Source organism: Stomoxys calcitrans, chromosome 3 (assembly GCF_963082655.1).
Source record: "Stomoxys calcitrans chromosome 3, idStoCalc2.1, whole genome shotgun sequence".
Classification (NCBI taxonomy): domain Eukaryota; kingdom Metazoa; phylum Arthropoda; class Insecta; order Diptera; family Muscidae; genus Stomoxys; species Stomoxys calcitrans.
In genome coordinates, this window is record NC_081554.1 from 108881571 (window position 1) to 108948876 (window position 67306).

Genomic DNA, 67306 nt, shown 5'->3' on the forward strand with positions numbered 1-67306 from the left:
AGCTGTGGGAACTTCACCAGCACCTCATCCCACTCACACCGATAATCCTCCCGAAGCTGTTCTATACGGAACATAAAATCCTCGGCGCTCATCGACTTCGTGGTGCCATCAAACTTCACCCGCCATTTCTCCACATCTATTCTTCTAATGGCCTGACGATTCGGAATAGGCGAAACTTGCGGGTAATGTGGCGCCGGCGCGTTTACAGCATTCGGAAGATATGTGTTTCTGTCACCCAGGTGGTACTGCTCCGGTGGTGGATGAGGGGATGGCCACCCATCCGGTGGTCTCTGCGGGGCGTCTACGGCTGGAAAGGTTTGGTACTGATTCATTGTTGGCTCTCGGTACTCGCTGCCTCTCGGAATTCGATTCGATGGTGGTATCTGCTGGCCTACGGCCGTGTGTGGCTGCGCTGGTTGTGCGGTCGCTGTCTGTGGGACGCCTGTGCCCATCGGAACATTTAAGTGGGCCAAGCTCTGCTGTACAAGCTGGGGTACCAGTTGCCTCAACTTCTCATCGAGTAACCTGATGAGCTCTAACTGTCCCACACCAATGGCCGAATCTATGACCGCGTTTAGGGAACCTCCTTCTCGTGGAGCTTGGTAAAGCGCCTGGCGTGCAGCATTCGTCTCCCGGTTCTCTCTACGTTCTCTCTGGACCGTCTGAGCTGTCAAGCTGCTGAACTCCGGCGTGTCCGGAGTTATACGTACGTCCGACATATCCGATACCGACAAGGCTGGACTGGAAACCGCGGACGTGACCATCATGGGGGTGACTGTTGCTGTTGTTGTGGCCATTGCCATTGCCGAGGCTGCTGCTGTGGTCGTAATGGCTGTCGCCATGTTGGTTACTGTGGTTGTTGTTGTTGCCATAGCCGATGTGGTCGGATCAGGAACCTCACTAGTGTAACTATTTGCTCTGGTATTGACCATTAAACCTACTCCAACCTATAACCTATACTACTAATTAAACTTGATGACAATTCCAAATTACCAAATTCAGCCAACTCAAACTCTAAATACACTAATTATGTCTTCTTCTTTAAACGCAGATATGAAAACCAAAATTCACAAACAAGGTAGAAAGTGTAGTGCATATATCCTACTATAAGGTGGGGAACAAGTGAGAGAAGAGCAAATCTAAGCGGATAAGCGAAGCATTCTAAGTTTCCAAATAGGACTTCTCCAAACGTATCCGGAAACTGCTTTCTCTGCCGTAATGTATTGTATGACCCTGAGATGCTGTAGTATATTGGTATTACGTTTGCTACCTACGGACATAACCACACGGCTGTTGTTGAAAACATAAAGATAAACCCAACAACGTCTCATGTGCTTTGGCTCATGGGTATGATTGTATTAAGCGGACGGACAGGTAAGCAAAAGTAATTTGGGCTATTGCAGTTAACTATTGTATATAATGGCATCTCCTTCTCTCCTCAGGCCCGTCGCAAACGAAATGCGGATACCAAAATCCTCAAACTTCGTGACTTACGGGAGTTAAAGATTAGTAAAACACCGTGCCCCATCCTGCATCTAACCAGCTTCCAGTCACCACCAGTTTGGCACGCGATCCAAGCTTTTGAAAACTTACGATCGGGACTCAATCCGGTAACCGAAATCCGATCAGTTGCTGGCTGTGGCGATAAAATGATGCGGTCAACCCGATAACTCGGGCCCCATGTTGCGGGCCCATTCTTGTCGTGGACCCCGGAGGGTCCGAACTGTCTCAGCGGAGAAAGGGGACATAGTGTGCTGGCGAGCGCTGGCTGTTGGCGTTAGAGCTCCGGCTGTGGCTCAGTCTGGGGCGCGGTTCTTGCCAACACACCATGTCCAGAGACAGGTGACCAAAAATTCAAATTTCAAACCAGCTCTGGATGGAAATGAAAAACACAGGGTCCCACTTATGTTAAGGCAGGCATGTCTTTCGCCTTCTTACTCGCACCTTCCGCTATGGATTCGCTCTTCAGGGGGCACTGAGACATCCTACAGTGCCCTGGACGGCCCACCCCAACCATGGTATCCGTTGTCCAACAGTTTTGGATACCCCAGAATCGGTCTCCCTTATCCCCCCTTACAGCTTGGTGCACTACCCCCTTCTTACCTTAAATAACTACTCCTCCATTGTGAAATGAAAACTAGGCAAAGGCGAATTTCATTTCAAACGTTATAAACGGTATGTATTTATTAAGCCAAATCAAAAATTCATTGCCAGACAAAGTTCAATCAAACGAAAAAGCAAAGAAAACAAAACAAGGAATTGCATAGTGGCAATTAAAAAAAAAACTTCAATTATATAGACTCCTCTCCTTCAAAGAGAAAAATAGTAATAAAATTCTCCTTCCTCCACAGGTGTATTGGGTCTTCTCTTGGTGTCTGGCCTTCCTTCAGGGTCGTCTCTCCTAACTGGAGTCAGTGCTGGGGCGGCTGAGCAGTGCCCACGCTTTCCTCTTGTCTGTCCGTCCGTCTGGTTGTGGTAAGTATGTGTATTCCGGCTGTATTGTATTTCCCGTAAATAAAAGCTTTGGCTTTTTTTTTTATGTCTTACATGTTTATTCCTTTTTAAAGGCCTAAGTTCGCAAAGCGAACACCAACAGCAGTAAGGGCTCCTTTCCGCCCCAAAGGTCTAGAATCTTTACCCCCTGGCCCTAGGTTGAGCTCGACCTAACAGCTGAGGACAGCGCCTATTTATTCTAGCGCTGTGTTACTTATAGAAAGGTAAGTGTCTGGTGTTTGCCTGCCTAGCCGCTTTATTAACAAATAACCTTCTTTTTATTCGTAGGAAATATGTGTGTCCAGGTCCTGTCCGTCCGTCTAAGTTCACGTATACGTCCCGCAATAGTGTTTGTGAGGAAAAGGGTACCTGCAGCACTGTCGGCTGACCAGTGCTTTTGATATAGAGCTTCCCACGATGGACAGAGGAGGTGGAGGTGTAGCTTTATGTTTTCGCGTTTGGCTTTTTGTTATTTTGTGATCAACTTTAGTGGTGTCTATTGTCTTTGATTTTCAAGTTTAGGATTTTTAACTATTGACTTTGATTTGGTTTTTAGTTTTTTTTTTCTTTTCAGGTCTTTTATTATTACATTGGTATTTTCCTTTTTTTTTTCAGGTTCTTTGGCTTTGTTTCGAAACTTTTCCCTTTTCAGGTTCCTTTTTATTTAATTTGATAACATTTCTTTTTTTTTTCCCAGAGTTTTCATAGATTTTCTTTTTCAGCTTTTAATAACTTTCAGTTCGATTTATTTTAATCACCTTTTTTTTTCATAATCTTCTTTTTCAGCTCTTTAGTTTTTTTAATTTGTATTTATTTTTATTTATTTTGTTACAGCTTTTAAAACTTCTCAATAATTTATAGTTAATTTTTTTTCCTCTTTCAGCAAATGTGCTGAAAGTTCAATAAATCACTTTAAAACTTTGAATTTGGTCTTTTTCTTTGTTGTTGGGTAAAAGCCAGTTCCGCCTCCTTTTCTCTGCCGAATCCAAAACCAAAAAAAAGCCTTCTCTCTTTTTGAAAACACCACTTTCTACACTCCTGATGACACCACCTCTTACTGCTTGCACGGCTCCATCCAAAAAGAACTCGTCATCTTCCCTTTACTGTCCATCATGGTTCCCCCAAGCCATCATGTCCACCGAGGAACCATCATAAAATTTTGTTTTTTTCCAAAATAGCAAAAACAAACAACATATGGTTTCCTCGATTTTCATTGTAGTAGTTACCTTTGTATGTGGAGGTAACATATGCTGGTATCGCAGGGTTGCATTCACCAGCTGCCATAAAAAAAACAGACTGTTCAAACCCAGATGTCGCTCTTCTCTAATCAGACATAGGGTGACACGCTACAAACAAGTTGAAACTGAAGGTCTATAAAAGCGGTGGGGTTGTGGAATCAGGAAACGATTCAGTAGTTGTTGCTGAACACTTGCCTAAGAAACTATCGACCACATCGCTAAAGTCTGGCGGTTTGTAGGAGATGTAAAATCCCCCTGCCACAATCGAGACAGGAGGGGAAGGCATCGAAACGGGACCCGACAAGCCCTGTGTGGGTGGGTCATCCGGTTGGACTGGGCTCAAGGCGTACGCCAGCGGGAAAGGACGGAACTCAGCTAGTGAAGAATCTAAGGAGGAATCGTCCGCACCACAAGTGTCCAGTGTCCTGAGGAAGACTGGTTCCACTGCTTTTCCACCTGCCGCTGGATGCGTACGGAAGCTCATCATAACAAGATCTAATGAATGTTGTGAGGATGAACTCCTGGTGCAATCAGAAGACGAGGCTAACGCAACGGTGGTGGTAATTCTTAATCTGGACTTTGGTCAGGTTTCTACAGATAAATCTCCACCATTGCAAGGACGCTTCGGCGGCATTAGGTCCTCCTGATGGCAGGAGGTTTTGACGTTGTTCTTATCCAGGAACCATGGTTGTGTGAAGGAATGGTTCGTGGACTAAGAATACAGAGCCTGTATTCTTGAAAAGAGTAGTCTAAGTGTTTTACTTCTTCCGTCACTAAGCACTGAAGATTCAGTAGTAGTCAGCCTTGAAATAAATAAGTTTAATAACTGGCTGGCTTCCCTATATATGGCATACGATTCAGAGATGCCACCTTCAAACCTTTGAAGCTGTCTCTGCAGGGAAAAAGAGCCTCATAGTAGTAAGTGATGCTAATGCACATCTTGAGGCATTACTTCTCCCGAGTTTCTTAGCCGAATTTCCATTCGCTGAGCATCAACATGGATTTCGAAAACTGCATAGCACAACAACTCTTTGCCCGGATGTGAGCACCACACAGATTGGAACATTGTGGTCCAATCTATGTGGGGTTCATTGCTGTCACGAGAAGCTTAGCTGCGAGCTACCGGATTCGTCCACAGGTTGCGGATAGTGGAATGCTCCATACGGAGTAGCTGCATTGGCAGTCGCGGACAATCAGCGGTCGATAGTTATAAGCGCCGTTTAATAACCAATGACCTGTTCCCGCGGAACATGATGAGGATCGCCACCTCCGCATGAAAATGTGGCTACAACGACGACGACTGCTTTGCATGCCATCACTGCACACATTTGCCGTGGCTTCAATCAGCCCAGGCCATGTGATAGGACGGTTCTCGTGGCGCTGGACCTATCGAAGGCATTCGACACGATCAGCCATGTCAAACTATTTGAGGTCATCGCCCACACGTCCCTCCAGCCAGGCCTGAAACGATGGGTCGCGAATTGTCTGTGTGGTCGTCAATCATTTGTGGAATTTGGGGATATGAAGTCGAAGCACCGCAGAGTGAAATAGGGAGTTCCCCAAGGTGGGGTGATTTCTCCGGCACTGTTTAATCTCTACCTATCCCCCATTCCACCCCCTCCAGACGGTTTAGTGATCTCTACCTCAACGAACTTGCCTCATATTTCGCTGCAAGAAATCTGAAGATATCTGCCACCAAATCTTCCGCCACATTGTTCATTACAAACACGCGTGAGGTGAATGCCGAGCTGACTATGAGGTCGATGGAGAAATTATTCCGTGTCCTAAAATACAAGGCGTCACATTTGACTGCTCATACACATTCCCCCCAAATGCCACAACAATTTGTGGTAAGATATGTAGCGTCAGTTTTGTTCGTCAGCTCTGTGACACGCAGTGGAATAATCAGATGTTCAGATCTGTCAGAATGCCGCCCTCCGAACTGCGACGGACTATCTCCTCAGTTCTCATGTGGACCACCTCCATCAGGAGACAAAGATCCTAAAGATCCTGCGAAGACATGCTGCCGAAGCAATACCTTTTGTGCTGTTATCGCAGAGACCATCCAAATCATCGTCTTGTGGTTAGATATCCACCGACCAGGAGCCTTGTGGTAGTTCTATATGATCTAGAGCATGAGGTTCAGCGCTACAAGGGAGAAACCAAGGTCTAGACATCATTCATGCAGACTAGGTAGCAGATGCGGTATATAGCTACCTGGTGTCGTCCTTGGAGAGCGACCGCCTCCCATTGCACCTGAAAAAATTGACCTCCCTTGGCAAACCAGAGTAGTTCTGTCTCAATTACGTTCTGGCAGATGCAACCACCTCAATTTCTCCGGACCTAGGATTGATGCGGACATGCAGGATGTATGTCCGATTGAGACCATGGACCACACGATACACGTCACCTGTTCAAGTGCCCAGCCAGACCCACTCGACTCAGACCCAGATCCTGGTGGACGCTCGCTTGTGTCAGCATGCCCTAGTGCCAAGCCAAAGGGCAAACAGCGACCGCCACGGTGGACCCCAAAGCTGGTTGGTCTAAGGAAGGACTGCAGAAAACTCTTCAATAGACCAAAAGCCACAAGTGCACCACACGATTGGGACATCCATAAGACTGAGCTAGGAAAATTTAATGGCGAGCTGAGAAAGGCTCAGAAAAGCTCCTGGGTAGAATTCTGCAGCTCCGTGAAGGATACATCTGAGGCCCCTAGGCTAAGGAAGATTCTGTCCTCGAGACTCATTACGGTGGGTTATATTCAGAAGTCAGAGAATGTATGTCTTGCGATTCAACACTAGAACTATTCTTTGATACACATTTCCCAGGAAATTCTTCAACAGAAATTGTGTCTGAGCCGAAAATCCCTTGGGCGATAAGAAGTTTCGACTCTTTAAGTCGCCAGGTCCTGATGATTAATTACCGGTTAACTTACAAGCTGTGTCTGATAGACTGGTTACTCTGCTTGCATCAACATGTCATATATACCTGTGGGACACGAAGGTCATTTTCATTCCGAACGCAGGAAAACCCTACAACACGAAGGCGAAAGATTTTCGTCCTATTAGTCTGTTATCCTTTATGCTGAAGACTCTTGAGAGGTTGATAGAAACATATCTTAGGGCAAAGATCCCTGGAGATCGCCTGTCGCAGCAGCAGCATGCATATATTAAAGGCAAATCCATCGAAACAGCCCTTTACTGCCTCGTCGGTTACATGGAGGGTTATCTTTCTGTCAAGGAATATACAATGGTAGCAATTCTTGACATTGAAGGTGCTTTTAATAATGTAAAACCGACGTCAATCATGAAGGAGTGGGAGTTTCTAGGCATTAACTCCACCGTAAGAAAAATTTTGTTAGTAATTTACTAAAAGAAGCATTACGGCAGACTTGGGATCTGTGGATTTAAAAAGATGGGTCAGCGGAGGAGCTCCCCAAGGAGGTGTACTGTCTCCTCTACTTTGGAATATAGTCATTAACAATATTTTTGTCCCTGAAAGAAATAGGTGTAAAAGTTGTCGCTTATGTTGATGACGTGGCAATTGTGATTAGATTAAGACACATACTTCAGGAAGCTAAACGTGCAACAGCGAAGGGGGCTACCGAAAGTGGTCTAGGTGTAAATCCGTGCAAGACAGAAGTAATTTTTTTCAGCAAAAGATACAAGTTGCTTACAGTGGCATCGGTCTCCTTGGGAGAAGAGAATGTTCCATTTACAGAAATTGCTAAATACGTGGTGTTTTGCTGGACAGGAAATTGAACTTCAAATGCAACAGTTTGGAAAGGGCAAGAAAGGCAACTCTTGCTCTATACACCTCTGAGAGAGCCACTGGCAAAAGTTTAGACCGAGCGCTATGCATTGGGTATATACTGCAGTTGTCAGATCTATAATTCTATATGGTTGTTGTTGTTGTAGCCACATTTTCATGTGGAGGGGGCGATCCTCGTCAAGCTCCTGTAGGTGAGTAAGCTTGTTCCGGTCCAAAAGACCGATCGCCGCGGGAACAAGGTGACCATTGATTATTTGAAGGCGCCAATAACCCGCCTTGTTATATCAAACATCATAGGCACTCAGTATTTGTGCAAGATCCGGTGACGCCCGGCTCCGCTCGATACCGCTGATTGTACGCGACTACCGTTGCAGCTACTCCATATGGAGCATTGCACTATCCGCAACCTGTGGACGAGCACGGTAGGTCGCAGCTAAGCTTCTCGTTAAGCAGTGTGTTACTCGCTATTTTTCATTCCAATCTGGAATATTGTTTAGTATAAATCTGCGGGAATCACAAGCTGTGGCATGTTATGATGTAAAATTGCCCTGGCTAGCTCCACCAGGATGTAGGGTCTCAACCCGTAATTTCACGCGCGAACATATTTTTTTCTTAACGTTTCATGCCATCAAAAGTTAATAAAGATCATCGACTTTCAAAACTTACACGTTGTTTTTCTTTGAGCCACTGTATTAGTCTTACCTGTGAATGTGTTTGGTATGTCCAGATGTAGTGACATACCGAGGTACAATGTCCCCACCCTGTCGCCTTTTGACATTGAAAATACCCTTATTCCACCCAATGTCCCTATTATGACCAGCTTCTAAAACTAAAGATGAGCCTTGCCCCACATTCCTCTTAAAGAAAGCGAACTTAGCAATTCATATTAAATTCAGTATATTTTGGCATAGCCATCATAAATCTTAAGTATCAAAACAAAACAAAAATATAATTAAATTTATATACTAAGCCTATTTTGTTCAAGTATAATTTGAATGAATGACACTAAGAAAATACATGATGAATTTATTAATTCATCCTAGTTTAAAATAAAACGTTCTTTGGAGAAACACCAAAAATAAAAAGCTTTAGAGACCGTTAGATGTCTGCATTATGTTGGGAAAAAAAAAATAAAATAAATGTCTCAATTTATTTTTGCTATTGCTATTTCATTTATGTCCAGGGAGAAAGGAAAAAAAAAATTATTGTCGTGGATGATAGAGCTCAATAATCCAGAATACTAAAATCAGAAACTAACCGTTATCATTTTGGCTATTGCATTGTAAAAGTGTGGATGGGAAAACAACAATAACAAAAAAAAAAACCGGTATGACACCTATCAGTCTTTACACCACCAAGAATGTATTCTCTTAAGTCCAAAATTTAAGTTAAATGTAAAAATGTTTCTCACACATACATACACATATACATGTTATGCACCCATTTCATTTATTGGTGATTTACTTTACACTCAAATTCACTATGGGTATGTATGTGTTGTTTAAAGATCAATGTTTAGTACCGTTATGATGAGAAATGAAGGAAAAAGAAAAAAAAAAAAAAACTTAGTATGTATATGGATTATGTATATGCCTATGAGTACTTATATACTACTTTTACTACATGTGCTTCAATTTCATGTATACATCACCGAAAAATATTTCCAATTTGACGAGCTTGGGGGCTCAAAAGCTGGGACGTATGGGCAGCCGCAACTCCCAATACGATTTGACAAATCCAAAAAGACAATGTGCGCCTATGGCGACTTAGGGCTCCTTTCTCTTCCCCTAAGCAGACTCTTCTCAGCGACAAATTCAACGCCTGTTGGAGTAACAGGCTGCGGCAGTGATATGATTTAGTGCAATTGCACTTACCAAGATGAAATGGTAAAATTATGGAGTAGCTGGGCACCTATCACGTCTATGTCTTGTGTAGTCGTGTATAACACAAAGACCGATGATAATTTCGGTCGCCCCCAGAAACACCTTAGTGGTGGCAGCCGACACAGTTTCCCAGCAAAAAAAAATCCGCACCAGGAGGCCGATGAAGTTATCAGAAACCCCTCTGGTCAACGTTCACCTCACTGCGTAAAATTTCTCAACTCCACGGTCGTAAAATAATTGCCGCAACACAGGTGTATGTGTGCAAGAAAATCCAATCGCCTATAGAAGTCAATGGAGAAGATAATTAAAGGTCTTTAATTAAATTCTCTTCACAGGGTCAGCTCATATTCAATCATGCTTACCAATGAACAATTTATGTTCCGTTTATAAAAAAAAATCTTTTGTAACCAGGGTAATGTTTAATTTTCATTCACTGCCCACCACTCTTGGTATTGCAAGTCTTGTTCTGGTCTCTTTGAAAACTCTTTTCGGAATGTCGAAATGCCTTGACTGCAAAATAACTTGGTGCAAGAGTGTTAGTGTACTGTCAACTATCAGGCAGGGTTACCAGATCACCTCCAAAAAAAAATAAAAATTTCCCTAATTACCATCGATCCTTATTAACAAAGACAATGATCACCGTGTCGTATTGTAAGCACAAATGGCCGTATCGTACAGCATAAAAGGGGTCAGTAACGATCCGTTTCAAAACTGCTTCGTCTTGAGATTTATAATCGCTAAGCGAACAGGCAGGATCCCATAACGCCCTATCGTGTGGCTCGACCCACGCAGCCGGGCAAACACCATACGACACCTGCACCGTTTCGTCCACTATGTTCATGCTCGCAAATCAGACGCATGGTACTTTCCAATATAATTTCCGCGAAGGTCCTCAATATCATACAATGCGTTACCGATCCTCCTTCGTATTCTACATTTCACGAATTTCGGATTAAACTTCGCGTTTAGGCCTTTTCCGAAGTTACTCTGAGAGTGGTTTTTTCGAAACACCTCTTGACCACTCACGAAATTCACGTGTCGCGTCCTGGTATTATAGATCTTCGATGCCTTCTCGTGTGCCACATCAAGGTTGTGCGATATCTTATCTCTTATGGCTTGTAGGCGGTCCGCATGTTCAACTATAGTGTCATCGTTTAGCATATCTAGCTTTTCCAAAACATCATAGGTCGACCCATGAAGTATCATGTTCTGCCCGAAGACAGCCCGATATGGTGCGGTTCCAATGCCAGAATGTACATCGCTTCGAAGAACTGTGAGTATCCTGGGTATATCTCTATCCCAGTTCAAATGATTAGTTTCGTCCCGTAAGAAGTATCTGATTTTGGAAATGATTTCCCTATTGGCTCTTTCTGCGGCGTTAGCCTGAGGCGAATAAAATCCTGTTGTAATGTGGCGAATACCATAAGTTGCGAAGAACTCCCGCATTTCCTTTGACGTAAATTGTTTCGCGTTATCAGTATGGATGTACTGAGGAATTCCGAATGTGCAAAAAAGTTCGTTGTGTAAGTAATCAATGACCCCTATGGACGTGGCAGACTTCATGGGCTTAAGGAATAGAAATTTCGTAAAGTGATCAACCGCTATAAACAGTTGGCAATTCCTCGATTTACTGCAGGGGTAGGGGCCCAGAAAATCGCAGTATAGCCTCTGGAAGGGTCTGAGCGTCCTAAACTGTTCTCCCATTGGGGGTCTGGTGATGCGGTTATTCGGCTTTATCATCTTGCATTCATCGCAATTCCTTATGAACTCCTTAACGTCACTAGACATCCTTGGCCAGAAAAACTTTTGCCTAAGCCGAAATAAGGTCTTGGCGTATCCTCCATGACACCCTTCCGAGTGAGCGAGTTCTATAATACTGTTAACTAGACTTCTAGGTATCCAGATCCGCCATAACGATTCCTCCTCTTCCATTCCATTCCGAAACTCCACGCGCTTATGAACAATGCCATCACAAATTCGTAAATCAGGTAATGTATCGCCACTTCCGACTATTTTCCTCCTCAAGGTGTCATATTCCGGACTATTAAATTCAGGGGAAGTAAGATCGACTTCCAAGGGCACCTGGTTCAACTCGAGCTCATCCACGTCAACCCTTGATAGGGCGTCAGGCACCACGTTCAAAGATCCCTTCCTGTGCTCCATCCTAAAATCAAAGGCCTGCAACTTCAGGCTCCATCTGGCCAACCTCCCAGATAGTTCCTTTTGAGCCATGAGCCATTTAAGACTGGCATGGTCTGTCACAATCTTGAAAGGAAGGCCTTCAATATAGGGTCTGAATCTTTGAACACAGGTTATGGCCGCCAGGCACTCCAATTCCGTAACCGTATAATTGCGCTGAGCCTTATTCAGCTTTTGCGATACGTACGAAATTGGGTGCTCCTGTCCCTGATCATCCACCTGGTACAGGACCCCACCAACACCGACACACGAGGCATCACACTGTACCACGAATTCCCGGTTGAAGTCCGGCTGGGCCAGGACTGGTGCACTGGATAGCGCCTGCTTTAATCTCGAGAAGGATTCAAGCGCACTTGAAGAAAGTCGAAATGGTGTATTCGATTTCCGTAAAGAGTCCGTCAAGGGTCCCGATAGGTCGGAGAAGTTGTCTATGAATGAGCGGTACCAGTTTGCCATGCCAACAAACCGTCGCACCTGACGTGGCGTCCTTGGCAAAGGAAACTCCACAATTGCCTTGACCTTATCGGGATCGACTTTCAGGGCACCCCCGCCAATCCGATAGCCGAGGTATTTTATCTCCCTTTGGCAGAACTTGCTCTTACCCACATTTATAGTCAGACCCGCAACCCTAAGGCACTGAGCCACCTCGCCCAACAGAGTGACGTGGCTATCAAAATCCGGACTACATACCAGGAGATCGTCCAGATATATAAAGACCCGGTCACGCAACTTCGAAGGAATTGTCCTGTCCATAAGACGACTCATCGTCTGTGGACCGTTACATACCCCAAAATGCATGACCCTGTACTGGTACAGGGGGCGTCCGGGGACAGCAAAAGCGGTCTTTTCCTTCGAAGTTTCGGATAGCCCTATTTGAAAATACGCATCCTTCAGGTCGATCCCTGTTATGTAGTGCGTATCCTGTAGCCTGCTCAACAGGCCATTTATGTGGGGTAGAGGGTACGAGTCCCTTTTAGTGAGAGCGTTCAACTTTCGGCAGTCGAGGCAGAGTCTGATTTTACCTGGTTTTCGCACCGTCACTATTGGACTGCACCACGGCGAGTTAGACTCTTCGATAACGCCAAGAGCCAACAGACGATCCAACTCACTGTAGACCTCGGCCTGCCTCGGTGGAGACAGAGGGTAGTGTCTAGACCTCACTGGGACAACGTCGCCAGTATCAATGTGGTGCTCAATAAGACCGGTACGCCCCAGTCCCAACTTCTCAAAAGACGGCATCAGTGAAATGACAGAATCTAGTTTCAGCTCCTGTTCAGGTCGAAGATCATGACAAAGAAGGTCAGTACCATCACCCTTCTCCAAACTCATCACGCTTGGTACAATGTGCGGTGCGAGAGCATATTCCCTCCAAAAATCCACACCTAAATAGCACCTCTGGGAAAGGGTTGGTACTGCGTAAAATACCAAGGTCTTGGTAACATCTTTGAATGTCACAGGAAGCGAGCAGTAGCCCAAAACATGATCCATCGAACCATTAGCACTAGAAATCTTTGACCTGAACCGATTCAACTTCACACCATGACTCGAAATAAAATCCTCACTACCATGACCCAAAACGGAAACATTCGCCCCAGAATCCAATAAGCATAGAAATTCTGTTTCACAAATCGTAACCCTTGCATAAGGTCTGCCGTCGTCCGAATTCGACAAAAGCGAAGTCTCTACTGCAGCACGGTATCGGCACCTCTTCCTGTACCTCTCTCGACATTTAATAACTCGGCGTGATGGCTTGACATGATTGGTTACTGTGGAGGGAAAGCTTCCCTGTGAGAGGCTTTCTTCCAATGTCAATCGCGACTCGGGATCTGGGAAACAGAACGAGGGTCCCCGGTTAACCTCTCGCTCCGACGTCTGTTTTCCGAATGGGAGTTGTCACACTTAGGTGTAGTGACACCTCTTTGTCCGCACTTGAAGCAGAATGTATGTCTGGGTTCATCTGGGCAATATATATAGCTGTGCCCCATCTGTAGGCAATTCCAGCACTTAATTCCGGAATAATCATTCCTCAAACGAGTCACCCTCAACGCCTCGACTTGAGGATCTGGTTCCTCCTCATACTCCTCCGAATCGGACTCTACACGAATCTCATTCACCTGTCGTGCACGTGGCGCCGCATGTGTCATCTGAGACCTATTCTCCTGCAATACCTTCTCAGCTTTCCTAGCAAGGTCTCGAAGTTCGCCCAGGTCCTTTGGATCCGATATGAAAAGCATCGTTCTGAGATCAGGGTAAACGTTCTTCTTCATGATCTCAATCATCGACGAGTCAGTCATAGGAGTCTTCAGTCTTTGATTCATGTGAACAACAACAGCATGATAGTCGTCAAAGCTCTCCTTGGCATGCTGTCGTCTAGTTGAGATCCGTAATATAACCTCATGGTCACTCTCAAGTGTGCCAAACTCTCTGGTCATAGCGATCTTCAGAGTAGGGTACGTCAAGTCTGGGTTCTGTCTCGTATAGAACCAATACCAGTCATCGGCCTTGCCCGAAAGAAAGACCTGGAAGTTAGCCATCAAGTAATCGTGAGGACATCTCGAACGCTCAGTCAATGTATCTACTTTGAATAAAAAATCTGCCACGCTCCCTGTCCCATCATAAGATACATTCCAATCCTTGAGATTCTTAGGGAAACTTAAACTCAAATTCGAAGACTGCTCCTGTGGAGTGCTCCTTGCCGTATTATGCATATCAGATGCCGCTGGCGTGGACCTAGAGGCCGGTGTCCTATTAATCGAATCTCTGATACTGCCTAGTTCCCTTCTGAACTCTTCCTGGGTCTCCCTCATAACTTCCCGGAAGTAAAGTATCAATGATCGTGTGGACGCATCATCGTTGTTGGCCGTATGTCCACCTGACGCCAGTGGAACACAGTCGTCTCGAGCCTCTTCCTCCATTTGCGACTCCCTTTGAAAGTCCTCCGATTGAGACAAAGATTCAGAAAATATGTCGCCACGTGGCTGTATAGAAACAGTTGCACCCTGTCGTGGTGGAACCGTTGCCAACCCAGATATCCGGTCTATGCAGGGTAAATCACTCTTCGACCTTCCCCCAGTATTCGAAGAACTTCCTAACTTGGTCTTAGACTGTGCCAATCCCCCTGTGCTCATAGATCTCCTCAGACCACGAGATGCCGGAGATCCTCTTCCCCTACTTGTCCGTAATGATGTATGTATAATCGTAAAGATAGTATTCAACTTTGTTTATGTTATGCTAAGAGGAATGTGGGTAGTTCACCTTTCATGAAAGTTTGGTCATAATATCTAGGAAGCACATAGGCATTAAATGAATGCTCTGACTCTTCCTCGTAGCTCTGGCTCATCTTATTCCTTACAATAAAGAAACTTCCCCTATGGATGACTCAGAATATCAAAAAAATCTCTGATCGAAAATGCAGATGTGCAACAGCACCTGCCATTAGCCCTGTGTACGCCCTGCCTGGTTCGCCTATGTCCGAAGCCCTAAAATCCAGACAAGTCTGAACTCAATAGAACGAACACAATGTTCCGGGTAAACTGGTTCCCTAACGCAACAAAGGCCTGACAACTCCTGCGTGTCAGTCTGGACTTCTAGTTCGCCAATATATACCATGATGAGTAGCCAATGTGTAATCCACATCTCGATCAGTCTCGCTTACAAAAATGCAAATATCATCAAATAGTCAAATCGCACCGTTTATGTATACATAGTACATCCAGTAGCAACGCCTTACCAATAATAAAAACCTTTGCAATCGATAGTAAAATAAAACACCTTCACAATGGTATGACTTTTACAGTGGCTCATGTTCTAGTCAGATCAAAATCCAACTTAAAATTCTATAAAAAGAAATTCGTCTAAACGGTAAAATCTCAATTTTCAAAAATGATGAAAAATACATACATAAATGTATTTTCGTTGGGCGCCATATATGTTACGCGCTATTTTTCATTCCAATCTGGAATATTGTTTAGTATAAATCTGCGGGAATCACAAGCTGTGGCATGTTATGATGTAAAATTGCCCTGGCTAGCTCCACCAGGATGTAGGGTCTCAACCCGTAATTTCACGCGCGAACATATTTTTTTCTTAACGTTTCATGCCATCAAAAGTTAATAAAGATCATCGACTTTCAAAACTTACACGTTGTTTTTCTTTGAGCCACTGTATTAGTCTTACCTGTGAATGTGTTTGGTATGTCCAGATGTAGTGACATACCGAGGTACAATGTCCCCACCCTGTCGCCTTTTGACATTGAAAATACCCTTATTCCACCCAATGTCCCTATTATGACCAGCTTCTAAAACTAAAGATGAGCCTTGCCCCACATTCCTCTTAAAGAAAGCGAACTTAGCAATTCATATTAAATTCAGTATATTTTGGCATAGCCATCATAAATCTTAAGTATCAAAACAAAACAAAAATATAATTAAATTTATATACTAAGCCTATTTTGTTCAAGTATAATTTGAATGAATGACACTAAGAAAATACATGATGAATTTATTAATTCATCCTAGTTTAAAATAAAACGTTCTTTGGAGAAACACCAAAAATAAAAAGCTTTAGAGACCGTTAGATGTCTGCATTATGTTGGGAAAAAAAAAATAAAATAAATGTCTCAATTTATTTTTGCTATTGCTATTTCATTTATGTCCAGGGAGAAAGGAAAAAAAATTATTGTCGTGGATGATAGAGCTCAATAATCCAGAATACTAAAATCAGAAACTAACCGTTATCATTTTGGCTATTGCATTGTAAAAGTGTGGATGGGAAAACAACAATAACAAAAAAAAAAACCGGTATGACACCTATCAGTCTTTACACCACCAAGAATGTATTCTCTTAAGTCCAAAATTTAAGTTAAATGTAAAAATGTTTCTCACACATACATACACATATACATGTTATGCACCCATTTCATTTATTGGTGATTTACTTTACACTCAAATTCACTATGGGTATGTATGTGTTGTTTAAAGATCAATGTTTAGTACCGTTATGATGAGAAATGAAGGAAAAAGAAAAAAAAAAAACTTAGTATGTATATGGATTATGTATATGCCTATGAGTACTTATATACTACTTTTACTACATGTGCTTCAATTTCATGTATACATCACCGAAAAATATTTCCAATTTGACGAGCTTGGGGGCTCAAAAGCTGGGACGTATGGGCAGCCGCAACTCCCAATACGATTTGACAAATCCAAAAAGACAATGTGCGCCTATGGCGACTTAGGGCTCCTTTCTCTTCCCCTAAGCAGACTCTTCTCAGCGACAAATTCAACGCCTGTTGGAGTAACAGGCTGCGGCAGTGATATGATTTAGTGCAATTGCACTTACCAAGATGAAATGGTAAAATTATGGAGTAGCTGGGCACCTATCACGTCTATGTCTTGTGTAGTCGTGTATAACACAAAGACCGATGATAATTTCGGTCGCCCCCAGAAACACCTTAGTGGTGGCAGCCGACACAGTTTCCCAGCAAAAAAAAATCCGCACCAGGAGGCCGATGAAGTTATCAGAAACCCCTCTGGTCAACGTTCACCTCACTGCGTAAAATTTCTCAACTCCACGGTCGTAAAATAATTGCCGCAACACAGGTGTATGTGTGCAAGAAAATCCAATCGCCTATAGAAGTCAATGGAGAAGATAATTAAAGGTCTTTAATTAAATTCTCTTCACAGGGTCAGCTCATATTCAATCATGCTTACCAATGAACAATTTATGTTCCGTTTATAAAAAAAAATCTTTTGTAACCAGGGTAATGTTTAATTTTCATTCACTGCCCACCACTCTTGGTATTGCAAGTCTTGTTCTGGTCTCTTTGAAAACTCTTTTCGGAATGTCGAAATGCCTTGACTGCAAAATAACTTGGTGCAAGAGTGTTAGTGTACTGTCAACTATCAGGCAGGGTTACCAGATCACCTCCAAAAAAAATAAAAATTTCCCTAATTACCATCGATCCTTATTAACAAAGACATTGATCACCGTGTCGTATTGTAAGCACAAATGGCCGTATCGTACAGCATAAAAGGGGTCAGTAACGATCCGTTTCAAGTGAACACTACACAAATCGGACCCCAATGTTCCAGCCAATGTTCTAGCCTGGGATGCTAAATGGTGTTGTGGTCTGGTGGACGGCGCTTCAAAAGTTCACCTACTGCTCAATACGTAACCGGATCCAAAGGATGGCTTGTTTGTGCATCACAGCCGCACTGAACACGACACCATCTGAAGCATTGAATCTAATGCTACATCCAATGAATCTAGACATTGTGGCTAGACAAATTGCTGCGAACACTGCCGTGAGGGTAAGGGAGCTTTCTCTTTGTTCATGTGGCGGCTACCTACACTGTCTTATCCTTTGATACAATATACGATGTTCTAGGCAGTGTGGTTTACATTCTACCTGAGCCGCTTTTTGATAAAAAGTACTGCACCACTATTCCTGATAGAACCGATTGGAAATACGATATTCCTGGTAAAAGAAGTTTCATAGATACGGATGGTTTTAAACTACACGACCAGGTGGGCTTTGGGGTGTACTCTAAAGATCTAGATCTGGTCATATCGAAAAGGTTACCCGATCACTACAGTATGTATCAAGCGGATGTCCTTGCAATTAAGGAAATGGTGGAATGACTAAGGTATAATGTCATGACGACGATTGGCATAAATATTAATTCCATGGAGAACGTATTTCTGAACACAAAAACCGACCTCGACAGTCGCAGATTTCTCAGCAAGATGGCTGAACAGTTCAAAATTTACCTGTTCTGAGTGCCGGGTGCAATGTTGTCACATGTAATGGAGGATGGTAATGAGAGGCCGACAGCTTATGCTAGCCGGATATTGCCAGTCACTGAACGACGTACACTGAGGCGGCAGTCCTTGCCGATGAAGGACTCCATCGGGCCATTCTGGTGCGTACAACCGGCTGCCGTGGGATTGTACAATGTAGTAAAACGATAAGACGAAATATACTGAAGTAGTGATTCTTCTTGATTTCTACCATCAGAAATGTGTTTCTTAAAAGAAAGAAGTGGAATGGGGCAGTTGTTATATGTTCAATTCCAATTTGATTGCAACATTGCTCTGAAAAATTATTTTCAGTTAAGAAATTTGTGCATTCAATTAAAAAATATGCTGAAATCAGACCGATAAAGGAAATTTTAATTTTGCAATTTGGATTTATAACAAGTACAAAAATCCAATTAAAAAATCAATAAACCATTTAGTTCAAATTTTCCATTTCTTTTAAAAAACGTTTTTACTGTTTTCATAAAAATAAATAATTGATATTTTTCATATTAATGAAAAACTTTTTATTTCATTGAATTAAAGTGCGAAGAAAACCCTGAAAAATATGGGAAAAAATATTTATATTTTTTCTTAATTGTCCCAGGCTTCTAAATAAAAAGAAAAACTTCGATTCCATTTTGAGCCTCACCTCGTTGTCGGCGACACCGTCTGTAAAGAGTATTATAAACAATATAATTTATGCACATACATATTTAAAATTAATCGTAAGAGATACCAATCTAAGCATTTTGCGTAGAAAACCACGAAATTTAAATCCCCATGTGTTATTTTCCATCCTCAGCGCCCAAGTGAATATAATCTATGTATGGATAATAAAATATTAGTATAAGAGTATGATGGTCTTGCCAGGATTCGAACCCAGGCGTTCAGCGTCATAGGCGAACATGCTAACCTCTGCGCTACGGTGTCCTCCAACCATATCATACCATGTATACATTCTCAAATGTCCTCCAATTTGTTGCGTTTAGCATTTATCCATTCTATTTGTTCACAAACAGCATTTTTCTGCATTCCACTATTTTTCCACAATAAATTTGTTAAACTTTAAAATTATAACAAAAAATTACATTTTATGTAGAGATAAACACCACACAGAAAAAATATAGACCTAAATTAGACCGATTCAACATGGTATTGATTTATAAAAAAACTTTTCAAACAAGTTGTTAATTGCTTTAATTATTTTTGACATTGAAATCCGATTTTTTTTGTATCATGGCAAGTGATTGGCGAAGAAGGCTTACGTTGAATATATTATTAATTGTACGAATTAAATTTTTATTTAATAATAAAAGTTGTGAGTATCTTTTTCTGCGTTCTTTTGTGTCCTCTTTCACACATACGAAAAAGTGCGAATGAGCCAAATTATGTCTAGTTTCTATCATAGAGAGACACTTGGGGCGTGGGCGCTCAAAAAAATTAAAGTGCGGGTTTTATTTATCTCTCAATAAAATAAAATAATTTGTTAAATAATGATTGTTAAGTAAAAACTACATACTTTAAAAAGTGTTATGCTGAAATAGTGCAAAAACATAAAATATAGGATGTGAACAAATGCAATAAGTATATTCCAGACGAAACAAATTTGAGGACATGGAAGAAGGTAGACGAGCTATTTATAAATATTATTTTATTTTAATATGTAATTATCCCCTAAGAGGCTATATTGGCTTGGAAAACGACGCTGATGACGGATGATAAGAAATGCAGTAATCCTTCTTGTGGATCTAGATTTTACAGTAAAATTGCAAATTTTTCCCATGAACATTCCACTAAGGAACAGGGGCAAACTTCTCACATATCAATGAGTGCAGTCCGATTCAAGTGTTATGCTCAATGATAAGGGGCCTCCTTTTTATAGCCGAGTCTGAACGGCGTGCCGCAATGCGACACCTCTTTGGAGAGAAGTTTTACATGGCGTAGTGCCTCACAAATGTTGCCAGCATTAGGAGGGGAAAACCACCGTTGAAATTTTTTTCTGATAGTCTCATCAGGATTCGAACCCAGACGTTCAGCGTCGTAGGCGGACATGCTAACCTATGCGCTACGGTGGCCTCCAGTAGTGTGCGCAATATGGTAAGATTGGTATTTATTACGATTTACTTGTATATATATAAAAGTTATTTTGTTCATTATACTTTATGCAGACGGTATCCACGACAATGAAGAGAAGTTATAAAGGAAGACAATTTTTCTCCTTTCTTTTAGAAATATAAATTAAAAACGAACTATTTTAACGCAATATATTACATGTTTTATCAGCAATTTAACCGAATAGAATAATTTTTCTTATTAATGCGAAAAATTTCAATTATTTTCTTCTATTTAATTGGTAAAAATGTTATTTAAGACAAGGCACAACTTTCAAATAAATTGGTTTATTGCGTTAATGACTGTCTTAATTGGATTTTTAAGATTGTCATGAATCCAAATTACCAAATTTTAATCAATAATACAATTTCGTTTATAGCTCCGATTTCAGCGAATTTTTTAATTGCAAGTACGAATTTTTTAATTGAACCATGTCTTTCATTTTTTTCTGTGTAGGCACACCACTTTGTGTATGCTTGTGATAGAAACTAGACATATATTTGACTCATTCGCACTTCTTTTCGCATAGCACATGTGTGAAAGGGAACACAATATAGATATTGTTACTTCGTAACAATATTGTTAATTCGTGCAATTAAACATGTGTTCAACGTATGCCTTGTTTACCAAGGCATATGACTGTTCAACTGCAGTCATACAAAAAATATAGAATTTCTATATCAAAAATATTTTTACATCGTGCCTAGGATTTGCATATACTCCGAAAGCCTGGCAGGAGGCAAGGGTGGTGTTTATACCCAAGCCCGGCAAGGCAAGTTATGCGAAACCAAAGGCCAACAGACCCATAAGCCTTACATCCTTTCTACTCATAACCATGAGACGTATTGTGGACGCCATGATAAAGAGTAGGATATCCAGCGAACTGCTCAAATACAAACAGCATGCCTACGTCAAGGGAAGGTCGGCGGAGACTGCCCCAACGAGGTTGTGCTAAAAATAGAAGAATCCTACGATGCAAAAACGTACACACTGGCGGTATGCATTGACATATAGGGTGCGTTTAACAATTTGCGGACAAACACACCGGTCCAATCCTAAGACCAGTACTGGGTGCACCCGGTCCTTAAAGACTGGATACAACATATGCTAAGCAACAGTATAAATTGTGTGTCCCATGGCATACATATAAGGGACAAAGTGACAAAAGGCACGCCACAGGGGGGCATTTTATCGCCACTCCTATCGGTGACCACCATAAATTACCTCGATATCGGATGTCGACTATGGACGGATTTGAACCCGTCTGCTACGCAGACAATGTTATAATACTTCTAAGAGGTAAGGATCCAAACCAGCTATGCAGAAGGGCCGAAAGGGTCTTGCATATGGCATATGACTGGGCTAAACCCAGAAGCCTCAATGTTAACCCAGAGAAGACTGAAATATGCCTGTTCACGAGGAAGACGAAATGGGCCCATTTAACGCAACACGTTTCCTCAACGAAACGATTTCGATATCTGACAAGGTCAAATACTTACGTATGATTTTGGACAGGAAACTGAATATTGGAAGTGTCACATTCGGGAGAGTACTGAGAAGGCTCACAGATGTTGGGCACTATGTAGACGGGCCGTAGGATCGTAGTAGGGCCTGAATACAAGGATAGTCCACTGGCTCTACAGGAGCGTGATTAGACCAATACTTACTTACGCCTCAATAGTTTAGTGGATTACTATAGAGAAAAAGTCAACTTAAGGTCCATACAACTGGTTCAGAAAACATGTTGTCTGGGCATATGCGGAGCAATGAGGATCACGCTCACTAGGGTACTGGAGATTATTCTAGATATCCGATCCATTGACATACAGATTAAGTGTGAGGCAGCCACTGCGGCTACGAGACTTAAAGCAATTGGAGAAAGAATTGAGGATGGAAGCACCTCATACCATCGCGGTATAATCGAGGCGACGATAGGAAACCTGGAAGGAAGGGAGGACCTGTAGTCAGCGGCACACTTTTGGATTGACGGAACTTTTGTATTGACATCTGGAAGATCGTGTTACACGGATGGATCAAAGCTAGAGGACAGAGTGGGCCTGGGTGGTCTACATTGAGAACGCAGGGACTGATATCTGTTTTTGACTGCCTGACAATAATACGGTCCCACAGGCGAAAATCCGGGCGATCACGGAATGCATGAGGTGGTTTGGTGCTAACGCGAGGACGTCGAGTGTGAACATCTTCACCGGTAGTAAAATTGCCATAAAGGCATTAACCAGGACGGAAAAGTCACGAACAGTCTTGCAGTTTAAGAAGGAGATTAACGCCTTCACTGACGATGGCAAAATCCGCATCGTTTGGGTGCCGGACTATAGCGGAGTAAGGGGGAATGAAAGGGCAGACGATTTGGCGATGAAGGCCAGAGGACTGTAGTCAATAAATTTGGTTAACCCGAAGCCTTTCGGGTCGACGCAGTCCGAGAACAGCGACTGCTGTTCCCTGTGGAACAGCGAAATGGTCGGTAGCACGGCGAAAATCGGTGCGGCAAGTGATAGCATGTGTAGGGCATGCGGGGAAGATGATGAGACTTTGAAACATTTCCTTTGTCATAGCCCGGATTTCGTGTCTAACCGATACTGGCACTTGGGTGGGGACACAATACCAGATATGAACCAACTTAGGGGCGTGGCGTGGAGAACTATTAAGGATTTTGTAAGTAGCACGGAATTCCTAACTTAGGCTTAGGCTTAGGTGTATGTCTATAGTGGAATGGGATAAATTAATATCTGCACCCACTATTCAACCTCACCTATATCAAAAATAATTAAAGCAGTTAACACCTTGTTTGAGAAGATTTTTATCAGTTAATACCATGTTAATAAGGTCAAATTCAGGTCTATATTTCTGTGCGGTTATGTGAGGTGAAAAGAAGTGCGTATAAGTCAAATATATGTCTAGCGTCTATGACATACAGACACAAAGTTGCGTGGCTAGACAAAAAAATATCAAGAAAATTGCAAATGTATTTTTTTATTTCTAAATAAAATATAATTTGTTTTATTATTGTTTTAAAGTAAAAAAATGTTATTGTAAAAAATGTTGCATTAAAATAGTCTAATGCAGAAAAATGTCGGATGTTTACAAATAGAACGAATAAATTCCAAACGCAACAAATTGGAGGAAATTGTAAAATGTAAACGTCGTATTTATAAATAATAATTATTAATCATCATCTTATTTTAATATTTTATTATTCATATATATAGATTATATTACTTTGGGAGCTCAGAATGGAAGATAACACATGTGGATCTAGATCTCAAAATGGAATCGACAATTGTTCGTTTTTAGACCATTAAGGACTATTAAGAAAAAATATAAATATTTTTACGAAATATTTTATGTGATAAATATTAACCATTTGTTTTTATTAAAACAGTAAAAACGTTATTTAAAATAAATGACAAATTTGAAATAAATGGTTTATAGAGTTAACTTTACTTTTACTTTAATTGGCTATGACAGAATATTTCTTTCACTAGCCGAACGTAGAATAGCGTTCCAAGCGCCTCGATCTTCTGCGCTCATTCTAAAATCTCTGACACCAAGTTTCGAGGTGTCTCCCACAACCTGATCTTTCCATCGGGCTTTTGGTCTTCCCGTTTTGCGTGTACCACCGTGTTTGCCTTCAAAAGACTTCTTTGCTGGAGCTTCTTCATCCATTCTGACAACATGACCTAGCCAACGCAGCCGTTGTATTTTGATGCGTGTAACTATGCTATCGTCGTCATACAGCTCGTGGTTCATACGTCGCCTATATTCTCCGTTAACGCAAACTGGTCCATATATTTTACGAAGAATCTTTCTCTCAAATACTCCAAGCACTGCCTCATCTGCTTTCACAAGTATCCATGCTTCAGAACCATATAACAGCACGGGTAGTATCAGTGTCTTGTAAAGTGTAGTCTTCGTCCGTCGAGAGGTGGCCTTGTTGCTAAAATGCTTACTTAGTCCAAAGTAGCATCTGTTTGCCAGTATTATTCTTCGCTTTATCTCAACACTGGTGTCATTCGTTTCGGTTACGGCGGTGCCGAGGTAGATAAAGGTACTGACTATCTGAAAGTTGTGGTTCCCAACTTTCTCCATGTTCTTTATCTGCTCGGTTGTACAAGGCTTTTTGGGAGTGGAAACCATCCATTTCGTCTTATCTCCATTTACTGCCAGACCCATTTTCACTGACTCTCTTTCGATTCTTTCAAAGGCTGCAGTTACTATTTCCGGTGACCGACCTATGATATCGATATCGTCGGCATAGGCAAGTAGCATGTGCTCTCTTGTGATTAGTGTGCCATATCTATTCACTTCTGCATCTCGTATTATCTTCTCCAGCAGGATATTAAAGAGATCACACGAGAGGCTGTCTCCTGTCTGAAACCTCGTTCGGTATTAAATGGTTCGGAGAGATTCTTTCCTATTCTTACTGAGAGACGCGTATCAGCAAGTGTCATCCTGCAGAATCTTTTTAATTTTGCAGGGATACCAAACTCAGACATGGCTTGAAATAGCTTTGAACGTAAAGGAGTATCGAAGGCGGCTTTGTAGTCAACAAAGAAGTGGTAGTTGTTGATTTGTCCTTCTCGGGTCTTTTCCAGGATTTGGCGCAGTGTGAATATCTGGTCTAGGGTGGATTTACCTGGTCTAAAGCCGCATTGATAGGGCCCAATTATCTCATTGACTTTAGGTTTTAATCTTTCACTCAGTACGCTCGAGAGTATCTTGTATGCGATGGGGAGGAGACTTATTTCTCAGTAGTTGGCACATTCCGTTTTGTCTCCTTTCTTGTGTACGGGACATAGTATGCTGAGGTTCCAATCATCGGGTATGCGTTCTTCTAGCCAGATTGCGCAGATAAGCTGATGCATACGCCTTATCAGCGTGTCGCCTCCGGTCTTAAATAGTTCAGCGGGTAACCCGTCGGCTCCTGCTGCCTTGTTGTTCTTTAGTCGGGTTACTGCTACTTGCACCTCATTCTGACTAGGAGGTAAACATTCTATACCATCATCAAGGATTGGTTCTGCGGTATCCTCTTCGCCGCCAACGTCAGACACTAGCAGTTGGGTAAAATGCTCTTTCCATATCCTGAGCATGTTGTCTGTGTCAGTTACCAGATTTCCTTCTTTGTCTCTGCAGGAGGATGTGCCTGCACCAAAGCCATCGGCTTGGTGTTTAATTCTTTGGTAGAATTTCCGAACTTCATTCTGACTCCTGTACATCTCAATTCGCTCGCACTCATGTCTTTCCATTTCCTTTTTCTTTCTGCGGAATAGACATTTCTCCTCTCTCCTTTTCTTTCGATACCTCTCCTTCATCTGGCGCGTTGCTACTGATTGCAGGGTTGCTCTATATGCCGCATTCTTGGCTTCAGTAGCATCTCGACACTCTTGGTCGTACCATGGGTTTTTTGGAGGAGGCTTTCGGTACCCAAGTACGGATTTCGCGGCATTTTCCATGGAATGGGCAATAGTTTGCCACTGCGCCATTATATCATCGGAACAAGGAGTGCTTTCATCAAGCAGTTGGGTCAGTCGAGTGGAGTATGCCGCTGCCATTTGTTGTGTCTGCAGCTTTTCAATGTCCAGCTTCCGTGCAGTGTCAGATCGTACTTTCCTCGCCATGCGAACCTTTGCTGCAACAAGGTAATGATCCGAATCTATATTCGCTCGATCGGATCGGACATCTAACACGCTGGATGAATGCCTTCCATCTATCACAACGTGATCAATTTGGTTTCTCGTGTTTTGATCGGGTGAAAGCCATGTGGCTTTGTGGATATTTTTATGTTGAAATCTGGTGCTACTAACTACCATGTTTTTTGCCGCGGCGAAATCTATCAGCCTCAACCCATTACTGGACGTTTTCTCGTGGAGGCTAAACTTTCCGACTGTTGGACCAAAAATGTCTTCCTTCCCTATTTTCGCATTAAAATCTCCCAGAACGATTTTAATGTCATGGGCGGGGCAGCGGTCATATTCTCTCTCTAGGCGCTCGTAGAAAATATCCTTGGTCTGCTCGTCTTTGTCTTCCGTCGGGGCATGGGCACAAATAAGGCTGATGTTGAAGAATTTGGCTTTTATGCGGATTGTGGCTAGCCTCTCATCCACCGGAGTAAAGCTGGAGACTAGTTGTTTCAGTCTTCGACTAACCACAAATCCGCAGCCAAATTCATGCCTTGTGTTATGGCAGCTATAGTAAAATTCGTCACCGTTTGGTGTTGTAATGACGCCATTCCCAGTCCATCGCACTTCCTGTAAGGCGGTTATATCTGCCTTGTACTTCTCTAATACATCCGCCAGCGCGTATACTGCACCTTCTCTATAAAGAGTGCGGACATTCCAGGTGCAGATCCGCAAATCATGGTCCTTTTTTCGTTTGCGTGGGTCGTCAACGTTGGGGGGGTCCGTTTTTACTATTCCTTTGTTTTTCATAGTAGTTCTATGTTTTCCGGGGGCGGGTTACTGGTCCAGCGCCCCAACCGCATGGGTTTGTGGGATTGCATGTATCCCTCGTTGTGGCGAGCCGCTTGCTCCAAGATCCGACGCTCGCCTCCAGCCGCTCCTAACCTAGGAACAGACACTGATGTTGGCCATTGGTTATTTGAAGGCGCCAATAACTCGCCTTGGCATCTCGAGTATCATTGGCACTCAGTATTTAATTAAGAGCCAGTGCCACCTGACTCCACACTGAGACTCTCCTCTCGAAAATCGCTGACTGCCCGCGGCCGCATTTGCAGCTACTCGGCATAAAAACGGAGCTTTCCACCATCCGCAACCTGTGGACGCGCCCGGTAGCTTTCAGCTAAGCTTCACGTGATAACAATGGGCACCACACAAGTCGGAGCTCAAAGTTCCAGCCTGTGTGGTGCTCATAGTCATCCCGTATCGGCCGGGATAGAGTTAAAGACCACTTTAATTGGATTTTTAAGCTTGTTATAAATCCAAATAGCAAAATTGTTAATCAATAATACAATTTCCTTTATCAATCTGATTTCAGCATATTTTTTAATTGAGTGCACACATTTCTTAATTGAAAATATATTTTAATTTTTTCAGAGCAATATTGCAATCAAAATGGAATTGAACATATATAGTACAAATTGCCCCATTCCACCCAGCATCCAATGGCAATGCAGAGAGTTTTGTACATTCGTTTAAACTCTTTTTAAGAAACACATTTCTGATGGTAGAAATCAAGAAGAATCCCTACTTCAGTATATTTCGAGTTATCGTTTTACTACATTGTACACGGCAGCCGGTTTACGCACCAGATTGACCCGATGGAATCCTTCTTCGGCAAGGGCTGCCGCTTCAGTGTACGTGTTGGTCTTTTTTTTCACATCCCGGAGTGCCTTCTCCGCACGATTCTGGTCCGTGCCGGGATTGAATTGATTGGTCCGATCTTGCTCTGGCCTTACATCATTGCGGGAGTATAGTCATAGTGATATCTGGAATATCATGCTGTGCGAACATAGACAGCAGTGGGTCACAAGCGTCGTCGTTGTTATTGTTGTTGTTGTAGCAGTTTGTTATACACTGAGGTGGCATCCCTTGCCGATGAAGAACTCAATCGGGTCAATCCAGTATGTATCGGCTGATTAGGCTGGCTTCAGATAGTACACCAATCGCCGTACCAGTAAACTGACACCCGCCTCGGATGTACTAGTTGCCGAGAGGAAATTCCGATACATCATTAACGCAGCACCCGCTTGCTTTATACCAGTCGGTCGAATACTCCAAGTTCGGCCAAATTTCCCGGCACAGTCAGTGTTACTCGCAGACGAGCGTGATGGCATTCGCTGAACGGACCCCACTAACCCTAGAATCAGCGACTTCAATCTACATATTAACGAATGTCATATGACAATTCAAAATTTGGATGTACGGCGTTCAAATCGAATCAGACGTAGACCTAACCATTTTCTTCGTACGATCTGAACGTCAATAGCGGCGTAGAAGTTGATATGTTTGAGTATCTTGCTTAATTTGTATTTGTAATTTGTATTATAGTTATCCAAGGTGTCAAAATTGTATGAACTCAATTCATGAGGAATCCATCCTTTATTCCCTGGTTATAATCGAGACATACGTCTGTGATGTTGGAAACAATTCCAACCTAATTGGAGTTGAGCCAGAACTACCCTGGCCTAACGAGAGGAAGGTTATTCTGTAGCTATTTTGCTAGTGAATACTATTTAAACCTGCCATCTTGGTGGAGCGAATAGAAATTTTGAACATTTTTAAATATGTTTTTTCTTGATTAACAACCCAATAATTAATAAACTTCTTCCTTCTGGCTCTAATCGGTTCAACCAAATTTGCAGAAAATTGTAAATGTCATGGCGAATCGATTTTTTTTCGCCCTGCTTACAAATTTTGACACATTAAATTCCGAAAAAAATGCTTTGTTCGCCGATGCGGCCAACTTATAAATACGCCTTGAGTTATCTTTTTAAAAAATGTTGATTGTGTACTGATTTTTCTATTCATTTTTCATAAAATAAAATCGTTCTCGAATCTTCCTTTGTAATTATAACGGTGAGTATTATGGGGAGATAGTCTGAACCCAAAGAAAGGACGGCTTGCCAGGATACTTCACTCTGGAGATCAGGGAATGCAATGAAATGTCTAGCGAGCTGCTACGCCTCGTTATCCTGATGTAGGCATCGTCAGTCATCACATCATCTCTCACTCACTCTTGAACCCCGGTAGAAGGGACGACAGGACCTCTGTCTTTTTGGACGATGTAACTGTGACTGAGTCGAAAAGATGCACTAAATTGTTCAACCGTCAAATTATTGAGCATCCCGATAGTGATAAAGCTAGGAGGCGAGGCATTCGTCGTATCAGTGGTCTCCGAGCCGATGGACAGCCATCATAATTTACCGTGGACAAGGTTACGAATGTCATCCGTGGCGCTTATTGATTCAATGAGTTGGGCCCCGAGGGAATCTCTACATTGATTCACACCTGTCCGCAACCTGTCTTTGAACAATCTTATAATACACGATGTCGGGAAGATGGGTAGAGTGATCCCGTTACTGAAAGGATTCGAATAAGCCAAGACGCTGGCCACTAGTCTGGTCATCCGAGCCTCGTTGGAGAATTTCCTCAACAACTGCTTTGCATGCCATCACTGCACACATTTGCTGTGCCTTCAATAAGCCCACGCCATGCGATAGGCATTCGATACGGTTGGCCATTCCAAACTATTTGAGGACATCGTCAACGCGTCCCTTCAGCCAGGCTTGAAACGCTGGGTAGCGAATTATCTGTGTGGTCGCCAGTCATTTGTGGAATTCGAGGATAAGAAGTCGGCATAGAGATCGTTTCATATACGGACGATTGTACGGTCATGGAAACAGGCCCACACCCATCGTTGACATCTACGATAGAACAAACGTCTACCTTAACGAACTTGCCGCTTATTTCGCTGCAGGGGGTATGCCACCGAATCTTCAGCCCCATTGTTCATTATATACAAGAATGAGGTGGGTAAAGAGCTGAATGTAATTGTCCCAAAATAATTAGTGTCACATCTGATAGCTCTTACAAATTCTTTTCACATGCTACCGCAATTTGCCATAGTCAGATATAGAAACAAGGTCTTTAGCTCACTTTCTGGAAGAACTTGGGGTGCTGACAAAGAAACTTTCTTGTACAAAGCAATTGGCCGCTCGGTGATAAGTTATACAGCGCCAGTGCGGTCTCGTCAGCTATGTGACGCAGTGGAATAATATTCAGATCTGTCAGGATGCCGCTCTTTGAACTACGACGGGCTGTCTTGTCTGTTCTCGCGTGAACCACTTGCATCATCAGACAAAGATCCTAACCATGCGAAGACATAACTACATGCTGTCTAAGCAACACCTTTTGGGCTGTTATCGCAGAGACCATCCAAATCATATTGTTGATAGAAATCCAGTGTCAGAATCCGGCGTCAGTGAATAAAAATAAATATTACTTTGTTTTGTAAATCTGAACGCATTAATTACTGTTTATTGTGCTGTAGTTGGTGGATTTCTCTGAGGAGGACAGAGTCTACGATTTCATGGCCGAAAGTATTAAATGTCTTGCTGCGCTTCGATATATGTGGTTGGTTTTGGATATGTATGGAGAGCTGCAAATAACAAATGAATTTACGTGCAAAAAAGTTTTCTAACTGACAGCAACAGTAAATGGCTAACAAGTTGGCAGTGGTAAAAAGAATCTAAAGTTCGGCAATTTTATATATTTATCTCCTTTCAAGCTATGTATGTATACTGTGACTACAAACTACAAATTTAGGTTTTGGCATTCATGTGTGCAAATAAATGCATAACAATCCAAAGATACCGTTCTCGATGATAACAGAGCTATCGAATATTATTTCGAAGAAACGAAACTCGATATCGAGTCTCGTGATTCGAAAAATGTACAATTCGATTGAAAATCTCGAAATCGTATGCCGTGATTAGGGCCCTGGATATTTTACAGAATCAAGCAGACGAAAGATAGAACACAACACACTCCTACAATCACAGCAACAAGTGCTACAATGATAGGACAAATAAAAAAATATTCTTAATAGGGTCTTTGAAAACATTTGTTTTTTAATTCATGAATTTTTATCAGTGCATAGGAGTTGGCTAATTAGGTGACCAACTCTGTATTTTACCTAGAACAGACCTTTAACAATATATCCCATAATTTTCAAAATAGCAGGCGAAATAGTAATCGGTCGCAAATCCTAAAAGGACTACAAGATTTTGGTACGGACAGCACACTCCTGAAATTCCACGCTGTCGGAAAAACGGAAGTTATAGGACTTTATTAATCAAAATGAGTAAATAGGTATCGTATAAGTAGGGAACGTAATTTTACCGGTATGCTATCAAATCCAACAGATGATGACTTAACCAATTTATATTTCGTATCCATAAACGCAATTAAAAGAACTTTGATAACTACCACTCTTCGACTCAAAATCGGGAACAGCTACACCAGCTTTTCACACTTTCCTTGTTAAAATCCGTTTGCAGCCAAAAGGTTGGATCAAGAAATATTCAATGAATTGTTTGTCATATACCCTCGTATTTCTTGAGAAAATCATATTTTTTGTCAGATCTGCATACCAACCATTCGCCGTTTTGGCACCTATAGGGAACCAAACACTCTTTGACTTTGTTATGTTTATATTTTCAGTGTTATTAACTGAATAGGGATAATGAATTTTGCATACTTCGTAAATATAACCCGTTTTATAACTTATTGCTCTAAGCTTAAATAAAAATGTGGAGCTTCCTACTTTAAAGGCATTGGGATTCTTTGGCTTCTATAACAATAAATGAGAATAATTTTTAGAATCATTTAAAAATTTTGTCGGTTGGCTGGTTAGACATTACCACCCAAACAAAAATGAAACATAATGTTCAAAAGCTAGTCCTTTAGGAATATATAATGTAATAAAACATAAATTATTTAAAGGAAATAACTTTCAGGCATGCATTTAAGTTTGATACTTCGAGAAAATTAATTCAGGTTAAGATAGTATTCTTACATGTATCAAAAAATAAAGAGTAAACTTCCAGTTATACAAAAAATTGTGGACATTTTTTTTTCGTTTGGTATATTTATGGGACATAATTAGCATTCCGTTAAACATAACACTAAGATTAGTTTTGTTGTTTGATACAGTTCGGACTATTCCGATAGCAATGTTACAATTGCACAACAAACCTATATAAGATACAGAAGATATTTTGAGCTCTAAAACAAATTATGCAGGCAATTGAAGTTTTTTTCCCTTCAGCACTTTGGTAATGTAGAGATAGAAAAAATCACAATATAAAATGGTTTGGACAATTCCAGCACAAATCGCTATAAGGTCATAATGCGATTCCACAATGTAACGATATACCCAGTTCAGCAAGTACAATGCACGATATGAACCCAATGCAAATAAATAATGGCTGGTAATCGATTCTGCTTCTCCCGTTTTGCTGACCAAGAATAGTTGGGGCAAAATAGCAACTGATTCCAAGTATATAGAAAACGTCCATAATATCTCCATTACAGTATATTCGTGGTTAATTAATAGTGACAATAGCAGACACGGCACAAGAAGAAACTCCACGCGAAAAGAATCGTGGTTTTGGTCATATGTGGCTTTAAATTTTATGTACATGAGATATACTGTCGCTCCTGATGATGCCAGAAATAGTACCTTCATCACAGAGTTGTACAAACTGACGTACGTTGTAAACAAATCCAAGTACCTTGTCAGATACACAACTGAAAAAAGGATTTGCGACTTTCCGGAAATTCCAGCACATGATCTAGTTTTCCAAATTTTCAAGAGCAAAATTATAATAGCGAAAACGTGCGCTAAATCACCAGCTAATCGGAATATATTCATTTCTAAGGTTGGGTTGATATGGATCCAAAACTTCCAAGTAGCCGATAAAGAGTTATAATGACACACTCAAATCAATGTTTATAAGAGTTTGACTGCAAATACAAAATGTGTTTATTGAGATTAAATTTGACATATTAACAACGAACCAAATCTTTATCCTTAAATATTACAGACAATATATCAATACACCAGCTCTAAACAACAAAATTGAGAAAATTGTGAAGACGGCGAAGAAAGTGACGTGGCCGCCTATAAACGCTATATTTGCATGGATCAGCCTTAAGAAGTACATACTACAAGCATGTCTGTCAAAATATATTACGGTTTACAGATAGGCAAATTTATACAAGGTAAAACCATGTTTACACTTGAAGCAAACCTAAATTTGCGACGAGATTTCGGATATATCGTATTTTGCAACGAGATTTCCCATAAATTTTCAGTGAGAGCAAAACAACTTATTTGAGGAATTTTGCATTAAATCTCCCTCGAAATTCAAGTGCAGCACAGCGTTTGTATTACATACCGATTATTATCGGTAGTTATGGACAGCCCCTTTTCCCATAAACGGCGGAAACAGCATTGTTCCGCCATCTTAGAGTTGTCATACTATATACAGATTTATATAACATTACCATCCTGTGACTACAGCCACTACAATATATATATATATATATAAGAGGAATCATTACAATTGTCAGGTGTGGCGTGTAACTTATTCACCTATACGTTTTGAAGCGAAGAAAATAACAAGATCTCTTATATATCGAGAGATGAAAATAGATTTGCGTTCAAGCCGACAGACGAGTTCGTTGACTGCCGCTGGAATTGCATTTCCACAAAAGGCAACTTTGAGCCAGGATAGGTAAGGTTTAGACGTTTTCGTCCATTGTGATACCATTAAACCATCCAGATCGCCTTAAAAATCCCAACAACTTGCGAATCTTCACATCCGCTAAATCAGACTGGTTCTCAAAGAAATGAGGACCTAAAGTGGAACTCTTTCTGACTGCAGTGCGGGACACATGCATAGGTGTTTTATAGTCTCTTCTTCTTTGATGTCCTCACAGCTTCTGCAAAAATCGTTGGTGGCAACCTTCAGGCTGTTAGCGTGTTTTCACATTAGACAGTGACCTGTCATGACGGACACAATGACTGAAACGTCTGTTCTAGCCAATGACAGCAAAGCAGTAGACCTCTTCAAGTCTAGATTAGGCCATATAGTTTTGGAATGCTCACAGCCCCTCCTTGTGACCATCTACCATTCGTTGCCCTTCGGGCCTGGTCCTGAAAACATAACTTACATGCCTGGAAAATCGGATATTGTATCAAGGATAACACAATGTCCGTAGCCGCCACATGACCAATGTGAAAGTTTCTTTAACCTCATTGTAGTGGTCGCTGCAATTTGGGTAGCCACAATGTCCACCATCCACCAAGCCAACCTTTGGATCCGGTTAAGTATTGAGTAGTAGGTGGATTTTTGAAGCGCCGTCCACCAGACCACAGCACCATATAGCATTTAAGGTCTAACAACTGCAGTATATGGCCAACGCATGACACGATCAGGGGGATTTTAAGTCTCCTGCAATCCGCCAGATTTTAGCGATGTGGTCGATAATTCCTCAGGCAAGTGCTCAGCAAAAACTGCTGAGTCGTCTCCTGATTCCCCAACCCCACCGCTTCTATAGACCTTCAGATTCTACTTGTTGAATCCGTAGGATACAACCCCTTCAGACTTGTTGAGGTCTGCGAGACAGCTAGAGTTGAGTACCAATACTGCATGTCTCCGGTCACCATCAGCCTCATCCAATCTACCAATCTTACAGTCGGTGGTTGAAAGTTTGGGATTACATTCCCTTAGTCTTCCAAGTATCGCTTCAGAATCTGAGGGAATCCTTGGTATCCAAGCATGCGCGATTGGTCGAGAAGGAATATCTTACTTCTTGACTAAATCTATTGCAGCACCTGGCCAGATCTCACCAATTTTTTTTAGCGCACTACGATGCATTTCAATTGAGCGTTTATCGCCGAAGGCAATTAGCCTGACTCGGCCTCGATACCAACCTGCATCGTTACAAACTGGAGGAGACACATGAAATTCCGCAAGGACATCGGAGTATACTGATGACAGTCCATTGACTGTCCCACTACAATTATTCCTAGGTATGCAGCCCTGTTCTTCTCCCTTGTCGACAAATGACACCAACAAACTGTGCCTAGCGATATAAGCAAAGTTTCTTAGTCCCATTTTACTGTTGTTCGCCCTAGATCATTTAGGCATGGGGTGCACTTTAGGTGACCGCAGCCTTTTGGCTGACTTCGGTGCAGTTTCCGAATCTAGACGTGTAGTCCTTGGGGTAGCTTGTGCAGCGAATTCACTCCTTATTAGTGAGAGTCTTAGGATCATTCGCACCAAGCCTCTCAATAAGCTTGAGAGCGATGCCTCTTCTATTATTCCAACCTCTTAAAGAGCGTGTTGGTTTCCCGGGGAAGGCCCATGGCCTTGGCAAATGATAGGCATGCGAAGAAGGAATAGGTTCGGCCTTGTCCTTTATACTCGAACCAGGTGTCTTCGTCAAAGGCCCCAGCTGACCAGTCGTCTGTCGGCTAGTGGAGCCTGGAGCAGCCGCTCCACCAGTCCAGGTTTCAGTAGCAGACAACATGCTACGGCCTGATACCACCACCGCAGCTGTTGGGTCTTTGGAGTGCATTCTAAGCCTACCCCAGGGCTCTACAAATGCCGTTCCATTGGAAACAGGCGCAGATCTTCAACCGCCTAATGGATACCCCTATTGCAGCTATCCTGGAGTGATTTAAATTTTTCTTCCAAAAATAATGACCTATTTCAAGTTACAGGAAAATTCTTGCGGAAATAATAATACTTTGAGCCAACTACGAGGTCTATCCAGTATGACTTATGCGAGGTTACAAACCCGCTGACACCGAATTCATGGACATCAATACTGCTGCCACCGAGTCCACTGGCGTCTAATCCGCTGCTTCCATATATGCGGCCATCTATCCTGCTGTCACTGTCTTTGAAACCGATGACACTGAACCCTCGGCTGTCGTTCCTACCACCACTGTGGCCGCTCCAATTAAATTCAATTCTGATGTCATTAAATATGCTGCTAACAAAATCATCTCCTGATATGCCGATTATATGAAACACGCAAGTAATGCATATGCTGAGAATGTTCCGAAAACTGTTACTCTAGTCGACAGCGACAACTACGACCAAGTATACAACGTATGGACCCAATATATTGTAATACACACACACAACCAAAACACCACACACACACAAACACACATGGTAGTTTCGTTGGGGGTAGATAAAAATAAGGCGACTGCTGCTAAAACCCATGACGATGAAATTCGCCGTTACGATCGTTCGAAGTTTGGAAATTATCGAAATGTTCGAAACCGAAACGACGGCCGAACTCTTGCTTTAAATCTGCAGAAATGGGAAATTTTCAAAAGAGCTGCCCGAATATGAAGAATTATTCTTCCGCTTTAATTGAAGTTTCTAAGGATGAAGATCCAATAGATGTATATCAAACGGGAAGTGTTGCCTTCAGTAAGCTAAATAAACGATGATGGAGCCGTCATGCCAATAATCATTGGTAGAGACACACTCTCCTACCGGAGAAGGAAACAATCAGTGTGCTTATGAAGTTTGATTTACCAAAGGATCTGCCTGAATTGGGGAATGTTTCAACCGGCATGAGTAATATTTATTTTGCCTTATGCCGGGGACGATATTGATAATGAGGGGGGCCTCGTGAGGGTGGAATGGGTGGTAAGTTGTAGGTGGAATGGGTGGTGAGTTATGTCAACGAAGAGACTTTCTGAGTGGGATGCTATCGAGATGGAGGTAGTGGAGGAGAACGACGAGAGTCAGGAAGTGACGCAAGTAATTTGTTGTGTTAAAGGTGATCGAGTAGTCAACATTGAGAGTGGATAAGGGGCGCGGTTTGGCCGTAAGGTCAATTGTCGACTGTATTTGTAATGATGAGGGGAATATGGTCTACGAACCGGTGGATTATTGTATGAGGACAAGATTTTCGAATGATATACCTGTGTCTAGTTAGCTTGTAACCGTTGAGTGGAGCGGAAGTGTTTTCAATTCGCTCCTCGAAGAAAAAAAATTCCCATCTCGTAATAGGTACCTATTAAGAACAATTTTAAAGCCTTTCAGGAGTAGGCTTGAAATGAACTCCAAAGACACAACGGCTGCGTTGGTGGTAACAGACCGTAGCATGCGATGGCTTTGCTAAGTTCACAAGCAGGCCGAGAAAGCGATCCGGTGCACGACGATGGAAACACAGGAGTGTGTATCAGCAGCGCAATCGGGCGAAAGTGCAGGATGCTGGAAGGGATAGAACTGACATTCCAAGCACTTCTACGGAAGTTGTAAAAAGACTCAGATCTCCCGATGAGCATAACACTGCCAAAATGTTGAAGAAGGAAAAGAGCCCCCCGCTTTCATGTACTCTGTCTCAGACCAAGCCAGCCATCCCGCAATGGACAGTGTCCTGCGGAGGTAGACAAAAGCGGAACAGGAACAAAGGTAGCGCGCACGGACCCTGAGTCTTCGTGGAGGACTGTGACTTCCAAAAGGATGCCACAGCCATCACGGAACGGGAAGATGGTCGCTGAGAATGGTAAGGAGCCGTCCTCTTACGCCAGAGTGGCAAGGAAGCACAATAGAGATGAGCTGATTTACGCAGTCTTCAATATCGGCTGTGGATCACATAGAATTTCACCAGATCATCGGTCCCAATTGAAGGATCTGGTTAACGAGCGGATTTGAATTAAATACTAGGTTTGATTAAAAAATTTGTACATTCAATTAAAAAAAATTGCTGAAATCGGTCCTATAAAGGAGTTTGTGTTATTAATTTACAATTTTGCAATTTGGATTTATGATAAGCCCAAAAATCCAATTAAAGTAATTATTAACTCCATAAACCAATAATTTGAAAGATGTCCTTTCTTTTAAGCAACTTTTTTTCTATTTAATAATAAATAATTGATGTTTTTGACATGAATAAAAAATTTCCACTTCATTGAAATAAATTGCGTAAAAACATAAAATATAAAGCATAAAAGTATAAATAAGGAGGCCACCGTTGCGCAGAGGTTAGCATGTCCGCATATGACGCTGAACGCCTGGGTTCGAATCCTGTCAGTGGTGTTTTTGCCTTCCTAATTTTTGCCACATTTGAGAGGTACTATACCATGTAAAGCTTCTCCAAAGATGTGTCGCAGTGCGGCACGCCGTTCGGACTCGGGTATAAAAAGGAGGCCCCTTATCATTGATCTTAAACTTGAATCGAACTGCACTCATTGAAATGTGAGAATTTGCCCTTGTTCCTTAGTGAAATGTTCATGGGCAAAACTTGATATTAAGCCTTTGACATTTAGATGTACTGCAAAATGAAAACAAAAATAAAAAATTGTACTAAGCTGCTCGCATGACTTCATCTTATTGTACATCCTGCGTATTTATGTATATTGCCCAGAGTTGTCAACATCGGATGAAACAGTGATGAGACAGGGAGACGATGGAGCATACCTGGCATCACTGCCTTTCGACTCTCCATCACCCCCATAAAATAACTACCAGGTAATGTACCGTAAACAGTTGGGTACAACTTTTTCGCGCGAAGTGCACAATCTGTCAACGAGTTTTAGTTGTGTGTGTGTATTATAGTTAAAAACAGCACAAGTTGTAGCAAACTACAGTAGTTACATACACAAAATCAGAGATGCACTAATCACTGACTTTTACAGATTGTGCACTCAATATTTTTTGTTGGTTAACTGCCAATACCTGTGAATGAATATATCTTGGTACCACCCCACGAAATGAGGTGAGAGTTCGCATCGAATCGAATTAGGTTGGTACTAAATTCGGTTTTCGCGGTGAAACTCCATATAAAAAAATGAGAGGAAAATATTGATGAAAAGTGTTCGTTTCGCTACAACTTGTTTTTTCATCTAGGGGAAAGTTATGCCCAAAAAGAGCACAAACACTGTCGCTTCTAATTGTAGCTAAGTGTTTGTTAGCGTTATTTACTCGGGGTGGAAAAAAATATTTGTGGATGCATAAACAAGAAACTATTTGTATATAAATATAAAAATATAAATTATTATCTTCTAAAATAAGTAAAAAATAAATGTTTCTTTTATAACAACAAATCTGTATGAAATAAGAACTTTCTGAAAGTGTTATGCTTTTGGTCTATTACAACAACATTATTTTTATAAAAGTGGAAGATGCTGTCGAAGGCTTTTGGAAAGTTGTGATTTTTTTATTTTGTTTTTACAAATAAAAGCCGAATTCGTTTCTTTTTAAATAGTTTTGTGTTTTATTATTTATTAATTTCGAAGCGGTAGGTTATGGTTGAAATTGCAACAACATATTGGGTTGCCCAAAAAGTAATTGCGGATTTTTCATATAGTCGGCGTTGACAAATTTTTTCACAGCTTGTGACTCTGTAATTGCATTCTTTCTTCTGTCAGTTATCAGCTGTTACTTTTAGCTTGCTTTAGAAAAAAGTGTAAAGAAAGTATATTTGATTAAAGTTCATTCTAAGTTTTATCAAAAATGCATTTACTTTCTTTTAAAAAATCCGCAATTACTTTTTGGGCAACCCAATATATGAATTTGAGTACGGTCCACACACTCACATATGTATGTAAACATGTGTGGTTGGTGCCATATGAATTTTTATTTGTAAGTGGCAACATTTTGGCCAAAGAAACCAAAAAATGTGGTAACCTTGTCAAACCACCGAAAGAACGATTTATGGAAAATTTAGCCCACAAAAAAACGGGTACCAGACTTTACTACAAAAGAAGGCCGACTATCTGGCGCCTCGTCTGGCCACTATTTTCACAGCGTGCCTAGGGCTTGCATATACTCCGAAAGCCTGGCAGGAGGCAAGGGTGATGTTTATACACCAAAGGCCTACAGACATATAACCCTTACGTCCTTTCTACTCAGAACCATGGAGCGTATTGTGGACACCATGATAAAAAGTACGACATCCGGCGAACTGCTCAAATACAAACAGCATGCCTATGTCAAGGGAAGGCCGGTGGAGATTGCCCTACATGATGCGGACCGACACACTGATCCAACCCTTAGCCCAGTACCGGGTGGACACGGTCCTTAGAGACTGGATAAACCATATGCTAAGGAACAGGTGGATAAATTGTGTGTCCCATGACATAAATATGAGGGAGAAAGTGGCGCAAGGCACTCCAAAGATTTATCAATAGGGTGCTTAAGCAATTTATTGACGCGGGGCAGATTGTCGTGTATTTGGATGATATTATAATAGCGACGGCTACTTTTGAGGGACATTTAAGGATTTTGAAAGGAGTTTTGTGGACTTTGCGGAAGGCTGGCTTGCGGTTGAATAGGGAGAAGTATACATTTTGTTATCAGGAATTGGACTAATTAGGGTATAAGGTGAATGAAATGGGACTTCGTCCTAACGGTGATGACATAGAGACTACTCAACAGTGTCGAGTACCGACTAGCAGGGATGAGTTAGAAAGGTGTCTGGGGCTGTTTTCATATTTCGCCGATTTGTTCCGGAATAGCTAGACCGTTGACCAATTTGAAGATCAAGGATATTAACAGGACAGATGAGTGTGCCGAGACATTTGCCACCTTGAGGGATAAATTAGTGAATGGACCGGTTTTTGCAATATAAAATCTGGACAGGGAGACGGAGTTGCACACTGATGGTTGCTTGAGAGGTTTTGGTTCAGTGTTTTTACAGAAACAGGTATATTCAGAAACAAGTCGGCTGTTATATACGTCTTATGACTGGACACTATGTTCGGGATCTTCGAGATACCATCGATCTTACCCAGGTCAGCCTTAAACTTTCCCCCAGGTTTAGGGTAAGGTTGGCATTAGACAGAAGATCACCAACCTTGCGCAACAGGCTCAAATGAGTATCGAAACCAGCGAAAAACACTAGCAAATCGTCTAAGTAGACGAAGACACGCTGACGCATTCCGGAAAGACAACCTTATCTATTAACCGAAATAACCGTCGAGCTGTATTGCACAGTCCAAACGGTATGACGGTGAACTGGTAATGTGGTAGTCCAAGAAATGTGAAGGCGGTCTTCAGTCTACTCTCCACCGAAAGAGGAATTTGCCATAAGGCGTCCTTGAGATCCATACTCGATATGAAATATGTATCCTGTAGTTTCCCTGGTAAAGCATCAATGTATGCGAGTCAATAAACGTCCTTAACATTACACTCGTTGAGTTTATGAGCGTCCTAGCATAGCCTGTTTTCCTCCCCCTGGCGTACAAGAGTCACGGGAAAATTCCATGGACTATTGCTAACTTCCATTACTACTAAACTCAACATTCTCTCCAACTCCGCATACATTAATTTTTTTACCGCGGGAGATATAGGATAATGCCGTTGTGTGATGCGAAATGCGTCAGATGTGTCAATCGCATGCTCTTCCATCCAAGTCTTATCTAAACCGTGGGTTTCGAATTCAAGGAATGCCGATTCAGCCACACGAAGGTCCTCAGTCTGTCCAACTGAGAGATCATGCGAATTGCTATCTGGGTAAACGATTTTAGAACTTAAGGTGGAGACAAGTTTAGGAGCCACAGAAAATGTCCTTCAGAAATCATCACCACAATACATATGATTCTCTAGTGCCATTCACCAATTCTAATAATGCCATTCACCAATACCTCACAAACACTGCATTTGAAATTCGGTAGGACGTGCAAATCCAAGTCCTAAACAAACCTCTCACAATCCTTGCCAAGCACTGTAACGTTAGCATCACAGCCAAATAATGCCATTCACTAATACCTCACAAAAAGGTCGGGGATCGGAATCATGAATGCCTGTAAAACTAGTTGAAGGAACGACTCGCCTACACACGCGTTTTTTTCCTATACCTTTCTCTGGCACATAATATGCTTATTGAAACTGCGGTCTTTAATCTGCCTTAGTACATCTAGGTTAGGTTAGGTTGAAAAGAGGGTGCAGATATTAATCCGCCCCATGCCACTATGGACATACATCTAAGCCAGTAATCGGCTTGTTGTGCGCTTTAAAAACTATAAAGGTTCATCTAAAAAGAAAATTTTAAGTTAGGAATAGTACCTCTAAGTTAGTGTGATATCTCTAGTACTACCGTACTATGTCCAGCTTAAGATTGCTCAATGTTAAATCAGGGTACAGCTGGATCCTATACCAATACCACTGATTTGGACGACCCTCCAAGAGATGGCGAAGACCATCTACTAAATCCTGATCCGATACATGATAACTACTCTGCAATCTACTAACTAGAAATATGAGTTCCTCAACCGAAGACGTCTTAGATGTAGCGTCGAATTTAAGACCCCATTTCCCAATGAATGGATACCTTGTGCCGCAGTTCTAAAAGATTCCCGTAAAATACTAATAATTGTCAGTTGTCCGATTTCTAGACGAATGACCAGTCGCCCTGTTCCGATTCCGATTTGCCTATTCCCTATGTGGTGGCATATCACGTGGCCAGTTATAACCTCCAGAAGTATTCGCATCATTGTTAGGAGTTGTATCGAACTTCGCTAGCGACCCTTTTCCCCGGAGGTACCCGATCCGCCACTGTTTCCAGCCGAATTCGGTGTCTCCGTGGCCTGACCTGTGGACCATAAGCCCCGTATCTGGTCTACATCCACCAGTGAATCAATCCTAGAAATATGATTATTAGGAGGCCCAGTCTCACCACAAAAACCCGGTTGGCCAAATTCTGCCATATCAATCGGTTACGAAAGATACAAAAGATCAGAATATTGAAGACGAGAATCTACTTCAAATCTAGCACAAGAAAATCGAAGCTATATACGTGAGGGTGCAAAAGCGAGCAGAAGTAAAAAAATCAAATCTCGATGATGTATCTAATTCAATTCACAGGTAAAAGTAATGACCAAAAAGTTCACAGGATTTTTTGGTCTGGTCACTATCAAAAATACACACCGTAACTCTTGCCGAGAACTGATAGTAGACGAGATCGTATCCTCCGTAAAGCCAATCTCCAAATATAGAATACGAATTCACGACTCCCTAGATCAAAACCATGGTACAATTAAGAGGTATCGTCATCAGCACAACAACAAAAATCTACCCTAAACGAAACTACTTTGAGTGACAAATGTCGTAAATGGAAATGTCAAAGTGGTTTTAGAAATAAACTTAGTTTTACAACTGTTTTGCTGCTAATGTGTGGAATATCAGGTAAAATAGAAGATATTTTTATGATTTTATAAAAGATCACAGCTGTGTTATCAAGCCTTAAACATTTAGATTTACTACAAAATCAAAAAAGGATAGAAAAATTGTACTCAGCTGATCGCATGATCCCACCGAGCATTCGAACAAAGTGAACAAAATAGATAATGTGAACTCAATCCGCAGAAAGGATAAAGATTACAAGGCTAAATATCGAAATATATCAAAACGTCGTACAGTTAATATTCAATGAGATAAATTTACTATGTGCATAGTAAACTTTCCAAGCCATAATAATATATAATACCTTCTTCTAAAGCTATCACAATACCAAATCAAAAATATAACATAGTAAACTTTATATTACCGACGCGATTGAGGTACACATAAAGAGTGTCCTCAAGACTCAGTAAAATAATAGTATAGAAAATTTACAACTATATTATATTCAGTGCAGTAGCAACTAGTAATATACAACTAGCTTCAAGACGTAAGGGTTATTAATAGCCGACAGAAGAAATTCACACAAACAACTCGAATTTCATCGCAATAGATGGAATTCATAAAAAAACTCATACTCTAGACATATGGAATTTGAACTTGCTTGATAAGACATCGCTTCTAAGTTGGGCCCCATTTTTGTTATGCGATTTATTGGGTGTTTGTGCAGTGAATGCCCACACTCAGGAAAATGCTTATCGTAAATAGGAGTAAATTACATAATACTCGTTAGTCCATGATATTTATCTACGATTATTTAAAAATTCCTATAGAGTGAGAAAATACACGTTGTACGAATAAAATAAACCATTCGTGAGTATAGATAAAATAGTTTACAATTCGGGTGGAGTTATTAATTTTCCTTAAACGATTATTTTTGAAATAAGCGAGAATTTTACTAAAAATTGTAAAAAGCATATCATCGTTGACAATACCTTTTCTGAAATTTATTTCTGAATAAACTACTTAAAGACATAAAGATTTTTAGTTTAATATAACTAAAACGTTCATTCCCATTCTCTCTTTTTGAGTTCACTAATACATGCTCGAAATTAATTTTTTTTTTTTTTTTAATTCATTTTTATTAATGCTTTCTATCTTAGTATAGATATTTACATTATTATCGACATTATTTTGTATATTATAATTACTAATGGTGCCAACCCAGTGGTTGGCCCACGTATAAAATTTATTTATGCATCATTAAAGTGGAGTTAAAAATTTACAGTAGGTCTTGCGGTGCTTTTCTTTTGAGCCGCTTAAATGTTTCAGTGTTCCTCATCAGGTTTGTTGCTAGTGGGTTTGGATGTTGTTGAATTCTCAATTTATAATTTTGGAGTTGTGACAATACTTCTTCCTGGACAGTTTTTATATTTAATTCCTCGTGTAGTCGCTTATTAGTTATGTAGTATGGTGCACCTGCAATTTTGCGTAATGTTTTTGATTGTAGTTGCTGTAGTAGTTTGATTGTTGTATGTGAAGCGGTTCCCCATAGCTGGATACCGTATGTCCAGATTGGTTTTATAATGCATTTGTATATAAGTATCTTATTTTCTAAGGATAACTTGGAAATTGGTCCAATCAGAAAATTCATTTTTTGTAGTTGTATATCACAAGCTTTTCTTTTTATTTTTATGTGCGTTTTCCAAGTTAGTTTCTTGTCCAAGTATAGTCCCAGATATTTCGCCTCATTCGCCTGCGGGAGTTGGACTTCATTCATTTGAACTGGAGGGCAGTTTCCGTGGTTAAGTGTGAATGTTACGTGTATAGACTTAGTTTCATTTGGTTTTATACGCCAGTGTTTCAGCCACTCGCACAAAGTATTTAGGTAGGTTTGAAGCATATTGCTTGCTATTTGTGGATTTTTATTAACAGCTAGCACAGCGGTGTCATCAGCGAATGTACCCACCACTGCGTTCTCTGTCTGTGGTAGATCAGATGTGAACAAGATATATAAGATTGGGCCCATCACACTCCCCTGTGGTACCCCAGCTCTGACAGATTTTAAATCACTCATTTCATCGGCCTCTTGGACGAAGAACATTCTTTTTTGAATATATGATTTAATTAATAGATAGTAATTTATTGGAAGAAGTTTCCTTGCCTTGTAGAGAAGACCCTCATGCCATACCTTGTCAAAGGCTTGCGAGATGTCTAAAAATGCGGAAGTACAGTACTGCTTTGATTCAAATGCAGAATTTATGGTTTCCACTAATCTGTGGATTTGTTCAGTAGTCCCGTGATTCTTTCTAAATCCGAATTGATGATTTGGTATCAAGTTATTTTCCTCAATTATTGGCATTAGTCTCTTAAGAAATAGAGATTCGAATACCTTTGAAATTATTGGCAGTAGGCTTATTGGTCGATATGATTTGACTTGATCGGATGGTTTTCCAGTTTTCTGGATCATTGTGACTTGGGCAACTTTCCATTGGGGCGGAATGAAGCAGCGCTTTAAACAGGCATTGAATATGAACGTAATGAAGTCAGTACCTTCTTTAGGGAGTTCTTTGAGTATTTTAGGGGTTATTAAGTCATAGCCAGGAGCCTTACCAGGTTTTAGAATCTTTATTGCATGTGAGACTTCGGCTTTTGAAATTTTCTTTATTGGCAGGTCAAGCTGATGAGGTTCATTTAAGAAAGTTTCCAAGCATTTGGGCGGTTCTTCCGAGCTATTTGGGGTGAAAACATCGTATAAATGATTGGCAAATGTGTAGGCTTTTTCTAAGTTGCTTTTTGTCCACGAGTTACCAGACTTTCGAATTGGGTAATTGATTTTTGGCTCATTTTTGAGTTTTTTCGTGATTTTCCATAGAGAATAGTCTGTTGACTTTGTTGGCCCAAGATTTTGGATTTCTTGTTCAATATGGTTATTATCTACGCATTTTAATAACTTTTGCAAATCTGCAGTTGCTTTATTAAGTTTTCGTTTGTTCTCTGGTGATTTTGTTTTTTGCCAACGTTTTTTCGCCTTGCGCTTTTCTTTAACTTTTCTCTGTATAAAGGCAGGGTATTTGTATGATTCTATGAAACTTTTCTTGGGTGTAGAGTTCCATGAAGCGCTCTGTATAGTTTGCACTAGGTGGTCTACGGCGTAAGAAATGTCTTGATCTGATTTTAAAGGTAAATTTTGATGTAATGTTTTGCTGACTAGGTAACGAAAATAATGCCAGTTAGTCTTATTATTGTGAAGTTCACATTTTTGATCTTGGGGTATATGCTGTGCGTGCAATGATAGAAAGACTGGTGTGTGATCAGAAGACAGATCGTGGCTTGAAAAACATTTTTCGGAGCCAGCTGAAATCCCTTTGGAAACGCAGAAATCTATAAGATCTGGGGTTTTATTCAGATCTGACGGCCAATATGTTGGAGAATATGGTGAAATAACCCGAAGATTAAGTTCTTTTATAGCCCAGTATAACTGTCGGCCTTTCGGCGTATTAAGACGTGATCCCCATATTGTGTGCTTGGCATTGTAGTCTCCACAAGCTATGAATTTGCTTCCTAATGTCTTAAAGAAATTAGTATAATTTTCTTTTTTGATGGTATGTTTTGGTGGACTATAGATTGATGACACTGTTAAAGGTCCTTGCATGCTTTCTACTATGATGTTTGTTGCCTGAATTATATCGGAGCTGTAGTGGGTTCCTTGGTGATGCTTAATGGATTGCTTTATCAAGATTCCTGAACCACCACGTGCCATTCCAGATGGGTGCATAACGTGGTAAAAATCGTATTGGGGGATACAAAAGTGATGCTTGCTGGTAAAATGTGTCTCTGACACAAGAAGTATGTCTATTTGATTAGAAGACAAAAAGTTTTTCACTTCTAAGGTATGTTGTGCCAGACCGTTGGCATTCCAGAACACTATATTAAGAAAGTTCATTATTAGATTTGTGTTAATTTTGAAGTTAGACTCATAAGAAGGCTTGTCATCTGCTGCATAAGTGTTCCTAAATTGCTTAACATTTCATGTATTTCGGATACTTGCGGACTTCGATCCGTTTGAAGATTTTGTGGCTGAATTTGGGTGTTTTGTTGTGAGGTTTGCGGAAAATCTGTTCTTCTAGCAGCGCTTGAATATGTGGGGTTCGTCGTCAAAGTTCGGGTTTCAGGCTGTTGACTCTCTCTCGTGTTTCTAAGAGAGGGGTAATGTTGGGAGTAAATTTGCTTATAAATTGAACATCCTTTATAATTTGCTGGGTGATTACCATTACATAAGGCGCACTTTACCTCGTCTGCCCAGTTTTTGCGTTCGCATGATTTTGATTCATGGTGTCCAGCACACTTAATGCAGACTGATTTTTTCTTGCAATATGACTTTGTATGGCCGTATTGTTGACAGTTTGAGCATTGAGGGACTATTTTCTTAGGACGCGGAGGCTCAAATCTAATAACACATGACATAAGTTTTGTTACGGAATATATATCTTTATTGTTGGGCTTGGTGCTCAATTCGACCTCAAACAGAGGAAGCGGAACCTTTGTATAACGACTTCTTATATTCCATATATTTTTGACTTCATGTCCAAGTTGGGAGAGCTCGTTTTTCAAGTCGTCTATATTTGCTGTTGAGTGCATATTTCGCAAGATTACTTTAAATCCCCTTTCAGATTTTGGTTTGTAAGTAAAGAACTCAGTGTTTTTCTTTTCTAGTTCACCAATAATTTTTTTATAAGTTTCGTGGTCTTTTGGCATTATCTTGACCTGTTCATTTCGCAGGGTTTTTATTTCAAATTGGTTTGGAACAGTTTGTTTTAGCATGGATATTAAAGGTTGTATGTTAGCAACCTTCTCAACAAATATAGGCGGAGGTTTGTAAAGAATTTGAGGCGGATTAGAGTTGGGTTGAGACCCGTCGTCATTATCCAGATCCGCATATTGGTTGGCAGTTTGAGGAGTCTTACTCAACCAATATTTTTGGGTAGTGGCTTGTTTTTTGGTGTTATTATTAATAACATGCTCTGGGCTTTCGTTTGCTCGCTTGTTTCGTCTGACTGTTTGCCATTCGTAGGGCGATGCTACTGCACTGTTGCAGTTTTCGGAAGAATTTGGAGGTTGAGAATCAAAACGACCTATTTCTTGTTGGAGCTCTTCTTCATCTGTCTCAAATGATTCAGTTTGCTTGTTGAGTTTGAACTTTAAAGATTCAACATCTCTTTGGAGTTGACCACAAAGCCTTTCATATCTTTCATTCCTTTCAGACAGTTCGGCGTTTATCTTTTCTAGTTCTTGTAATTTGTTCAAGCGGAAAGAGCCAATGCTGTTGCGGGGGGTTAATGACCCTGTATTCATAGTGTATTTGATCTAACACTGGGTGACTCACGTCGATAATTCAGTACTAGTGTATAGCAAGGACACACACCATTTATACTACATTATCCAACCGATATAGATCTCGACAACTACTTTCAGATGCAACCCTGTTAAATAAGGTGTTGGGTAAATGCAACTCGTAGCCAGTATTTGGGTAGAAGAGAACAGCTGATACCGTCAAATTTATTGACAAAGTATACTGCTGACAGACCGTGATATTTGTCTCTGTTGTTCCTTCCAGTGGATTTTTTATTAATTTATTGCCTTTGGGCTTAATTTAAAACGAAGTTAATTTGTAAATTGCGTGTCACTCACCGCCGTTTACGTCTATAATTGAGTGAAGGGGTGTTCCTGAGGAATCCAGCTCCAATACAACAACCATCCACTTACAACAAAACGCCTCCAACAGTGATGTATGTTTGTTTTTGTCGCAGCAACCAGAAACACGTCCGTCCGGTAAGAAAGGACAAAGGAAATTAATGGTGAGACATTGTGTCTATAAATAGAACATGACAAAGCTGAACAAAATAAGCATGGTCTTCTTTGATGTAAAAAAGTGAAAAATGTTTTTCTTTTGTGTTGTTAGTGAATACTGAAATTGGGAAAATAGTCGAAGACTCAAACAATACTGATGTTAATGAATGCGTAGAGCTCCTGCTTTCTAAACAGAAGGTTCTTGGTTCAATGCTCGGCTGGGACAAAAGGTAAAGTTTAATTTAATTTATAATTGCAATAGAAGGCGGTCGTTCTCCAAGGACTACATTCACCCGTTAACTATTTACCGCATTTGTAAGCGTGTCTGCATGAATGTTCCGATACAATGGTATCGGAAGATATAATACTGCATGTCTCCGGTCACCATCAGTCTCATCCAATCTTCAAGTCGGTGGTTGAAGGAGTAGGATTACATTCCAACTATCTATTCAGGATCTGAGGGAATCCTTGGTATCCAAGCATTCTTTACTAAATTTAGTGCTGCACCTGTCCAGATCTCAAACGATACCTTTCGATTGAGCGTTGATCCCCAGAAAATTCCACAAGAATGTGTAAGAGCTGTCAAATGTGACGCCAAGTATTTTGGGATAGTCGAAATCATTTCTCCATCGGCCACCACAGTCAACTCGGCATTCACCTCATGCGTATTTGTAGTGAACAATGGTAACAGATATATTCAGATTTCTTGCAGCGAAATATGAGACAAGTTCCTTGAGGTACACGTTCATCAATGGGTGGGGGCCTGATTCCATGATCGTACAATTGTCCGCATACAATACGATCTGTATCTCGTCTGGAGGGGTGGAATGGAGGATAAGTAGAGGTTAAATAGTGTCGGAGATATCACCCCGCCTTGGGTAACTTCCTGTTTCACTCTACGATGCTTCGACTTCTTATCCCCAAATTCCACAAATGACTAGTGACCACACAGATAATTCGCGACCCAACTTTTCAGGCCTGGCTGGGGGGACGTGTTGGCGATGTCCTCAAATAGTTTGGCATGGCTGACCATGTCGAATACCTTCGATAGGTTCAATGCCACGTGGACCGTCCTATGACATAGCATGGGCAGATTGAAGCCACGGCAAATGTGTGCGGTGATGGCATGCGAAGTAGTCCGACGACGAATCTTGTGACCCACTGCTGTCTATGTTTGCACAGCACCTTGCAACATATCCATTATGACTCTACTCCCGTAGTGAAGTGAGGCCAGAGCAAGATCGGAAATGTACCCACTCCATGCACCGGTTACATCTCACTGACACGGACCGACGATGTTGGCGGTTCTAGCAAACCGAACAGAACCAAGTTCCGGGGTTCTTTCATTTCCGGGACGGACCAGAAGCGTACAGAGAAGGCACTGCGGAATGTGCCTCTCCCATGACGAAAAAAACGAACACGTACACTGAGGTGTCATACGGCTTAGCGGCAGTCCGCTTGACGTTTTTGACAATCACGAGTTCAATCCGATACAACACATGTTATACTTTAAAATTTTTGTGGGATTCAGGTTTAAGTGAATCCCATTATTGTCCCACCCTAGGAGCTGCTCCTATAGCAAACTCCCTTGAACCGCTCTATGGCATAAAGTTGGTGTTTCGCTCTACATTACCTACATGATGCCTACCCGAAATTCATTGCGGAAATCGGGTTAAAATCAAAATATTCCAAAGAGTAATATATTATATAGGATTGTAAAACAACTTATCTTTAGACTAGACAATAGATGTATCCGTTGAGTGAAGCGGACATATTTTTATTTCGCTCCTGAAAGAAAAAAATATATATATCCGTATCTCGGAATAGGTACTACATATTACGAAAAAAATGTTTAAGCCTTTAGGAGTAGGCAGGATTCACTAATAGAAGGTTAGGTCACATGCAAAACACAAAGTGGATAGGCCCCATAAACATCATTAAGGATGTCAAATCTGACGATTGAAAATGTCATCATATAGGAGAAAACGTAAACAAAGAATGAATGTAAAAAGAGAACAAGTTGACATCCTCAATGCCAAGTACTGCCAAATTTTAAAAAAAAAGTATATCGGCTGATCGCTTGGCTTAACCTTATTCAGTGAATCCTGAGGAGTAGGCTAGAAATGGAATCCAAAGACTCAACGTGTTGTCCTCCCCTCCTATATGTGTGGGTGCCTTGGCACCTGTAGTCGAGAGTAATGCTTCAAGCGCACAACTAGTCGTCAGACTAATTAATGAGGAAGAGACGCATAAACCAGAGGGATGCACAGTTCGTCCCCAGCCTTTAAGTAAAGGTGGTGTTTCTGACTCAAATTCAGGCAGCGACTGTGTCAATAAAACAGTCATCGCAGCCTAATCGAGAGATGAGGGCTTCGGGATGACCACAGAAGTGAGCGATGGCTCTGCTATGCTCAAAAGCATACCGAGAAACCGATCCGGTGCACGACGAAGGAAACAGAGGAGTATGTACCGGCAGCGTATTCGGGCGAAAGTGCAGGATGGTGGAAGGGATAGAACTGACATTCCAAGCACTTCTACGAAAGCTCGAAAAAGATTGTGGTCTTCCGATATCCTCATCGCTAAAGACTGTTAAAATACTGAAGAAAAAAAAAGAGCTCCCAGCTTACAAGTACTCTGGGAAAACCAAGCCAGCCATCCCGCAATGGAGACTCCAAACAGTGTCCTGCGGAGGTAGACAAAGTTGGAACAAGAACGAAGGAAGCGCAGGCTGTCCCTGAGTCTTCATAGAGGACTGTGACTTCCAATAGAAGGCCATAGCCATCACGGAAGGGGAAGATGGTCGCTGAGAATGGTACGGAGCCGCTCTCTTATGCCAGAGCGGCAAGGAAGCACAATAGAGATGAGCTGAATTATGCAATAATCGATATCGGCTGTGCATCCAGTAGTATTCCACCAGATCATCAGTCCCCAGTGGAGGATCTGGTTAACGATCGGATTTTTGAAAATGTGTAGAGGGTCCACCCATACAAATGATGGGCTGCGAGTATAGAGGGGACATCTTTACGCTTTGTTTTGCTTCGGCGGAATGTGTTGATACCGTCAAACAGCTCGTCAGAGGTATTTACGCTCCCTGGGAGGGCGCATAGCTCGACCTGGTGAGAAAGATGGATATCCTCCAGCTTACAAAGGCTACGGTCTTCATCAAGGGAGGGGGCAGTAAATTTGCGACGGAACGCATGTTAGGATTCTTGGGCAAGCAAAACGAAAGTTTGATCGCAGAGAAGTGGGAGGTTTTCCACAGGGAGGAGAAGGAGGAAGGAATTGTCTTTGTGGTTGGCATTGATCAAGTCTACGTGATAGGTTTGGCTAAGACTAAAGGTATGGCGCACTACGGGAGCAAAGCTGGCAACGCAACGACAGGGGTCTCAATGCAACCCAACGCACAGGGAGCCGATGATGGTACCATCACCAACTTCCAAGAAGACCAACAGGTTCAGAGAACATGTTGTCTTGTCATAGGCAGAGCGATGAGAACTACGCCCACTAGGGCACTGGATACTATTCTATATATCCGAACCATTGACATACAGATTAAGTGTGAGGCAGCCATACATTAAGTGTGAGGCAGCACATACCATCGCGGTATAATCGAGATGACGATAGGAAACCTGGAAGGAAGGAAAGAGGTTTCCGATCGGCTACGTGAGTTGAACCTTGAAGTCGAGTGCGAGGCACTGCTGCCATCGGCACAGTCTTGGATTGAAGGAACCCTAGTATTGTCATCTGGAAGATCATGTGACACGAGTGGATCAAAGCTAGAGGACAGAGTGGGCCTGGGGGTTTACATTGAGAACCCAGAAACTAAGATCTGTTTTAGACTGCCTAACCATAATACGGTCCTGCAGGCGGAGATCCGGGCGATCATGGAATGCGTGAAGTAGTGTGGTGCTAACGCGAGGTCGTCGAGTGTGAACATCTTTGCCGACAGTTAAATTGCCATAAGGGCAACGACAACTAGGACGGTATGGTCACGAACAGTCTTGCAGTAAAAGAAGGAGATTAACGCCTTCTCTGAGGATGGCAAAATCCGCATCGTTTGGTTGCTGGGCCATAACGGTGTAAGGGAAAATGAAAGGGCAGACGATTTGGCGGTGAAGGCCAGGGGACTGCCGTCAATAAACTTGGTTAACCCGAAGCCTTTCGGGGCGACGCAGTCCGAGTTAAGGGAGTGGGCGACGAATGCGCATGTTACATTGTGGGTCAGCGAAACGGTCGGTAGGAAGGCGAAAATCCTATGGGGGGATCCAAATCGTGAGAAGACGAGGTTATTACTGAAAGGAAGGAAGAAGGAGTTCAGTATAGCTTTTGGTATCATAACAGGACACATAAGACTACGAGCTCACTTATGTAAAATCGTTGCGGCAAGTGATAGCATGTGTAGAGCATGCGGGACTTGAACCAACTTAGGGGAGTGGTATTGAAAACATTAAGGATTTTGTAAGTAGCACGGAATTCCTAACTTAAAATTTTCTTTTTAGAGGTTACTTTATAGTTTTTAGAGCGCACAACAAGCCGATTACTGGCTTAGGTGTATGTCCCTAGTGACATGGAGCGAATTAATATCTGCACCCTCTTTTCAGCCTAACCTAGACTCAGCTTAACAATGTGTCAAACAAATGTATAATGGGAACAAAATTCAATTGGTAGGTTATGTGTCATTCTGAACACTACATTTTTAAAGCATATTAAACTAAACTAAAGCCTTAGTAACTACTCCACAAATTATTTATTTTTGCTTTAAAATATTTTAAATATTAAATTCAGTTACAATGGGGTGTTTCCATGTGAATTGGTAATGAAAATGACCTTACATTTAATCACTATCGAAAATAAGAAAGGTACCTACCTTTTCTTCTAGCGGCGCTAAAAATAGGCAACAGTTATTGAATAATCGGGAAAGTGACATACAAAATTAATTATCTTAAGAACTTCAATTAAATGGTTGGTTACACCACACGATAAAAAGAAACAATGAAAGTATTGTTAAATGTTGCCTCAATCCGTTTTATGGTAATTGTGAATTCATTAGGTATATTAACTTTACAATTTAGCTAATATACTTTACCGGTTTTCCGTTGGCTATTTCGAAAAAAGAAAACGACATTAAAGTCTTATAACTACGTACTTTGTTGCTTACAAAAAAGAAACTTATATTGACCAAGACGGCAATTACATTCATATGCCCGGGTAATGGTATGAGAATGCACGAATATAAATGCCTCGTGTTTTCTAAAAGGTAGGCTATATAAGACTTTATAAATATATATATTAATAAGCATAATACATTAAACACTCTAACCACGTTACATACACATACTTCACACGTACCCATCAGTTACTTACGTTCTGATACATGCAGGTGTCGGTGCCTAAAGTGTCCCCCCTGTACTTATCTCGACCAATATCTTTATATTCTCCGGAACTAAATGCGCCTCCACGTTGGTGTTAATAATACCAATTATAAAACGCTGCTGCCACAAGCAGAGGTTCGTGGGTAAATTCGCTATGACGTCCCCAAGCAACCAAAAAATTAAGATGACGGAATGCCTTTGTTGAGGGCCACACGAAAGAGAATAGACGGTCAATCAAAGTCTTTTCAAATCGTTATCGCCATAAAAATGGAACCAATGCAAAAGGGTGGGTGCTCCAGCAGCGCAAGATGCACCACGAGGTGTTATCGCCGTCTAAAAAAAGCACACCGGACAATGCAGAATCACATATAAGTGTTATATAATGTGTGGATATAAGATCACACCACGTATCTTCAAAAGAATAATGCACTGCAGTAAGACAAGTCGAATTAAAGTCAATTAGAGTGGGAGTCTTATCCCAACCGGCTTTTCCAAAAAAGTGCGTAAACATTTGCAACGGTTCAAACTAAAAACCTTCCCCCTCCCACTAGCGTTTAGCCAACATTTACATAGTTATCAAGTTATCACTACGAAAGTGATCAACAAATGGGGTTGTCACTCGTACTTAAGATATATTTATTTACAGGTAGTGGGAGTTGCCCAACAACAAAATATTGAGTGCCACAACCAGTGATTAGTGCAACTCTGATTTTGAGTATGTTACTAGTTCGCGCTATTTTTCGTTGTTTGTGTGTGTTATGGTTCTTAACTACACAAAAACACGTTGACAGATAGTGCACTTCGCGAGAAAGAATTGTACTCAGCTGTTTAGGGTACACTACCTGGTCATTATGTCATGTTCGTATTCTATTTCAATTAGAAAGCGCAATCCGTGGACGTAGTGCGGGGGTAGAACGGTTGCCAATATTACACAACTGCTTTTCGTTCAAACTTCATTTTGTAACGACTTTTTTTGTAATTTATTTATTTTTACCCGCACAACAAGAATATAAAATTCTTATAATTGTATGCATTAGCACCCAGAGAAAAGTTGATACCAAACGTGCTCATTTCAGTACCATACGGTATTGATAGTACAGCAACACCGTATGGCACAAAAACAATGCAGGATGGTATGGACGAAACATAAAATGATTAGTACCGTATGATACTAGCCTTGTTATCGAACTGGTATTGGTTTTAATAACGGTCTGTTATTGGTTTTAGCTGAGGCCACCGTGGCGCAGAGGTTAGCATGTCCGCGCCTATGACGCTGAATGTCTGGCGGGACCATCAGAAAAACATTTCAGCGGTGGTTTTCCCCTCCTAGTGCTGGCAACATTTGTGAGGTACTATGTCATGTAAACTTCTCTCCAAAGAGGTGTCGCACTGCGGCACGCCGTTCGGACTCGGCGGACCCTTATCATTGAGCTTAAACTTGAATCGGACTGCACTCATTGATTCATGGGCAAAATTTTCAAATTTTTTATTGGTTTTAGCACCAGCCGTTATTGATTTTTGTATTAAACCGTTATTGATTATTCCACCCCCTAATTAGCCAAAAAAAACCATTAAAAATAATTTCAACCTAATTTTATTTCGATTATTTATGTAAATAATTACAAAAAGTAATGTAACACCATGGCCAACCTCAATTCTTTGTATTCAGCAATTGATTCTATATCCATTGATTCCCAGAAGCGGTTTTCCTAAGAATTTACCAACACAGCATTGTTTTCCATCTAAAAGACTATCATGTTTTTGATGTAGAATATCCTTAGAAATTGTACAATTTCCATTTTCACCACTTGCGAGTATTTGAACAGATTTTTACGCCGTCAAATTGTATTAAAACATTTAATTTATTTGTTTAACAGATATTATTGGGTTGCCCAAAAAGTAATTGCGGATTTTTCATATAGTCGGCGTTGACAAATTTTTTCCCAGCTTGTGACTCTGTAATTGCATTCTTTCTTCTGTCTGTTATCAGCTGTTACTTTTAGCTTGCTTTAGAAAAAAAGTGTAAAAAAGTATATTTGAATAAAGTTCATTCTAAGCTTTATTAAAAATGCATTTACTTTCTTTTAAAAAATCCGCAATTACTTTTTGGGCAACCCAATATTTTATAATGGCGCCAATATATTAAGTACAAAGCTCAGCAACACTTCTAGCGCGATGAAAAGAATATAAATGTGACGCCGTCAAATTTTAATAGCTTCCTTTGTCTGGTATTGAATTCATACCAAATGGTATTAAAGATCTTTGCCAATGACGCAAACAAAATAATACCAGGTGGTATTGGAAAAGTACCGTAGTTTTTCTATCAGTGTACTAACTACTTCTTTTATTCGACTTTGTGCTTTCGGCGAACCGGATAGTAAAGTGTTAACGACAATTAGGTTAGGTTAGGTTGAAAAGGGGGTGCAGATATTAATCTTCCCCATGCCACTGTGGACATACGCCTAAGCCAGTAAACGGCTTGTTGTGGACTCTAAATACAAAAAAAGTAACATCGAAAAAGCAAATCTAAGTAAGGAACTTCGTGCTCCTTGCAAAATTCTTAATTGTTTTCCATGCCACTCTAAGTTGGTTCATGTCTGGTATAAGAGCCGGTATCCGTTTGACACGAAAGCTGCCAATGACAAAGGAAATGCTCTAACGTCTTGTCATCTTCCCCTCATGCCCTACACATGCTATCACTTGCCGCACCGATTTTTCATAAGTGAGCTCGTAGTTCTATGTGCCCCGTTTTGATACCAATAGCTATACTGACCTCCTTACTTCCTTTCAGTAATAGCCTCGTCTTCTTACGATCTCCCCATGGGATTTTCGCCATCCTATCGACAGTTTCGCTTTTTCACAGTAAACAACGTTGTAGCAGTTTATTGTGTTCTATCTTTCGTCTGCTTGATTCTGTTGAGTGTCAAGACCTAGGAACTCTGCGATTAAGATGGGGTGCGTCCACAGGGATCTGGGCCTAAGTCGAGTGTGTCTGGCCAGGCAGTTAAACAGGTGACGTGTATCGTGCGGTCCCTGGTTACAATCGGGACATACATCTTGTACGTCGGTATCAATCCTTGCTCTGTAGGAGTTGAGGCGGCTGCATCTGCCGGAACGTAATTGAGCCAGAACCACTCTGGTTTGCCGAGGGAGGTCGATTTCTTCGGGTGCAATGGCTGGCGGTCGTTCTCCAAGGACTACATTCACTCGGTCGCCAATTACCGCGTCTGCTACCGTGTCTGCATGAATGTTGTTTAGACCCGCTTGATCTAGAGGTTCTCTCTTGTAGCGCTGAACCTCACGCCCTAGATCGTGTAGATCTACCTTAAGGCTTCTGGACGGTGGGTATCTATCCACAAGAAGATGATTTGGATGGTTTCTGCGATAACACCCCAAAAGGTATTGCTTAGACAGCATGTAGTTATGTCTTCGCACTGGTAGGATCTTTGTCTCCTGATGGAGGTGGTCCACATGAGAACTGAGGAGACAGCCCGTTGCAGTTCGGAGGGCGGCATTCTGACAGATCTGAATATTATTCCACTGCGTGTCACAAAGTTGACGAGACCACACTGGCACTGCATAACTTACCACAGTTTTTACTTTTGACTTTATTGCAGATTGCTGTGGCATGTGAGAAGAATGTGTAAGAGCTGTCAAATGTGACGCCAAGTATTTTGGGACACTTGATGGTCGGAATCATTTCTCTATCGACCATCAGTCAGCTCAGTATTCACCTCACGCATATTTGTAGTGAACAGTGTGGCTGAAGAGTTGGTGGCGGATATCTTCAGATTTCTTGCAGCGAAATATGAGGCAAGCTCGTTGAGGTAGACGTTCAACCTATCGCAGATGTCATCAATGGGTGGGGGGCCTGATACCATGATCGTACAATCGTCCGCATATGATACGATCTCTATGCCGTCTGGAGGGGTGGAATGGAGGATAGGTAGAGGTTAAACAGTGCCGGAGATATAACCCCACCTTAGGGAACTCCCTGTTTCACTCTACGGCGTTTCGACTTCTTATCCCTAAATTCCACAAATGACTGGCGACCACACAGATAATTCGCCACCCATCGTTTCAGGCCTTGCTGGAGGGACGTGTTGGCGATGTCCTCAAATAATTTGGCATGGCTGACCGCGTCGAATGCCTTCGATAGGTCTAGTGCCACGAGGACCGTCCTATCACATGCCCTGGGCTGATTGAAGCCACGGCAAATGTGTGTGGTGATGGCATGCTAAGCTGTTGTTGTGCTGTGCAGTCTCCGAAATCCATGTTGATGCTCGGCGAATGGAAATTCTCCTACGAGGCTCGGGAGGAGTAATGCCTCAAGCGTCGTTGCCACTGGTGAGAGAAGGGAGATCGGTCTGTACGACTCCCCCAAACTCGGGTCTTTTCCAGGCTTCAGTAGCGGGATTACTCTGCCCATTTTCCAGACATCGGGAACTATAAGAGTGTTCAATGACAGGTTGAGGGCAGTGGTAATGTACTCAACTCCAGGTGAATCAGGATTCTTCAACGTCAATGTAGAGATTCCGTCGGGGCCCAACGCCTTAGAAGATCTGGCGCCACGGATGACATTCGTAACTTCGCCCACGGTAAATTGTAATGGCTGTTCATCGACTCGGAGACCACGAATACGGCGAATGGCTCTCCTCCTTGCCCTGTCTCTCTCGGGATGCACAATAAATTGACGGTTGAACAACCTGGCGCATCTCTTCGGATCAGTCACGGTTATCTCGCCGAAAGTGACTGAGGTCCTGTCATCCCGTCTACCGGGGTTCGAGAGTGACTTAACAGTGACCCACAGTTTGCCTACACCGGTGCCTAAGTTACATTGCTCCAAGTGTTCCAGCCACAAATTCCGCTTATGTTCGTTGACTACCCTGTTTATTTCCAGATTCAGCTCGCTGATTATGGGGTTAGCGGGGTCCATAGCACGAATCCCATCACGCTCTTCTGCGAGTACCACTGCTTGCGCCGGAAAATTGGGTCGCACTTGGGGTATTCGACCGGCTGGTATAAAGCGAGTGGCTGCTGCGTTAATGATGTCTCGGAATTTCCTCTCGGCCACAAGCACATCAGAGTGTGTACGTGTTGGAGTGTGGTATTTTTACAGAGCTTGTCAGGAGCTGCGTTTTTGATTTGTTTTTCATTTTAAGCGGAGGACAGTTTTATAATGGTATACATTTCGCCGGATAGAGGCGATTATAATGTAAGATCGCGTAGCAATCGCCGTTCCAGATCGATGGATCCAAGACTTGAGCTTAAAGATGAGGATAGAGAAATGGTAAGTGGTGCCCGGCGACAGTTAGGCAGTGAATCGAAGCCCAATGGGGACAAGACTCAAGACGAGAGAGCTGCGGGATCCCAGCATGGCCAGAGTAATACGAATGACAGATATGCTCAGAATCGAACCAAGTGCAGATATGATGCGGGGCATCAAGGTGATTGCATAGTTTACGTGGACGTGATCAAACAAGGACGCAAACAGAAGCCCAATAAACATTTTGGCCCTGGCCAAAAGAAACTTCCCTGGGTGTTGCCCGAATTAAATGTGCAAAACATCACGATGATATCGAAGTTTGGATATGGGCGAGCGAATGTTATGTTTAGGGACTATAGATCAGCGAATGCGTTGGCTGATAATAGTCGAATTAGGCTATCAACCGAAGATCAAGAGACACATCATAGCGAAGATGGGCATGACGTAAGATGTGCAGATGAATATGGATATGGATAGTGGATACTTGCGTACGACCATCGTTTCAAAACAGTAGATCTCTAGCGTTAATAGAAGAGAACGTGGGGAATTTATCCCGACAAGCAAAGTGAAGATTTTATTCAAAGGGTTCAAAAGTACCTCATAGTGTGACGATGTTTAAGGAAACCATAACTTACCCCATTAAGCCGGTGATACCGTTTGGACAGTGTGTGAGATGCTACAGATTCAATCATTATGCCGAACACTGCAGGGATCGAGTTAGCGCTTGTCGTAAGTGCTATTATAGACACGAAGAGAAGGAGGTGTGCTCAGCCAAGCCTAGCTGCACAAACTGCAAGGCAGACCACCACCCCACCGACAGAGCATGTCGAGGAGAGAAGGAGTATAGCATTAAATACGCTATGACAACCAGCAACCTAAGCTATAAAGAGGAGTGCATATGGTATGCCACATTATTTTTGAATCAATTTAGTATTTTAGATGAGGAAGTGGACGGTTTATTTCCGACTTTCCAGGCTGCCAATAGAAATGCCGGAAGGGCTAAGTAACCTGTAAGACCACAGGTGGTGTCTACCCCTGATTATTTCCACAATAATTTCCCATATTCCAGTGGTGAAACTGAATAAGAATCGTAATCGGGAGAATGAGAATGCAGCAAGGAAATTTGAAGAGCAGAGGAAGTCATTGGAGGAGTGTGAGGTGTTCCAGGGTGCTGTTGCGGACCACGGAGCTGGAGAGAAAATTAAATACTTACTTTACTTTAATTGGCTATGACAGAATATTTCTTCCACTAGCCGAACGTAGAATAGCGTTCCAAGCGCCTCGATCTTCTGCGCTCATTCTAAAATCTCTGACACCAAGTTTCGAGGTGTCTCCCACAACTTGATCTTTCCATCGGGCTTTTGGTCTTCCCGGTTTGCGTGTACCACCGTGTTTGCCTTCAAAAGACTTCTTTGCTAGAGCTTCTTCATCCATTCTGACAACATGACCTAGCCAACGCAGCCGTTGTATTTTGATGCGTGTAACTATGCTAACGTCGTCATACAGCTCGTGGTTCATACGTCGCCTATATTCTCCGTTAACGCAAACTGGTCCATATATTTTACGAAGAATCTTTCTCTCAAATACTCCAAGCACTGCCTCATCTGCTTTCACAAGTACCCATGCTTCAGAACCATATAACAGCACGGGTAGTATCAGTGTCTTGTAAAGTGTAGTCTTCGTCTGTCGAGAGATGGCCTTGTTTCTAAACTGCTTACTTAGTCCAAAGTAGCATAGTCGTCTTTGCCAGTATTATTCTTCGCTTTATCTCAAAACTGGTGTCATTCGTTTTGGTTACGGCGGTGCCGAGGTAGATAAAGTTACTGACTATCTGAAAGTTGTGATTCCCAACTTTCTCCATGTTCTTTATCTGCTCGGTTGTACAAGGCTTTTTGGGAGTGGAGACCATCCATTTCGTCTTATCTCCATTTACTGCCAGACCCATTTTCACTGACTCTCTTTCGATTCTTTCAAAGGCTGCAGTTACTACTTGACCGGTGACCGACCTAAGATATCGATATCGTCGGCATAGGCAAGTAGCATGTGCTCTCTTGTGATTAGTGTGCCATATCTATTCACTTCTGCATCTCGTATAATCTTCTCCAGCAGGATATTAAAGAGATCACACGATCTCTGTCATCCTGCAGATTCTTATTAATTTTGCAGGGATACCAAACTCAGACATGGCTTGAAATACCTTTGAACGTAAAGGAGTATCGAAGGCGGCTTTGTAGTCAACAAAGAGATGGTAGGTGTTGATTTGTCCTTCTCGGGTTTTTTCCAGGATTTGGCGCAGTGTGAATATCTGGTCTAGGGTGGATTTACCAGGTCTAAAACCGCATTGATAGGGCCCAATTATCTCATTGACTTTAGGTTTTAATCTTTCACACAGTACGCTCGAGAGTATCTTGTATGCGATGGGGAGGAGACTTATTCCTCTGTAGTTGGCACATTCCGTCTTGTCTCCTTTCTTGTGTACGGGACATAGTATGCTGAGGTTCCAATCGTCGGGTATGCGTCATTCTAGCCAGATTGCGCAGATAAGCTGATGCATACGCCTTATCAGTGTGTCGCCTCCGGTCTTAAATAGTTCAGCGGGTAACCCGTCGGCTCCTGGTGCCTTGTTGTTCTTTAGTCGGGTTACTGCTACTTGCACCTCATTCTGACTAGGAGGTAAACATTCTATACCGTCATCAGGGATTGGTCCTGCGGTATACTCTTCGCCGCCAACATCGGACACTAGCAGTTGGGTAAAATGTTCTTTCCATATCTTCAGCATGTTGTCTGTGTCAGTTACCAGATTTCCTTCTTTGTCTCTGCAGGAGGATGTGCCTGCACCAAAACCATCGGTTTGGTGTTTAATTCTTTACTAGAATTTCCGGACTTCATTCTGACTCCTGTACATCTCAATTCGCTCGCACTCACGTCTTTCTATTTCCTTTTTCTTTCTGCGGAATAGACGTTTCTCCTCTCTCCTTTTCTCCCGATACCTCTCCTTCATCTGGCGCGTTGCTACTGATTGCAGGGTTGCTCTATATGCCGCATTCTTGGCTTCAGTAGCATCTCGACACTCTTGGTCGTACCATGGGTTTTTTGGAGGAGGCTTTCGGTACCCAAGTACGGATTTCGCGGCATTTTCCATGGAGTGGGCAATAGTTTGCCACTGCGCCATTATATCATCGGAACAAGGAGTGCTTTCATCAAGCAGTTGGGTCAATCGAGTGGAGTATGCCGCTGCCATTTGTTGTGTCTGCAGCTTTTCAATGTCCAGCTTCCGTGCAGTGTCAGGTCGTACTTTCCTCGCCATGTTCAAACGGGTGCGAACCTTTGCTGCAACAAGGTAATGATCCAAATCTATATTCACTCCACGGATCGATCGTACATCTAACACGCTGGATGAATGCCTTCCATCTATCACAACGTGATCAATTTGGTTTCTCGTGTTTTGATTGGGTGACAGCCATGTGGCTTTGTGGATATTTTTATGTTGAAATCTGGTGCTACTAACTACCATGTTTTTTGCCGCGTCGAAATCTATCAGCCTCAATCCATTACTGGACGTTATCTCGTGGAGGCTAAACTTTCCGACTGTTGGACCAAACATTTCTTCCTTCTCTATTTTCGCATTAAAATCTCCCAGAACGATTTTAATATCATGGGCGGGGCAGCGGTCATATTCTCTCTCTAGGCGCTCGTAGAAAATATCCTTGGTCTGCTCGTCTTTGTCTTCCGTCGGGGCATGGACACAAATAAGTCTGATGTTGAAGAATTTGGCTTTTATGCGGATTGTGGCTAGCCTCTCATCCACCAGAGTAAAGCTGGAGACAAGGTGTTTTAGTCTTCGACTAACCACAAATCCGCAGCCAAATTCATGCCTCGTGTTATGGCAGCTATAGTATAGTTCGTCACCGAGAAAATTAAATGAGTTAGCTAAAAAGGTGTCGAAGATACTTGAAGATTTGAAGAATAACATGAATAAAAGCCTGAATGAGAAAGATATAAAGAAAATAAGAGACTATGCCGAGTGGCAATCCTGAGGCATTTGAGGAGCTGGTCCTGTAACGAGTGTTGTGATATTATTTTTTTTTTTTGCGTTGCCATTAAACTTGACTCTTTTTTTCGTTAAGGTTGGTACTATATTCGGTTTTCGCGGTGAAACTCCATATAAAAAAATAAGCGGAAAATATTGATGAAAAGTGTTCACGACGCCCAAGAATAGCACAATCACAGTTGCTGCGCAACAAGTCGTTTTCTTATGTAACATAACCGCGATCGCCAAATTTCTAATTGTAACTGAGTGTTTATTAGTGTAAGAGATCTTGCTCACATGTACTTACTCGGGGTGGAAAACAAATATTGTTTGTGGATGGACGGCTATTGAGTGGGGAAATTCACGAACGGAGAGGTGAGGTTTTGCGGGATTTTACCTCTTCCTCCAATTTCTTTTGCATCAACGGTGGTGATCCGACATTCAAGACTGTGGTGGCTAGTTCTGCAATAGATGTGGTCCTGTTGAACGACAATGCTATAGATTTTCACTGGAAAGTACTTCGCGAGAAGCTGGCTAACAGCAATAACTTCATAAAAACGGTGGAGTACGCAAGTAAGAACGACATACTGAAAGTGGCTATCCTTACAGATAGTTTGAGTGACATCCAGGCTATCCATGGAGATGATCCTACCAACTACCTGATTGGACAATTTGTGGAATTGGCGAAAGCGATTCCCCTGGGTGTGGAACTCCATTACGTTACAGGTCACAGCGGTATTAAATTAAGGGCAAGGGGCGCCAAGAATATTGGGTAGTTGGTTGAAACATCATGGCTCATTGAAGATGCGAGGTCTGTAGTTGAAGGAAGGCTATGGAAGGAGGTATTGTGGCGGAGGGATCATTCCATTTTTGTAGAATTTTTCCCACAGTACGGAAGAAACTATGGTTTAAGGGCAGTGATCTTAAGCTAGAAAAGATAAAGACGATAAACCGAAATCTGACCAATCGTTGCTTCTGCAACAACACACTATTCAAATTCTAAGTGGTACCAATTAATTTGTGTATCCAGTGCGGCCCACCTGAGACAACATCACACATGCTATTTGAGAGTGAAAAATATGACGTGCAGAGAAAGTCATTTAAACAACTGATAGACACACGTTGGCGTAGTAATTCCATGGCCAAATAATTCTTCAGCAGGGCTGAAGTGATGGGATACCAGAAAAAACGTATTTGTGCTGCCTTTCAGTTTCGAAATAGAAATCTGGAAGATTTGTTCTACGAAAAACAGTTTTGGGTAAAATGTGGGATACCAAATTAAAAGTATTGATTAACACTTTAATTTGGTGCATGAACTTTTTTGAATGAAGTCCAGCAATGGTTTCCAGAGTGGATTTGGTGTCCTGCCCCCCAATTTCGAAAGATAAATCTGGAAGGTTTGTTCTACGAAAAGCAGTTCTGGGGTAATTGTGGTGTACAAGATTAAAGGTGCTGATCTCCCCTTTCTCCCCATTTATGTCGCCACAGAAAAATATTTGTGTAGAACACAAGGTGGCGACATCCAACGGTTTATAATTTTTGCCGAATTTTAATCATTATTGGCTAATATAGTACATATGCGGTGTAATTTATCGTTTTCATTTGCAAATAATTTAATTTCGTGTTGCATGGAGCTACTAAAACATTCATTTTTATTGGTAGTTGCAATAAAAAATTCATCAATGGCTATTATGTCACCCTGTTACGGAAGGAAAAAATTTTGAGGTACCGGTAACGAAAATTTCGCTTAGGATTTGTCAATGCATTTCTTATGGCAACGAAAATTTCGCTAGATGTGAATACTGCGCTTTACTTAGGATGCAATTTTCACAAGATTATTATGTTATCATAGAGATTTTTTAAGTGTTTCAAAACAATAACCGTGAAAAACAAACATAGTACCAGCCATTAGTTGGCATGTGTAATGTCCCCATATAGCAGAATATTGCCTAGGTGATGAGGCCTTTGGTGGACGGACCTCCACCATGGTTCACAGACTTTATCAAAAATTGCCTTTTCTGTGAACCCCATACTCATGCCTACCAATGACATACCTACCAGGTAGTGTACCGTAAACATCTGAGTACAATTTTTTTGCGAAGTGCACTATCTGTCTGTTTTGTGTGTGTTTATAGGTAAGAACTATACACACAAACAACGAAGAATGATGCGAACTAGTAATATACCCCAAATCAGGGTTGCACTAATCACTGATTTTGACAGATAATGAACTCAATATTTTGTTGTTGGGAAACTGCCAATACCTATAAATGAATATATCTTGTGCCTACCTCACTCCTTTGTACCTCTATATTGCCTCCCATTGCACTAAAAACTCAAAACTCCGTCTGCACTGCTCATTAAATCCAAGATATATTTATTTACAGGTAGGTGCAGTTGCCCAACAGCAAAATCTGTCAAAATCAGTGATAAGTGGAACTTTAATTTTGTGTACGTTACTAGTTCGCGCTATTTTCGTTGCTTATGTGTTATAGTTCTTAACTATTATACACGCACACAACCAAAACTCGTTGACATATAGTGCACTTCGCAAGAAAAAATTGTACTTAAATGTTTACGGTACACTACCAATTTGTCATGAATAAATCCTGATTTAAGACTCTTGTCAGCTGATTTTATAAACGGAAAACAGATGATCTCAAATGTTGGGTTTAAATATTAACGTAACTTTTCCTACCTAAAGGAGTCTATTAAATGGATTTCTGACTTTAAACATTCATAAACAAGTGCCTGTCCAGGATGTACTTATAAGGTGAGGTCATGCGAACAGCTGAGTACAATTTTTATATTTGGTTTGAATTTGCAGTAAATCCAAATGTTAACGGCTTGATAACGCATCTGTGTTTTTTTAAAATCTTAACGAAGGTTTCTATTTGATCCGATGTTTTACACATAAGCAACAAAACATTGTTATAATGATGAAAATACAAATAAAATACTTCTAAAATAAATCAAAAACATTTATTTTATAGCAGAATGTACTTTTGAATGAAATCAGCAAGTTCTTTTGCTTCAAAATCTATTATCTAAAAAACGTAATCATGAAAATATTTCGCTAAAAGCGAACATACTACCACCCTTAACTTGTGATCTTCGGCAAATTTATAATAAAACGATATTTCAGTTTGGAATAAAAAACGACGGGAACACATTGTACGCAAAATCCTATGTTTTAATTTTTTTATTTGTACATAAAGTTGCTTAGTTTTGATATATACAAAATTGATCATCCAACAAGTGTAGCAGATTGGTCAAACAAATGTATCGTTTATTGTCACCATGTGTTTGCGAACGAAATTTTTACTACAGCTGCGTACAGTGCTCAAAGTAGAAATTTGTTTAAAATATTGTGTCACCCTGTATAGGTATTATCAATGTTACTATAATATTAACCGCATTTGTCCTGCCCTTCAGTTTCTAAATAGAAATCTGAAATGTTTGATCTTCAATTGTTCTGGGGTATGTATGGTACACCAAATTAAAGGTGTTCATCTCCCCTTTGAAAGAAGTCCATTTATGGCTCCCAGAGTTTCCAGCCCTCCAGTTTCAAAATAGAAATCGGGAAGGATTGTTATAAGAAAAATACGAAAAACAGTTCTGAGATATGTGTGGTACACCAAATTAAAGGTCA

The 67306-nt window shown here is 41.5% G+C and overlaps 1 protein-coding gene and 3 long non-coding RNA genes across 4 annotated transcripts; 1 reads left to right on the forward strand and 3 right to left on the reverse strand.

The window, feature by feature from the left end:
• Positions 1-15938: 15938 nt before the first annotated feature.
• Positions 15939-17638, reverse strand: LOC131996255 (uncharacterized). Its single transcript, XR_009397737.1, has 2 exons — positions 17299-17638; positions 15939-17215 (listed from the first exon to the last, which is right to left on the reverse strand). It is a non-coding gene; the product is annotated as an uncharacterized LOC131996255 (long non-coding RNA).
• A 10447-nt stretch (positions 17639-28085) lies between these two features.
• On the forward strand, positions 28086-30491 carry LOC106090357 (uncharacterized). Its single transcript, XR_001221812.2, has 2 exons — positions 28086-30005; positions 30107-30491. It is a non-coding gene; the product is annotated as an uncharacterized LOC106090357 (long non-coding RNA).
• A 1179-nt stretch (positions 30492-31670) lies between these two features.
• LOC106090355 (ER lumen protein-retaining receptor) lies at positions 31671-33167 on the reverse strand. The gene is made up of 2 exons (XM_013256522.2): positions 33058-33167; positions 31671-33003 (listed from the first exon to the last, which is right to left on the reverse strand). The coding sequence occupies exon 2, from the start codon at positions 32909-32911 to the stop codon at positions 32273-32275; it is 639 nt and encodes a 212-aa protein (XP_013111976.1). The 5' UTR covers positions 32912-33003; positions 33058-33167; the 3' UTR covers positions 31671-32272.
• Positions 33168-37909: 4742 nt separating this feature from the next.
• LOC131996335 (uncharacterized) lies at positions 37910-43017 on the reverse strand. The gene is made up of 2 exons (XR_009397783.1): positions 42945-43017; positions 37910-38349 (listed from the first exon to the last, which is right to left on the reverse strand). It is a non-coding gene; the product is annotated as an uncharacterized LOC131996335 (long non-coding RNA).
• Between the last annotated feature and the right edge of the window lie 24289 nt (positions 43018-67306).

What these genes read in the sequence shown, in the direction of transcription:
- LOC106090355 (XM_013256522.2), bottom strand. Translation starts at nt 32,911, where the DNA reads ATGAATATATTCCGATTAGCTGGTGATTTAGCGCACGTTTTCGCTATT.